This window comes from Magnolia sinica, chromosome 9 (assembly GCF_029962835.1).
Source record: "Magnolia sinica isolate HGM2019 chromosome 9, MsV1, whole genome shotgun sequence".
Classification (NCBI taxonomy): Eukaryota; Viridiplantae; Streptophyta; class Magnoliopsida; order Magnoliales; family Magnoliaceae; genus Magnolia; species Magnolia sinica.
Window position 1 is genome coordinate 83636737 of NC_080581.1, and position 72089 is coordinate 83708825.

At 40.0% G+C, this 72089-nt stretch overlaps 2 protein-coding genes and 1 pseudogene across 4 annotated transcripts; 2 read left to right on the forward strand and 1 right to left on the reverse strand.

The window, feature by feature from the left end:
• The window catches only part of LOC131255893 (putative pentatricopeptide repeat-containing protein At1g13630), a 6151-nt pseudogene extending 4751 nt beyond the window's left edge, over positions 1 to 1400 (forward strand).
• Positions 1401 to 31777: 30377 nt separating this feature from the next.
• LOC131255895 (BTB/POZ domain-containing protein At5g47800) lies at positions 31778 to 45668 on the forward strand. Of its 3 annotated transcripts, none has more exons than XM_058256817.1 (6): positions 31778 to 31893; positions 32380 to 32570; positions 32697 to 32766; positions 41828 to 42208; positions 42526 to 43260; positions 45087 to 45668. In XM_058256817.1, the coding sequence occupies exons 2-6, from the start codon at positions 32512 to 32514 to the stop codon at positions 45588 to 45590; spliced, it is 1749 nt and encodes a 582-aa protein (XP_058112800.1). In that variant the 5' UTR covers positions 31778 to 31893; positions 32380 to 32511; the 3' UTR covers positions 45591 to 45668. The 3 variants fall into 3 exon arrangements, with proteins under 3 accessions (XP_058112800.1, XP_058112799.1, XP_058112801.1); XM_058256816.1 differs by having other exon boundaries at positions 31780 to 31893; positions 41810 to 42208; XM_058256818.1 differs by lacking the exon at positions 31778 to 31893 and having other exon boundaries at positions 32550 to 32570; positions 41904 to 42208.
• A 17163-nt stretch (positions 45669 to 62831) lies between these two features.
• LOC131255897 (probable E3 ubiquitin-protein ligase XERICO) lies at positions 62832 to 64007 on the reverse strand. The gene is made up of 2 exons (XM_058256819.1): positions 63857 to 64007; positions 62832 to 63729 (listed from the first exon to the last, which is right to left on the reverse strand). Exon 2 carries the CDS (start codon positions 63536 to 63538, stop codon positions 63098 to 63100), a length of 441 nt encoding a protein of 146 aa, XP_058112802.1. The 5' UTR covers positions 63539 to 63729; positions 63857 to 64007; the 3' UTR covers positions 62832 to 63097.
• Between the last annotated feature and the right edge of the window lie 8082 nt (positions 64008 to 72089).

Below are 72089 nucleotides of genomic sequence, written 5' to 3' on the forward strand. Positions count from 1 at the left end.
CTCAAAACATTGTCTTCTGAAGTTGATTTTTTGCATTATGAAACTCAAAAACTTCAAGTTAATGCTCTTGAAGCTTAACTACAGTTGCAGTCAGGTACTTGGTTTTCATGGTGCCGCCCGTTTATTGTTGAATCAAGATGGGTCATTCTTTTACAATAGGTCACTTGTAATGGATCAAATGCAAACTGAACTGAACTTGGGCTTCTTGCAGATGGCTGTATCTTTAGATTGTCATGTTTTACATTTGAGCTGATGCCTTACATCAGTCCTACAATTCCTCAAATATGGATTGAAAAAAGAAGGAAATTCTCATGAACGCATGACTTTACTCAAAATCATGCTTGTTCGGTGATCTCGAAGATAATCCAATTCCCTTTAATATTTTTTGCAGAGAACATTTCCTATGTGTGCTTTCTGTACCATGAAAACTGGCGATGGTCACACTCTTCACTGCAGAATGCTCTCACACCTTCTGTTTCCACTGCATTGCGCTGAACTTGAATCATGGGAACCAGATATGTGCAGTTTGCGGCGCAAAGTGGAAGGAAATCCCTTTCCAAGGCCCCTTGTTGGGACCTCGACCATGGAAGAGCAAGGATCAACTAGAATGATTGGGCCCAAGATGACAATCAGACAACTGTATTGCATTGACAGGTGCCAACCGGCAGATCGCAATCATCTCTCTTCCACACTTTTGTGCTGGATCCTCAACCCCCAAAACCAGGAGCTCTCCAGCCGTGGAGATCGACAACAGCCAGACTAGAACGGTAGAGAACATAAAATTACATAGAATTCTCTCAGCCGTCCCACAGTTCACCTCCCAAGAACTTCATGAGCCATCTCAGAGCACCATTCACAACACCGATGCAGAATTTCGCCTGTTGACCTCATCATAGTGCTCAACGCCAGCAGCATCACAGCAGGTATGAAGCTTGCATTGCTGAAACAAGCAATGGGGTTTACGATCCAGAACCTCAGCCCCTCCATCTGTGTCTCCGTGATCGTCTTCTCACTGAATGCTTATCAGCTCATCACACGACAACACACATTGCTCAGCAGGCAAGGGAAAGACAAGATAGACTTTTGTCCTGGTTTGCTAGGAATCTACTCGTTACAAAGACATCAAGGAGCCAAGTAACTTTCAAAAGGAACCAGATCCAATGGCTAAAGCCGCACTTAATCCTATTGGAGCCTGATGAATGGACGGGCCTGATCTCTCAGAACTTGGTGAATTTCAGTGGAGCCCATCTAATGCAAGGCTGATATCTCCCACAAATGCCAATGTGGCATGCGTATTAGAACAGCGAGTATAGCAAACCTCACAAAAACAAATCTGAATTTTTCATAACATTCTCATAAATTAAGATCATCAGATCCTGGCCACACCTTTACATCCCAAACTTTCTAAAAATGCTTGCATCCGGATGCTATAGAGTCCTGATTAAACTATGTGGAGCCCACTGTGATTTTTTGTCTTATCCATGCTGTCCATCTGTTTTTCCATCTCATTTTAGGGTATGAGTCCAAATTTGAAGCATATCCAAAGCTCAAGTGGACCACACCATAGGAAACGGTGTGAATTAAATACCCACCGTTGGGAACTTCTTGGGGGCCACATAAGTTTTGGATCAAGCTGTTATTTGTGTTTTCCCTTCAGCCATGTTTTTGTGACCTTATGAACAGGTTGGATGACAGAGAAACATCACTGCGGGCCCCAAGAAGGTTTCAACGGTGGACATCATTATCCCCACTGTTTTGTTTGGTGTGGTCCGCTAGAGTTTTGAGTATGCTTCAGTTTTGCACTCATGCCATAAAATGATATGGAAAAATGGATGGACGGCGTGGATAATGAAACATGCATGCCGTGTGGGCCCAACAGTTTACTCCATACGCTAATGAGAAGTTATTACACCTCTCAAAGAGAACATCCGTACATGTGTGGTCCACCTGATGAATGGATGAATCTGATTCTTTTGCCAGGTGATGTTGATGGTGGGGCACATCTATTAGATGGCACGGATGTGATATAAATGTTGCACGTTGGAATGTGTACGATGGGACATTTGGACTATGGGAGCCCGGAGGGGTCATAAAAAATGAAACTGTATAATATTTGATGGTTAGACAATGGCTTATCGATTCTATGAATGTGGTGTGCCCATTGCTATGATCCAAACCATTGATAGGATGGGCCCACCTGGGATCAACAAAGACGGACGGATAGGAAGGAAGAATACATCGCGGATTTTCCATGACTGAAGATAACCATAATTCGATTATCTCAACCATACGATTAACGGCAAGCAAAATGGACGATAGAAGTGAAAATGATCTTACTGTCTATGGTGCTTTTGGACCAGTATTAGGGTCCACCCGAGCCAGGTTCCTTTAAGATCTTTGGATTGGGTCCACACATGCCGGGACTGGCTCACTTACAAATGTACATGAAGGAAAATCATGTCCATTCATTTGCACGCACACATGCATACAGATGAGTGGATGATAATAGGCAGGCACCACTCAGATCGTACATGCTTCATATATTAACTGATTCTAAACCGTCCAAACCGAGGGACACTGTAGATGGCTGATCATCACAAAATAAGATTTACTCCTAACCATTGATTACTGCACACTTGTGCTTTGAATTCAAATCCTTAACTACTTTAATTTTAACCCTCCATAAAAATTCACCAATCAACCAGCTCACGAATTGAATTAGTTTTGTTGTTGTTGTTGTTGTTGTTGTTGTGAGGGATGGTAATGGGCCGGTTTGAACCTGATCAAAGTTAGGGATCTGTACACCGGTTGTGTTAGTTCCGTCACTTGCTCGACCTGGCTCGGCTCAAAATTGGATTCGGACCGAGTCGAGTTGGTTTTTGGAGCTCGAAAAAATTTCAAGCTGAGTTCGAGTTCAACTTGGTCGGCTCAAACCCCGACTCAAATTGACTCAGATCAAATAGGCTTGGTGACTTTGTCATTTTGATCTTGATGTTGCTCGCCGAGTGTTTGATGAAATGCCTCAACGAAGTGTTGTTTCTTGGACTGCCCACATATCAGTTATTCTCAAAATGGGCATTCGAGGATAGATTGAGGAAACAAATCTTGACAATTTATTTATTTTCACATCATTGGACTGCCCTCATATCTTGATTTTAATAACGCTCGCCAAGTGTTTGATGAAATACCTGCAAAGTGCTCTTTCTGATTTACATTCAAGATATGGGAGATGAAAATGCAATTTGTGTTTGAGAAAATGTCACTGGCTTGAACTCGGCTCTAGCTGCTGACCAAATTGAGCCAAGTCAAGCCAAGCTCAAGCTGGTGTTGGCTGATGGCCAAGCTGAGCTGAGCTGAGCTGAGCTGTGCTAAGCTTGACTCAGTTTGACTCATGCACAACTCTAATCAAAGTAGGCTAGGTCCAATGTGACACTTAAGCCCAAGGTTCAAGCCTGGCCAGAGCATGAAATGGGCCTAGATAGTAGATCTAAGGCCGACTAAATTTTTTTTGGTTGGACCAGAACTTGACCTAACCTGAAAATTAAAAATCCCTATTCCACCCTTGAATTTTCCTAATCTATCATTTTATCAAGTGAGCCATGCATGCACAAAGAAATTAAAGGAATGGAACCAATGATTCGAATTCAGTATAGATAGTTGCCTAACTAAGGAATAGAATAGCGTACAAGTTGGATTGATCTTGAGCTAAAATGAATTGAAACCAAGCCCAACGCAGCCCAAAAATTGATCAGGTCAGGTCATGCATGCGATGCCTAAGCCCAGCCAAAGCTAGGTTAGGCGGGCTACCTGGCCCATTGCTTACCCTTACTAGCTGCCAATCTGACACAACCCTCCATCTGAGCTGTAGACTAGTAATAAAAGTATCGAATTCCCACAGGTGCAATGTAATATACTTTTACATATGTTGATTACAATCAAATGCATTTAAAAGTCTTACATAAATTAATTATAATTTAGATAGTTAGTCTATCTTACTTATATGCCATGTTTACAATTTCTTATTACCTGCACACCAACTGTCCCACTCCGCAAGAGAATCAAAGTTTTTGTTTGCACATGAACACAAATACCCATGCATACACACAACCATATAGGCTCAAGGACTAGAAATCGGTTTTGGAATATCATATCAGTCACCGTCCTGCATTGATTTAGATGGGTTGTTTTGGGCCACCATAAAATTCCCTCGGGTTATTATATAGATTGATTACAATCAAACTCTATTTGGGGCGAGTCCTTTACTCGGTGGTACTGTTAGGAGTTTCAACGTGAGGTCTTGGGTTCGAGTTCCCATCCAATTATCTATCCATCTATCCAACCATCACTACGATATTGTGGTGGAAAAATAGAACACTGCATACAACCATGCCTCTATAAAAAAAAATTTGAAATGATTTTTTTTTTTAATAAATAAACGTTTTATTATATTGATATATTGGTGATATTATTGAAATGTTACCAATACACTGTCGATAAAAGCAACACCTAAAATTTATAGAATAAAAAATATTGGCGATACATTGAATATATAAGCAATATAAGCAACACCTGGAATTTACACATTCACATAGATTGACAATATGGATCCATTGGTGTACCTAAAATTTCTAATACTATCCGATGATCGATATCATTGCCTGTGTATCGGTATTGCCAAGATGGAGATTAGGATAATTTTGAGAATATTTTGATTATATTGAGGATATTTTGAACAATGTATACATGTGACATCGACAGCAAAGGTGACATTAATATTTTGGCTTCTTGTATGATTGGGTCCAGAAGACCCACATTAGCCTGCTTTTCATTTCATGGGATCATCATGGTGTGGTCCACCTTTTATCGTTTGCAAGGAAGAAGATATCCTATATATGACACAAATTTTGGGAAAAACTGGTTGTATAATGATTTAGGGATTTCGACCGTACTAGTCTTATGGTATTGCGAAATTGCCCCCAAAAACTTGTTCTTTCAAATATATTCTTTAGTTTACATTTTAATCAATTTTTAAAGAATTAGTGGATGAAAATACCCCTGCTTTGGAACTTGGTCCCTTAGGAATATTTTTTTTTCTTCTTTGTTGTTATTTCTAAGCTTCTTCTTCATTTTCAAACACCGTAATATTTATTTGCTATTCAACTTGTTTATAAGGTTACTTAGGTTTGGATGATGAAAAAATATAGGATTAGCTTGATCCAAAGCTTTTTGGGCCGACCTTGGCATGACCAAGTTGGTGGATGGAGTGGATTGCTAGCGTGTGGACCCCACCAATGTAAAATTCTTAAATATATACAAGAGAAGGGAGACGTCCTGACATCCCAAACGGGAATTGGGTAGCAAGTAACTCAGTACACTAAGCATATTGAGTAAACTTTACTCCAGTGGGGTCCACCATGATTTATATATTTTATTCACTCCTTCCATCCATTTTACTGGATAATTTTATGGCTTGGGCCAAAAAATGAAGCATATCCAAAGCTCAAATGGACCACACAAAACAGTGTGAATTGAACATATGAAGTTTTGGATCAAGCTTATATATATATTTTCCTTCATCCATGTTTTTTTAATCTTATGAACAAGCTCAATGACAAATAAACATCACTGTAGGGCCTAACAAGGTTTCAAATGTGGAAATCATTATTCCCACTGTTTTTGTGGTAGCTTTGCATATGCTTCAATTATGGTCTCGATCCCTTAAATGATCTGGAAAAATGGATGGACGTGGATAAACCACATACATTCACGGTGGACCCAACAGAGTTTACTTAGTACGATGGATAGAGCGTACTGAGTAACTCAGAACACAATCCGATTTCGTCACCATCAGTGATCCCTGAGAGAACTCGTGGGGCCTCCATTTGTGGGACCTACTTTGTTGTATGTGTATAATCCACACCGTCCACCTACTAGGTCAAAACATTTTAGGGCTAGGTCCCAAATTTGAGCCAGAACTATCTCTTAAGTGGGCCACACCATAGAAAACAGTGATGGTGATGGCATCCACCGATGAAACTTTCTAAGTGGGAGTCCCACTGTGGGGTATGTGTGTATTTGAACCTATTAAAGGCAGGGCTCTCCGGGCCTATGGTGAGCTGGCCAACCCGATGGACGATTTGGATCTTGGAAATGGACCCACATATATGTGAAATTATAAATACAATATTTATAAAAAAACAAGGAAAAGAAAAGAAAAGAAAATAAAAAGGGTTCACGTAGGTGCGCAGTAACCATCAGAGCCGCGGATGCCAACCCGTCAGAGCGGACGTAAGCCTTTTTGGGCGTGGGCAATGCCCAACTAGTGGGGCCTACATTGATGTATGTATATAATCCACGCCACCTATCCTTTCTGCTGTGTCATTTTCAAATAGGGCCCAAATATTAGCCTAATTTGGAGCTTGTGTGGGCCACATAATATAAAATAATGGTGATAGTGGCGCCCACCGTTAAACGTTTCATGCTCACTATGATGTTTGTTGGAAGTGGACCCTGCCCCAGTTAGGACTTTTTGGGTCCACGGCGAGCTAGCCGATAAGGTGGACGGAACGGATCACCACATCATGAGCTTTAGGCTATAGTATCAATGACTACTGGCTAAAATATTCTTTTGCTACAAATTTAGCCCATATCTTTTTATCCATTTTTTTTTAGTGAACATACAAGAACTTGGCCATGACAACCTCGACCATGACAACTTCGACCCTTAACACATGACAACCTTGACCCTAACAATATCGACCCTCAACACATGACAATATCGACAGTTAACACATGACAACCTTAACCTTGACCCTTAACACTATAAGAACATCGTACGTGGGGTCTATCATTACATACGTTTGGAATCCATTCCATCCATTAATTTTGGAATTTCATGAAAAGTCATGGTGGAAAGTATGATCAACATTTGCCAACCATATTGACCACGACACAAGAAAATAGTTTGTATCAAACGAACACCGTTATAAGTTATTAAGTTTTATTAGCCACCAAAATATCAATGTCAGCAAGAAGTTAACATATTTTTATATAAATAAAAGACTATAAAGAAAATGAATGAATCGGATATAGATTCCATATGCCCAATAACAACTTCTGTCCACAATACTTTCTTAGTATTGCATTCTACGGACTTCTTTTTTACTTAAAAACCGCAGCCCAATAACAACTTCTGTCCCCGTCACTCTCTTTGTATTGGATACCAGGTAACTTCTTTTTCACTTAAAAATCGCAACTACTTATTCTATTACAAGGGCAATTTAGTCTGAATTTTTTATTTTCAGAACTTGTCAAATAACTAATCCGAAATATTTGAAACTTCCCTAACTCGATTTCGAGAATTTGACCATACCACAATGTTCGTAAAGTCAAAATCCGAGCTTGATCATTTTTAATTGGACACAGGTAATGCCTTTGACTGGAAGGTAAGTGGGGTTGAATGTGATGTTTGTGAGAAATCCACCCCATTCATCTGTTTTTCCTGTCATGTTAGGACAAGGGCCCAAAAAATGAGGCAGATTCAAAACTCTAGCGGGCCGCACGACAAAAAAGGTCTCCTCGAGCGTTTCAACAATTTCCTATGAATATGAACAATCTCCTTGAGCCGTTGTTTTGTTGTCCATTGATAGGATCTTCCAATCTTGAAAATTTTCTTTGGGTATCACCAATCTACGGTGAATCCGATCATAAAAATGGTTTATATCATTAAAACATGGCCTCAAAGATCCAACGGCTAAAATTTGCAAAAAGTAACAATACTCAAGGAGCACGATTTCAAGAAAAAGGATCCCACGTTAGACGCTTCTTACATATCCTACATAGGAACCATCACAAGAGGCACACATGTATAAGTTTCGAGCCGTTCATCAGGTGGGCCATAACCCCAAAAATCACATTGGCCGGAGGATCTTAAGTGTACAATTAGAGAACTCTTTTCCCATCAAAACCAATCATTTGGTAATGCTCAAAATCATGGAAACGGATTGGCTACTCCCCTGCCGCTAGCCAATGGATAGTTGTCAGGTGCTCTGTGGATCCCAACATGATGTATGTGTCCCATCGTGCCGTCCATCTATTTTTTCAGATAATTTTATGGTATGAACCCAAAAATGAGATAGATCAAAAAAGAAAAGGGAGTGCCTGTAAAATGTTTGGTTGGAGGGGAAAGGAATTGACTACTCCTCGGTGCTCTGTGGATCCCAACATGATGTATGTGTCCCATCGTGCCGTCCATCTATTTTTTCAGATAATTTTATGGTATGAACCCAAAAATGAGATAGATCAAAATCTCAAGTGTGCCACACAGTGTTGATTGAACTCTCACCATTAAAAACTTTCTAGGCTACAAAAGTTTTGGATCAAGTTGATATTTGTTTTTTTGCTTTCATTCATATCTATATGACCTAATCTACAGGTTGGATGTCAAATAAACATTATAGAGGGCCCTAGGAGGTTTTTAATGGTAGACATTCAATGACTACTGTTTTCCCATAGTGTGGTCCACCTGAGATTTTGATTTGCCTCGTTTATGAGTTGAATTATTAAAATAATGTGTAAAAATGGATGCCCGGTGTGGATAAATCACATAGATCATGGTAGGGCCCACATAGCACCGACCACTAGCCAAACCGCGTCCCAAAATCATCTGATCAGATGGACAGGATTATCCAATTAGTGTGATGTGTTAGCTACATCCGCACTGACGATTGGCCCAGCTAGATGAACGGTCCATAGGCGCCATATATTCAAGGGTTCATTTCGAACTCTATAAAAACCAACATGATTTTTGGTCCATGCTCATGGAAAATGGACCCCATGATCTTGGGGCAATGATTTTTGGTCCATGCATAGAAAAACCAACATGATTTTTGGTCCATGCCCATAGAAAATGGACCGCATGATCTCAGGACCATGATTTTTGGTCCATGCATATCATTGCCACATATATGGTGGTGGATCTACATGCAAATACCATCTACTCTATCTCTATGGTAAAATTACTCAATTCAAATATAGAATTAGAAAGGAAAAAAAAAAAAATTTATTATGAAAATTAGTGGTGGAAAATTAAGGATTTGGTTTGGCCACACAAACACTAACTGAAATGAGAAAAACTGGCTGTTTTCATCCACAAATTAATCTATTAAGAAAGTTCATCATTTTTTTTTCTTTGATTGGGGTCTACTTCGACTAGTTGGAAATTCAATCGCCCGTCCCGCCATTCTCACCATCTAGAAAGGCAGCAATCCGGTGACCGGAGAACTGCATTGGCGTCTCGTTTTATCAGGTATCTCATTTCTTTTCAATCGTTGGAATGCCAATTGCTAGCATAAATAGAGATCCGTGGCTGTTCATCAGGTGAGCGATGAGAAGGACGTGGTCCAGCTAAAAAATCAGGCTATTTTACATATCAAGTATGTTGCACTGGCATGAAAAATGGACAACTAAAAACGAATAAGAATTTGTATAAGCCATATTCGTGTGGCCCACCTGATAAGTGGGTCAGCCTGATTTTTGTGCTAATAAAAATTCACCAAGCAAAGTGCCTGATGAACGGTTCAGATCATGCATAGTTGGGTCATGTTGGAAACCATTGGGCACTTGTGATTGTCTCTTTGTAGCTGTGGATGGGGATTGCAGGTTGCACCTTGCCTCATCAGGTAACAAAGATCCGGTGTAAGTGGATGGGCAGACATTTGATCATTGATCTGAACCATCTATTGCTTGGAAATGTGAATGATCTGATCACCATATAAACATCACATGGACCAAACACTTTGATTGATTTAGAGGATGGCCTGCAAATGGACGGCCGTTTACAGCCTATGAACCTGAAGGTTTGTATTACGGTTCCAACTTGGATCTGGGGACTGTTCGGGTTGAGTTGGGTTAAAGCAGGAAATTTCAAACCTGATTGGCATTTAGGCTAGGTTGGAAACGGATTGGCTACTCCCCCTGCCTTGGCTGGTGGTCGGTGCTCTGTGGGCGCCATAATTATGTAAGTATTTCATCCATTCCGTCCATCTATTTTTTCAGATCATTTTATGGTATGAGACCAAAAATGAAATATATCCTAATCTCAAGTGGACCACATTACAGGAAACAGAGTTGAATGAGCGTCGACCATTAAAAACCTTTTGGGGGCCATAAAAAATTTGGATCAAGATAATCTCTGTTTTTTCCCTTCATCTGGGTCTGTATGACCTAATCAACAGATTGGATGTCAAATAAACAGTACAGGAGGATTTTAATGGTTGATATTCAATCACTATTGTTTTCCAGTGGTGTGGTCCACCTGAGATTTATATCCCTCTCATCTTTGGAAAATATTGTAAAATGATCTGGAAAAATAGATGGACGGCATGGATGAAATATTTACATCGTTATGGTGCCCACAGAGCACCGACCACCAGCCATTGGCTGGTGGCAGGGGGAGTAGCCAATCCGTTTCCGGCTAGGTTGGGGTTAACCAAATTCGGGCCAGCTTAGGTTGGGTCTGTGGATGCCGATTTCCCCTTAGGAAGTTCCTGCGCTGGAAACCAAGGTAAGGCCCGCCGTGATGTTTGTGGGAAATCTACTCCGTCCATCCGTTTTGCAAGTTCATTTTAAGGCATGGGGCAAAAAATGAGCCAGATCCAGTACTAAAGTGGGCCGAAAACGTGATGATTGAACGTCCAATATTGAAATATTTGTGGAGTCAGACGTTTTTAATCAGGCTAATATTTGTGTTTGCAGTTCATCCCAATAGGAATGACATTACGAACGGTATGGATGGCATGTAAACATCACTGTCGACCCTAGGGAGGTTTCAACAGTAGGAATTTTCCTACCCACCTTTTACTTTAGTGCGGCTCACTTGAGTCTTGGATCTGCTAATTTTTGGCTCCATTCTTTAAAATGATCTCACAAAATGGATGGAACGGTGTAGATTTCTCAAAAACATCACGGTGGGCCCCACTTAGGTTTCCAGCGCAGGAGAAATGGTGTCCCGTTGAGGTTGGATATAAAGGACTTGGGGTTTGAAACATCAGGCTGGAATTTGAGTCTGGTGGGTTTAGGCCTCTTGAGGTCAGGTCAGGCTTAGATTGACCCTCAAACCTACAGAATTGCAACCCTAATAAGTATCTTCCAACATGGAGATTTTTGGGCTACACCCCACTGAAATCAATGATGAGGATTGAATGGATGGACGGTCAAGATTGATTATTGGGCCTTGAACATTTCAATACATTGAATTGTCTCTTAGAGTTCGGTCCACTTGGAATTCCCTAAACTAAAGCAACGGTTTATTCGGCTAAATCACAATTATTTTGGGGGCTTAGTTTTTCTAAAACTATGAAAATTTCAATTATGCACTTGCAATTCCCAAATTTACATATTGCCCCTTAAAACTTTTCTCATTTCAATATAGCACCTCACTTTTTCAATATTCCATTAACTATATTTCTAAATTGACATTTTACTCCTGCTGTTATAAGACTCTCCAAAACTCTAATCTCCTCTACATCAGGTATTGTTGATGGGTACATTGACAAGTCAGCACTCGATGGCTTCGACCTAATTTAACAAATTCAGTCCCATTTATTGGACCCATTGAGAAAGGACGAGGGATTTGCCTTTTCTATTAATTCCTATAGGTTGGATTTTTTTTTTAAAAAAATCTTATATGGTTAGCTATGGGTCTCACGTTTCGGACCTGGTTAAAGATCGGTTCTAGTTGGGTTTGGATTGTGTCTAGAGCTGGGCATGGGATGACTCGATTCGCCTAACTTGACTCGTCTCGACTCGATTGACTCGTTGCCCAGCTTTAGTCATGTCCATGTGTTGGACCTAGTTAAAGTAGGGTCAAGTCTAAAGCCAGTTCTAGTTTGGGTCCAATTAGTTTTAATAATAAAATATATTTTTAAGATAAAATTATCTATTCTAACAAAGGAATGAGGTTTCCTAAGCCAAAAACATATTGAAGAGTGCTTGTTTACACACCATGCATATGCAAAAGCAACACATAGGTGTGCAATCCGATACATAGGCCCAACCATATAAATCAACACTCTTATTTGTCTCTAACCCATCTCAAAACCTAGATTAAAAAATCCAATGTCTATTCGACGGGTATTGGGCTTAATCGGATTCGGGTTTGGGTCTACAAGAACTAGACCCAGACCCACCGCTACTTGATGGACCTGACCCAATTTCAATTGATATAGGTCAAAGTTTTTAGACACGTCCAATTTGGGTCTAAGCTTCGAGGACCCGGTTAAATTCCAGTCAGGTTAGGTCAAGTTGGGTTCAATTAATTTCAATGTGATATCATGTAGGGCACATGCATGTAAGAAAGGCTATTTACACAAAACACATGTTAAGTAATACATGCGTTTGTAACTTAAAAGCCCGACCATGAAAATGCTTATATTTGACCTAAACTAACTAGAAACTTGGATCATCTACGGACCCTTTGGCAAGTACTAAGACCCATGAATTTTTAATATATCAGTTGTTATTATTATTATTATTATTATTATTATTATTACTTTCATGGTTGAGAGATGAACTCCGAAGTACTTATATTGACATTTTTCTAGATACATTAATGGATAGAGAGAGAGAGAGAGAGAGAGAGAGAAATTGTGTGATAATATAATTTTTAGACAAGAAAAAAAAAGTTATATATAACACAAATATATATATTAGAGAGACAAGAGTCCTAATCATACACAAACATAACTTTTAAAATAGCCCTAATCGGGCCATGACCCACATAAATAATTTAGAAATATACATATATTTGTATAGAGGCATGCTCACCTACGCACGTGCGCACCTTTGCACACGTGTCATGGGTGTCGAATCCGAATGGTCCATAAGATGCGGAATCCCATGAAACCTTAGGGGGTGAATTTTCACCCTTATCTAAGATTTTGGTGGGCCAAAGTAAAGAGAAATTCAAATTAAGGGAAGAAACTGCTTGTATTTTTTATAGCCCACCGAAGTTTTGATTCAAAGTAAAAATTCATACCGGGGGGGTTTCATGAGGTTATGCTTCATGCGTTCAGATTTTCGAGACTCATCAAATATGATTTCTCAAAAAAGTTCATATGTAGTACGTACGAACTGGTTCGCAGGTGAGCCTTCCACTATATATATATATATATAATGAAATTATAATGAGTTGAATTTGGGTCCTTACTCTTACTTCAGTGGTAGACTCGTTGGGAGTTTCAACACCTGGCCAAGGGTTTGAGTACCCATAGGTGGTGGAATCCTACTATGGCATGAGTGTGTAGCATGAGTGTGTGGGGATGTGTGTGCATGTGTTAAAAAAATGTATAAGGGTAAACAGTCATTCTTAGCAAACCTTGAAAGACTAATAAAGGAGGGGTTCTAAAGACATGCAACTAAATGCCTATTTTTCTTAGTAATTAACTAAATCAAACATAACTTAAACCCATTTAATTATTATTATTTTTTCACATGTGACAGCTCAAAAGGATGGATGAAGAAAGCCTAGAATCACCAAAATTCTCCAAGCCAAAATCTCCTCTAGAAAATGTTACAGAACCATCGCCACCAGTACGTAGAATGCTACAAAAACAATCTAGTTCGAAAGGCAGCTGCCTGTGCTCGCCGACGACTCATGTTGGATCTTTCAGGTGCCGACAGCATAGAAGCTTCCGCCTTACTCGTAGCAGCCAATCCGTGGGTTCGGGCCTCGCCAGCTTAGCGGACAAGTCATCATCAGTCAATCTCGAAGCACCACAAATCACCTAAGTCATGATTGCGAACTATACAAATTGTCTTTTCTCAATGCTCTATTAATAGTAATTAAAGAATTTGATTATGTATTGTTTTAGTGTTAATACATTGAGGCATTTTATCTAATCATCCCTCATACATAATTAAATGGAAATTTGAAATTGTTGAATTTAAAATCTTAAAATGCAATTCAAAGTATGCTCTATGCATCAAAATACATTCTTTGGGTGAGAGGATGTACAAATATTTAATGTGTTAAAGTTTTCGGGCTTGCAGAAATTTGCCATTTTATAACTGTTTTTATAATTTTTACCATGTGTAAGTTTGATGGAACTTTTAAATGAGGCCTTTTTATAATTTTTATTTAGTATTTTTTAATATTTTTAATTTATTTTTAATGTAAAATCCACTGTAACCATTAGATGCATAATCCAAGTTTAGAAAAAAATCCAAAACATCAGGCTAGCTTATGATTCAGGTGGACTAGACTGAAGAAAACACTTGAGAGAGAATTCCACCCTAAATAGCCCTTGGTGTAATATGAGTTGATTCACCTAGTGGTTGGATTGATTTTTACATAAACAGTGGGGCCCACCGACCCATTTGATTGCAAGCGGGGGATGTTAAAGAAATGTTACAAAATGCAGTGAAACGACAATGGATCCAAACCCTATCTGAATTCAATTCATTAAAGATTCAAAATTTCTTAATGCATTTTTTCTTTTTTCTTTTATACACACACACACACACACACTATCACTAATTTTCAACTATCACTAATTTTCAACTTTGAGAATTAGCCTGGTGGTCCACACGGCATGATGTAGACATTTTTTAGGTGGATTTTACATTGTTGTGCTTGCGGTGGCTTGAATGTCTTGGATCAAACTGAGGTTTTGGATGGACGGTCAAAATGAGGTGGGAAATCTGATGGACGAAGTGGATGTCACACAAAAAAATGGACGATGGGTCCCACACAGTTAGGTTGGTGTAGTCCGCTACAACACCTATTTGTACACTGTTTTGATCCGTTCGGGCTCGGGCTGAACTACTTTGGCCCGACACTGACGTGGGCTGGGTTTGGGTATTCATTTGAAAAACGGGCCGGGTATGGACAGGAATTAGCCCGGCCCATTGACAACCCTAGTTTGGAAAGTGGGGATTTGACAGGAAAGGATGCCTACCATATGATGTCAGACGTATGAGGGTAGGGCTATCAACGGGCCGGGCCGGTCCTGGGTTTGGATCGGCCCAGATTTTGAACTGTTTGGGCTGGGCCATTAATTTCTCCTTATTCAAAATTATGATTTTTTATGCTAGAGCCCGGCCCATTGATACCCCTATATGGGAATGGGTTTTCACCCTGGATTGAATATTAGATGATGATCTGAACCGTTCATATTCTGGATTCCATGATGTTGGACCATCATAAAAAAAGGTTAAGTGGATGATTGTGTTTATAAAAATGAATTTGGAATATTGAAATGTAAATTTTTAATAACTCTTATCTAAATCCAAGAATCAAAGGTTAAGTCTATCAACAAAATTTCATTATAAGATCATAGCTTCTATAATGCAATGATGAGAACATGAACGGTTCAGATCATCATGTAAGGGACAACATATCTTATAAAAACCATAGTAATTATGAGGGACGAACAATAGAGAGGGAGAAAAAGCAAGTGAGCAATATACATGCAGATGGGCCCACCATTGGGTCTTGGCCATCAGAGCAGTGCCTACTATTGAGGATAAATCGCGATGGACAGGGTGGATTTTTCATATATAATATAGTCAGGTCCAATAGCTTGGGGTGTTTTCCAATCTAGGTGAAAAAGGTGGTAAAAAGGATGAGATTTTTACCCAAAATTCCTTTGCAGTTTGTATTTTACCAAGCAGTGCCTTAAAATTTCAGGATGGTACTTCTTAAAGGAAAAATTAACCTAAATGACCTTGTTTAATTTTTCTTTAAAAAATGGAGGATTGAGAATTGTGGATAAGGTGGGCCAAACCATTAAAAAAGGATGGGTGTAGAAAATATGGTGAAATGGCATGACTCTGTAGGGTTTACAGTGATTTAAGTGTTATATCCACCCCATTAATCAATTTTTTTCAACTCATTTTATGAAATGAGGCTAAAAAATGAGACAGATTGAGACCTCAAGAGGACCACACCACAGGAAATAATGGGATAATGACACCCACAAATGAAACCTTACTACGGCCGACCGGTATAGTTATTTGACATCCAACCTGTTGATAAGGTCACACAGACTTGGATGAAGGAAAAACACAATTATCAGCTTGATCCAAAACTTCTTTGACGCGGAAGAAGTTTTCAATAGTAAGCATTTAATCTCCACTATATTCTGTAGCGTGGTCCACTTCATCTTTGGATCTGCCTCATTTTTCTACTTGCCCTCCTAAAATAAGCTGAAAAAAATGGAAGAACGGCATGGATAAAGCACATACATCACCATCGCCCCACAGAGTCAGGGCCCGACCGAACCCAAATCTCCTTGATATGCAAGCACTCATAAATTGTACACATGGCATACATTACCTCAATCTAAACCGGCTAAAATTCAAAACAAGGGTCCATAAGTTTGAATCTTCCAAAATCAGATTTTTTGAACCATCCTCACTTATGATTTGCAGACACTGATTTGTTGAAATAGGACCGTTGGATGTTTTTCATTTTTAACCATCAGTAATGTCTACCAATTCAATAATCAGAGTAATTTTTAGTTCGCAAGACATCTAAACTGATCATTTAATATTAACTTACTCTACGTAAACAAATGCAATCTCTAATGATTTTTTAAGTGCATGTGTATCATCCATGACACTTTGCCAGAGTATAAATTCTTTTCTCTTAATACAATATTAATCCACCTGTTTATAAACCGTTTCCGTGTGGGCCCGTTGTGTCTTACCTAATCCCACGTGAATTTGTAGGTTGTTGAGTGGTCCATTATTTCTTAATGACGTGGCAAAGCTAACATTAAATAAGCCTCATTTTTGGGCATCCCATAAAAATTGGTGGGGCCCACTTAATCCACTGATTGGATGTGATGGTTGGATTGGATGTCTTAACTTTCATAGTGGGGTGAACCCTGTTGGACGGATTGGATGACATACGCATCACTATATGGTGGCCCCAGTGCAATCCTGTAGAACAAGCAGTTGTACAGGAACACACAGCATCTTTTAGATTCTTATTTTATAACATTTCTTTTGGAGTAGATGTTTTGGAGGTTTGCTTGCCCCACAAACAACCACACACATCAACTGATAAGCGGACATCTGAGCCGTTCATAAGGTTGTCTCGATGGTGAAGATCACCACATGAAAAATGAGGCTGGTCTAGTCATCAGGAGGGCAAGCACGTATGGCACATGTGAGCAGTTGGGGGAAATTTTGAACCATCCAATGTTTTTATATAGGCATGGGCCATGTGATGATCCAATTGCCCAGAAATTTTTTTGGTATATTTATCTTCACGGATGGACCAAATTATGTACGGCTCAGATATCCCACAGTTGCCAGATTGACACGTGTGATGCACACAAACTTTTATTTATTTATTTATTTGGGTCCAGCGAAGCTTCCCATTTTGAGGGATTCAATAATGTTGAATCCATCCCCAATTTGTAAAAGGGTCATGAACTTATCCTTCTAAGACTGAAAATGGCCAATTTGAGCATGGCCCACTAAAGCCGTTGTTGTGGGATGCATGCGTTTTATCCACGCCGTCTATCCATTTTGGATCATTATTTTAGAGCATCAGCCCAAAAATGAGGCAGGTATAAACCTCAGGTGGACCACACCACAGGAAACCAGTCATGATTGTAAACTTTATTTGCCATCCAACCTGTTTTTTTTTTGTTAGCTTGTTAGTACATCCCACTGTCAGTTCACACTTCACTGTTAGCCACCCCCTAAGGAATCGATGCCAAGACCTCAGTGTTGAAACGAGGTATCTTTCACTCAATCTACCACTTGAGCTATGGACCAGGGTGTTCCATCTGTTAATTAGGTCACAAAGACCTGGATTAAGGAAACCACAAATATCAACTTATTCAAAGGTTTTGTGGCCGCCAAGAAGTTTTTAATTGTGGTTGTTCAATCGTAGTTTCCTGTTGTGCGGTCCACCTGAGATTTTTATCCGCCGATCCCACGGAGCACCATCCAGTTTGCTATTGGCAGTGTAAGTAGACAATCCTCCGCGTCCATTGTTGTGGGCCTTACATCAGCAAATAATTTAAATTATTCGTAGACATGCACTAAATTCTGGGTCCCACTATATGGATGGAGCATATATCTAGCTATCACATTGACCAAGCAATCCTAACCATCCTAACTGCTATCAAGTGGATCATTAAAAATAAAATAGACTCCAAAAGGGATGTATAGGGGGTCGTCGACAATTGCATGGCCAAGATGGACTATAAAAGGTTTGGACCGTGGTAAACCGGAATGAGTTATTTGACCTACTATATATATGATTGGGTAGGAGAAGCTACTTTAGCCAGCCAACCCCACTACGCCAGGTTGCCCACATCGAACTTGTGAGATTCCATTAGATCAACGGTTGAGAATTCATTTTATATCCATTTTTACTATTTACAATAAATTTTTGTTTGATTATAACTCTTCGACATTTGAGTTTTAGGAAAAATTAGGATAATAACATGGATAATCCAAACAGGACACTTACTATTTTTAGCCGAAAACTATGGAATCTAGTAAGAATTATGACCATCTATAAATAATAAGTTTAATAGTAAGTCATGATTTTAGGAAGTTTGAGTTTTAGTTTGATACTAAAACTTCTTCTAAGGTTCATATCAATTAAATTTAAAGTCGTTTTGTTTTTTTGCTTTTGTTTTTTTTTTTTAAATTTTTTTTATCATTAATAATTTTATTTTAAATTTCTAAAATTTATTTCTATTTTCTTATTTTACCTTACGGATTCAAGGTGTCTTTGTGAGGAATCTTGAAAAGCTTTGTGAATTCGGAGTACTCCCCTGATTCAAGGTGTCTTTGTGAGGAATCTTGAAAAGCTTTGTGAATTCGGAGTACTCCCCTTTAAGGAAGACGCTGATCGACCTCATCACATCCTTCCTACGCCAAAAAGGAAAAATCAAATGGTTAATGTGTAATATATATATGTTATGCTCCATAACAGTTGCATCAGCCATTTGGAACATCTGATCTTGCTGTACAGCTATATATATCACGTCTAATGTTGAAGAGTCACCATTATTTAAATGCTAAACTAAATAGTAGAGCCTGGAGTGTGCTTTTACCATATTTTAGATTAATGCAACTTTAAAAAAACGAGAGGATTTCAAGCAATAAATGCCATTAAATTCATCAAGAATCTCGTTTCACCAAATAATATTTGAGTGAAATGTCTAAGATTTTTCTTGTCTATTTTCTTTTGTAAAGAAGCATTGAGTCTAAAGTTGTGGGGCCAAGGTGGTGAATGTATGATATGCGACCCATCCAACAAGTGCAACCCCCCAACAATGATAAGACAAATAAAAAATATGGCCTACTCAATCATCAAATGGTCCACACCACAACAAACAATATAGATCATATCATCTCGATGGGACTTACTTTAATGTGCGGGTTGGATGGCTTACACTCAACATTGTGGAGCCCACATAGAAAGTTGAATGACATTTATATATAGGTGAATAAGTTCCATGCATGTTAATAACTGTTGGATGAATGTTAATAGCCTCCACACCTGTGAGCAAGAGGAGATCCGGCCTTTAAAAAAAAATCACAATACTGGAGTAGTTCTATAGTAAAAGTCCCAAGATGAGTTAAAAGTTTGGTTGTCCACAAAAACATGCTATAGAAGAAAAGTAACTTAAGTGGGTACCCGTTGAGTAAACTAAGCAAGGGTGCATGCAATATTATTTTATTGTCACGAAATGCCCTAACTTGAAGGGACGTGGTTTGGCTTGTGACAATGGTTGGCTAATGGTTGCTGCTCTTTAGACCCCACCATGAGGATGTATTTTATTCGCTATATATATATATATATATATCCATTTTACAGATCATGTTAGGTTTTTATCTAAAAATGAGGCAGATCTAAATCTTATGTGGACTATATCGTAGGAAAACAATATTGATTAAATGTCCACTATTAAAAATCTCTTAGGACTCACTATAATGTTTATTTAACATCCAACCTATTGATTAGGTCATATAGGCCTAGCTAAAGATAGATAGATATATATATATATATATATATAAAAGAAGCAAATATCAACTTGACTTTTGTGGCCCTGACAATTGACACTGCTTTTTGTGATGTGGTCCACTTGAGATTTGGATCTACCTCATTTTTTGGCTCATGCCATAAAATGATTTTAAAAAAAATGGATGGATAGCTTGGATGAAACACATAAATCATAGTGAGGCACATGGAGCACCGATCGAACCACCCGGTCCGACTTAAAGATCACTAGCTTGGAAATGCCTGCAACGCATGCAGAGGAAGGAGGGGAGAGAGACATTATAGGGAAATGTATAGCCCACACACTGCAAGAGAATGGCGCTCCAAATGATTTCATTAGTGGATACCCTATTTCCATTGTTTCCTGCGTCGTGGCTTACATGAATGTCCAATCTAGGGGAAAGGGACATTAGGGAAATGTATGGCCTGCAGATTGTAAGAGAATGACACTCCAAATGATTTTATTAGTGGATATCCCATCTTCATTGTTTCCCGTGTTGTGGCTTACATGAACGTCCAATCCACGTTGGCTTTTAACTAACCTCTTAACATATGTTTGCATGATAAATACATGGAATGAATGTCATACAATCATCAAGATGGGCTTTACAAAGCCTTTATTTGCTGTGTTCTCACTAATAATAAACCATCAGTGGCCCCTATATGTAAAGAAAGGATTGGGCAGCAACCAACTTGCGTGAAAGTCTTAAAATGTCTGCAAAGAAAGGACTTGGCAACAACCTACTTGCATGAAAGTCTTGAAATGACACAAGTACACCCAAACATCCCATTTTCCTTTTAAAATTAAAAGTTTATGTTGATTACTAACACTAATTTCCTTAGTAAAATTCTCTAAATTTACTCACATTATATGTTTATATAGTAGAGATATCACTCAAATATTAGGACACTAATGCTATGTGGGCAAAAGCATGCACACACACGGATGACTCACACATGTGGACATTAATTTCTGTGCATTCACATGTGAAACAAACATGTAGAAAGGGATGACTTGCACATGTGCGCACTAAAACCTTTGTTTTTGTTCATACAAGGAATAAATAATTTCTTAGTGGACCATTTATTTTGGGTACCCTGCCCTATCTTTTGAGTGAACAGCTTTATTTTCGGGCTAGATAAGAAAAAAAATGTGGGCCCACGTCATGAAAGCTCAAATCTTGAAAATACATGCCATGCTGGCATTTATTCTCGTGTGGGACTGAAGCATGCACGCGTGTAACAAACTTCCACGCAAGCGCGCACACACACATATAGAGGGAGAGAGAGCGAGAAAGAATGCTTGTCTATAGCCGGCCTCCCTATCAACCTACACTAGAAGCGATGCCGATGCCATCCGTGTCACTTGTCTACTTCCTATGAGAAGTGACTGGGAATAGGCTAGGCCGACCAGTCGCATCGAGGTGAAAACGCCACGAAGGAATGGTCAGTGGATGATGGGGCCACGTGGCCGACAAGGAGATCAGGAGGAGCCACATGTCCTCCAATGAAAGGAGAATATACCATGATAGTGGGGTGACGAATGATGGGTACGTATCAACAGGAGGGTGGGAAGGATCTTTTCCACCTTCAATTGCAGAGAACCCACTCTCCCCACTTGCATGTTTCAATCACAGAGCACCAAAAGAAAGAGAGCCTTTTCAATTCTTTCAATGGCCCTATGATATTTTGCATGATACATGCTACATTACCATGTTGACTATTGTAACTTCATGACCCATTTCCTGGTCATGCAGGTTACATCTCTCTCTCTCTCCCTTTTCAATTCTTTCAATGGCTCTATGATATTTTGCATAATACATGCTACATTACCATGTTGACTATTGTAACTTCATGACCCATTTCCTAGTCATGCAGGTTACATCTCTCTCTCTCTCCCTTTTCAATTCTTTCAATGGCTCTATGATATTTTGCATAATACATGCTACATTACCATGTTGACTATTGTAACTTCATGACCCATTTCCTAGTCATGCAGGTTACATATCTCTCTCTCTCTCTTCCCTTTGTCTTCACTTCTTTCTCTTGTCTTCTCTTCCTGTCTCTCTCACTCTCAATGGCTGAAAGGCCCATTAGTCGTGCATCTCTCTCTCTCATTTCATTAAAGAATACATAAAAATTCTGATACTTGATGATGAGTTAGAAATTGCATACATGGAGTACAAGTAATTCAACTTAGAATATCCAAATTGTGGGTCCCATTTTAAATGTATCATGACCCAAAATTTACATTTATTTGATTATCTAACTATCGGATTAGTGGACAATATTTTGACAGTTAAAAATGAAAAAAATAAAAATAAATAAAATCTAATAGAGTGTCCACGAATCAAAGGTTAGGATTGTTTAATGAGTTTAATTTGTGGATTTTTAGTTAGCAATACTAAGTAGCACAATTTAGTGTATCTAATTTGAGTTAATGTATGTCATGCGCTGAATTTCTTAATGCCTGTGTATGAAGCTTTATAGGCATCTGGAGTATCAAATAACTCTAAAAAGAAATGCCCATATAAAGGTATGCATTTTCCCCTCTTTCTCTCCAACGTGGACTTCTACCTACTTTTATATAGTGACAAGCAAATGAGAACTGAGACCTTGGAAAAGGTTATTTTCCCAATTTTATCATGACACGTGTCAGCCATTCATGCAAAGCATTCTTTCTGAGATAACTATATATTTCCCTCTGATATTGTATAAATACCCGGACTTATTTTAGCACAAGTGGGGCTTATGATTATTTGATCCGGACCATTGCAATAATGGGTTGAAGGTAGATTCACATTACTCCAAATGTAAACTGTATTGAAAGATCCCATCTATCAACCATGTTAATATTTATCTAAAACTACTATTTTTTAGGAGTACAATGATTGTCCCATTAGGGATTTTTTAGGGATGGTCCATCCACATCTAGGCCCATCAGATTAACGGTCCGGATCACTGAAATATCAGCAACACTTGTACAAACTCAGCAATAGTAAATAACATAAGAGGTGGGCTCATATGGGCCTATGTCAACTGTTCATCTGATCCACCCAGTCCATCTTGTTTTTCGCCTCATGCTCACCGTAGAAACCAAAAATACAGCCGATCCAATAGTTAGGTGGGCCACAAATCAGGGAACAGCGTAGAAGAATGCTTAAGACCTCAAAATTCAGGTGGTGTGGAATGGCCTGATTTTTTGTTTGCCCCTTCATCCCAGTGGTTCACGTCTGATGAATGGATTCGATAGAACATACACAACACTGGTGGACCAAACAAACAGTGGAGAAGATTTTATTGGTTGGGACCCCCCCTCCCAGCTGTTCTCCTAACATCAAAGGACCAACGGACGGGTGGATCTGATGGACGGTTGACGTGGGCCCCACAACAGCCCAGCGTACCACCACAAGTACAATATCACAGCCGATGATCACGTAATCCTCTTTTTGGAGTGTCCTTGAATGAAAATAACTCCCTCTCTCTCCCTCTCCCTCTCCCTCTCTCCCTCTCCCCCTCATTGCAGCGTTGTTTTTAGGCCCTACAGCTTCCTATTTTTGGGAAGTTTTGGGAATGCCAGGACCGAAATTTCGGACTTTTCCCATATATAGTAGCGTTTTGTATCGTAACGGGCAAATCGGCTCCATTTTGTTGAATTTCATAAGGTACGTAGTTCTTACTTCTGTTTTCTGTTTCAATAACTAATTGATGAAAGAGAAATGCTCGAGTACTACTCTAGAGCTCCTATTTGCATTTGAGTCACTTGGACGGTCCAATCCATCAATCCGAATCGTCCATTAAGTCCAGAAAACATTTCATATGCCACCATGCAAGAATTAGGCCGATTGGATGGTCCAATCCATGGATCGGATGGTTAGGATTTCCTAACAGAAGTGATTCATTAGAATCATAAGCAGTCCTTCATGGGCCTAACAAATAGATGGATCAAAATGTTGTTTTGACATTTTCTGTGTAAAAGATCTTGGCCGTCCATGTTAACAGTCGTTTGATCAAACGTTTAAGATTGTCAGATCGGTGGGACATTTTCATGGGAGCCCGTAAATTTTTGAGTTGGACCTAATGAACGGTCTAGATCAATGGTCTGGACTGTATAGGTGTCACGTATATTGCGGCCCACTTGATAAGTGGGCCAGCTTGGATTTTCGGACTGGTTTTGTTCACATAAAGCCCCAGCTGATGCATGGCTTGGATCTTGTAGATTTGTGGCATGTTGTAAATTTTTTAGCCTCTTGTTTCAATATACTATTTGTGGGCGATCAGGACACTTGGACAATCCAATCGACCAATCTGGGCCGTCCACTAGTCAAACACACATTCATGGGAAAAAATCACACCAATTGGACCATTCTGATCATATCAATTTCCTATTAAATGGATGGTTAGAAATTATCTATGAGAAAAAAACAGGCCTAATGTCAATTTGAGCCATCTAATTGGTGGGGCCCATCATGGATTGCTTATGGCCCTGGAGAATCACTTTAATAAGAGAAACATAATCATCCAATCATATGGGTTGGAAGATGGATGGGTATGAATAAAAGGCCAGCTAATGGATAGATCAGATCAACCCATCCATGCGATTATCAGACCGTAACCAGATAATGCATGCTGAAGCTAATAGACGGTCTGGATGAATTAATCAGACTATCTAAGTGTCCTGATACAACTAGTAGCACTATAACTTACATACCTCTGAGAGCACTGGATCGTTTCTGATTTTCCATATGGGGAAAGACTCCGAGCGCGGCCACAACATCTCCACCGTCCATAAATTTTGGGAGAGGATCTTAACTCTAAGTGGGGTTCGTAAAATCTGCTTTTGAAATCTTACTAGATTCCTGCTTGGCTATTTTTAGAAGTTGGGAATTAAATAATAGATGAAAAAAAGCTCGCACCCTCTTATAACCTGAGAGAAACATTAGTACTCTGATAGAATACGGTAGTTGATACGCAGGCGTTAAGAAATTGTAGATATGAGATGCAAGTAACTCAAATGGGCCCACCCTTGTGATCTGAATTCAACAAGCATATGTATGATACACACGGTTTTCCTTAATTTGGACGGTTTAAATTGAATAGCATATGCCACGTGTGTAAGTTCTGTGCGCATGTGTATCAACCATCATACTCCGCCAGATTTTTAAATAATTGCCCCATACCGGTGGTTGCTCGTTGCGGATCTACGGTTCACATTTCTCATTCTGCATCGTTGATCTAATGGGCCATACTACGGATGGCCCATGGTACAAAAAACCAATGTCACTGGCCGTTGACATTTTTTTAAAAAACTTAAACCGTTCATTTGAAGGCCACAAATCGGCGGCTAGGATTGCATGGATAACGTATTTTCTTCTAAGATGTTTCATCCATGTAGGGACCACCAAATAGACGGTTGAAAAAGACACCAATGTAAAATGGCACTCAAAATAGAAATAGAGAAATCCTCCAGTGTTCTCGGAGCACTATGAGTTATAGTGCTCTTAATAGCATCGGTTAATTTGGACAGTCCAATCAATTGATCTGAACTGTCCAGTCCAATCGATTGATCTGAATTGTCCACTAAGTCTAGAAGACATTTCATGCAAAAATTGCATGATCAGATGATCCAATCGTCCTTGATTTGGCCTTATATTTTCTATCCGTCCTTTAATCGGATGTGATGGTTACGATTGCCTAACAAAAGTGAATTTATTTTATTTATTTATTTTTTATCATAAGCAATCCAAGATGGGCCATAATAAATAGATGGACCAAATTCTTTATTGGACCTATTTTGTGCAAATGATCCTGACCCTTCATGTTAAAGGCTATGATCAAATGGTTAATATTTTTCCGATCAATGTAATGTTTATATGGTAGCCCATGAATTTTTTGTTGAATCCAATGAACGGTTCAGATTAATGGATTGTACTATTTAAGTATCCAGATTCAATTAGGACCAGTGTAACTTATAATGGTCTGATTACATGTCATTTTCTTTCATTTATATTTTTTCTCTTCAGAAATCAAGTCACTTGATTTCTCATGATCTTTAGTTATATAATACTCTGATGGATTATAATACTCGATACTCAGGCACTCATAAATTGTACATATGGCATGCATTAATTCAAAACCAAGTCAAAATCAGATTGGTCGAATATCAAATTCTGGGACACCTCTTTGGAAAATCAGGACCATTGGATAGTTTTCATTTTTGATATTATACAAATGACCAGATTGGATCCGTACAAGTCTGAGTTGACTCGGACGAGTCAGATGAGTCCTAAAAATATAACCACAATTAAATAGTTAGATAATCAAATAAGCATAAGGTACATCTAAGCTGAAACCCATAATTTCGATGTCTGAATTCTGGATTACTTGGATGCCACGTAAGCAATTTCTAAGTGCCTGTGTATCATCCATTACACTCTTCCAGAGTATCAAATGCTTTGCTGATCCTAAACAATCTACATGCAACCACATCTGCTAGCATGACAGTTGCAACATCCAAGCCATCCATTAGGTGGGTTCCACCGAGTAGTTTTTCTTGCCCACAGTTAAAGGTGGCTCAGTGACACGTGGACCACAACATTATTAGAAAAAGGTGTATAGATTAGAAAGCTCCAGCCTAAGATTTTCTCAGCCACTCGTTTGTTTCATAAGCTATCGAGCACCTACCGAGTGGACTGACATGACTCTTGGGTCGGTAAATCTACGTAGTGGTCCCAGTCTGATAGATGGATTGGATAATGTACTCACGTGCCATCCTGGCACATGTGTGGGGTGTGCATGAGCTGCCTTCTACACACGTGTGGGTTCGGCAGAGTTTATCTTTAGATGGACGCGGATTGCGTCCTACCCTCGCCCTTCTCTAGCTGAAAACGGGCGGAAGCTAGGTGGGGCCTACTCTGATGTTTGTGTGAAATCCACCCGTCTATCCGTTTTGCGAGTTCATTTTAGGACATTCCACCAAAAATGAACCGGATCTAAGACTCAAGTGGGCCACACGAGAGGAAACAATGAGGATTGAATGACCACCATTGAAATATTGGTATGGGCATAAAAGTTTTGTATCAAGCTATTTTCTTTATGTTTTCAGTTTATCCCAGTGGTAATTACCTTATAAACGGTTTGGATAGATAGAAACATCAAGTGGAGCCCAAGAAGGTTTCAACGGTAAGGATTTCTTTCCTCAAATTTCCCTCTCGTGCAGTCCAGTTGTAACACCCTGAAAATCGAGGGTCGTGCATACGCTCGACTTCCGAGTTCCCGAGGTCACTTATAACCAGTTTTCATTAATATGCGATTAATCCAGTCTAAATGCGCATTCTAGAATTTCCTGGAACATGAAGCACAACCACACAAGTCTACTGAAAATCAATTATACCTATATATATACATGTTCAAAGAATACAAACGGGCGCACAAGGTGACGTCCAACAAAATCACAAAAAGAATGGCATGTCCCAAGGAATAAAGCTGAGCCGCTGCTCGGCGATCCAACGACCCATCTACTGATCCGATGGGATCCCGCTCATCAACTGGAAGGGAACTCATCCTCCTCCTCGAGACTCGCATCACCAAGCTCCACGAAATCTGTATCACCTGCATCTATGAACGGGTCTGGTTGGTGTTTTAAAACACCGTCCCAGAGTGGGAGTGAGTGATCAACTCAGTGGGTGCTATTAGTCTTAAGTTGTAACAAGCATCAATTATAATAAGAATTTAATGAAAAGCAATCAATCATAAACATCTATCTAGTCTTGTTAATGCGCATGCATGCAGGATGATATGATGTATGCCCTCGCCACAACACTCCCTCGTGCGACACCATCTAACGATCGCCAATGCCAACACTCCCTCAGTGCGACCTCGACTGCCGAGTCGCCAACCTAGCTAATGCTATACAATGATGATGTTAACCGGGTTCTTAGTTAAGTCCATTCATCCAGCAGATTTGAAAATCTGATACACCCCACGTATCAAATGCCCTGAACTAGTTGTGAAGCCAAGACTCCCAATGTGTGAGGCTGAGACCCCGCGATCCTTGACCCCGTTAGGTTTTCCCCATCCCCGACTTCAAGCACATGGGGGTTGCTGAATGTGGGGTCGCTCGCGGTCACTACGGGGAGGCGCGTCACCCCAGCGTAGGTCGACAGCTCGGACACAGTGTCTCATTCTACCGTGCCCGGCTCACGAGACTGTGGATCAATATTACATCCGGTATCGATGGGCTACAACGGTGGTAGGGTGTTTCAGTTTCCATACATATGTGAGCAAACAAGGTTAACAAACCAGGTGGGTCAGCCAGTGGACTAAACCGCACGAGCCCAGACAAGTATGTGGCGGAACGACATCGGGTACAAGCGACTCATGTAGCCTAACTACTGCCGCCCACACGTACTCGCCCAAACCCATGGGTTTAGCCTCAAGGTGGTCCTACCAACGGAACCACCTTCGCTCTCCTCATGTTCCTGACCAACCCAAGGGTAGGAATAATGACTCATAGCATGCCAACTACCAATGTAACATCAAGCATATTCATCACCATGTTCTCATGTTGCTCAACATACAATTCAAAATTTCTCTAGCAAACAAACTATAAATATCATGAATAAGGTGTATGTGTGTGGTGTGGGTTGGTGAGGAAGTTAAGCACTTCCTACATCTCAAGGGATCAATTACACAAGAACAATGAATCAACACACTAAGAAGCAACACATATGAGAGAATGGAAAATCAAACAAACATGAGCATGTAATCATCCATACACTAGATCATGAGAGGCAAGATTTAACATCAAGGAGAACTAGACATGTCATTCCATACAATCCAACAACATACCATGCAAACAAAATCATTAAACTCCAACTATAATTAGTGCTAGGCCACCTAAGGATAATAGTCCGCAACTATGGATTGTTGAAGACGTTAGGAATTGATCTAGGGTTGCAAAACTCACGGGTCGATTCGTAGAGATCCTAAGCCAAATGAACTTGTATGTTAGGATTATATGCATTTCCTAACTCAAACCCAAAGATTACCAAAAATGATGGGTGCTTACCTTCCTATTCGGATAGAAGTGGCTTGTAGTTGTGCATATGGGAAATGAAAGATATTTCTCTAAGGCCCCAAGCTTCCTTGGGCCTTACCTCTTACCACACACCCCTTTCCTTTCTTCTTCCTATCTCTTTCTCCTCCTTTCTCCTCTTCCTCTTCTCCCTTTCTCTCTTTTCTCTCTTCTCTCTTTCCTTTCTCTAGGGCAAATTCGTATGGGGAGAAGGGTGCCCCAAATGAGGCTCTTTTATAATGCCAGATTTGGTGGAAATGGCCCCAAGTGTTAGGTTTTTACTATACTAGACCTATGAGAGGGTTTTTCTAAGTTCTAGGGCCCACTATGGGGTATACAAGTCGATATACACCGCAAAATAGTTAGCCTTAATGATGATCTACGTATGGATACGATCGGCCCGCCATTTGGATGCGCCGATCGACAAATATGATTAGAAATCTATTCAACGATCACTGATGGTCGATCGGGGCCGCGACTACACGGATATGAGCAGGGAAATATCCTTACTCTATGAGTAAAGTTTGGTCGCAAACTGACGGTCCGAAATCCTCAACTTTGCATAAGAGTGGACGACTCAATTCACTTAAGTTCCAACTCCTTCATTTAAGGTATTTGCACTTATCATGCACTCGTCCTTCGACTCAAGTTGACCGGTTCTAGACCGTACCCATATTCGATTCCCGCGATGGACGTCAAGCCCAATGAGACGGACATTATTCTATAGTTTTAGAACTAGTGGTCCACCAACGAGCGGTATAGAGCTTATTTAGATAACTAAGGCAGTTCTGGTGGTCCTTTGGCTATGAAACTTATAGGATATGTGCTCCATGGCCCGATGAAGGGCCATGCAAAATTTGGGGATGATCAGATATGAGGTTTGGTCGCACGGGTCTGATTCGCGATCAACGGTCATCGTGCCACGATCAAGTCCTAGAGTTTGTGGACGGGCGTAGAAAAATACATTAGACTTTTACCGTAAATCTGGAAGAAATTCGACAGCTGAAATGTCTGAAATCTCAGTTTTATTTACCCGTGTTAGATTCCAATTCTGGTATTGGTGGGGCGCATCTGGCAAGTGCCAGATTCCACTTCTGGGTGTCCACTGGGTCCGTGGTTCACGATGGTCCCTAAGCCCAGTGAGATCTATGCTCCCTTGAATTTTTGTAATTTTCTGAACTTCCCACGTCGCAGTATAGCCCGCACGGGCTGCTGCCAAGTGTAAATGGCCATTTGGCTTGACGACCTGCACTTGGCCCAATCACAACCTGACTGGTCTACTCTAATGGGCTAATCCTAACTTAATTTAGTTGTGGCACCAAACCATGAGTAGTTTAAACGAACGGTTCTGCGGCAAATCTTACGTGGACGCTTCAGTACACTGTTTTGGTTGGACGGGACATTACACTACACCTGATGTTCAAGTGATCGGGGTGGATTCATTGGCTTCCTACGGTTGATTAATCGGACTGGTGCGGTTCTTTACTGGTACCACCCCTATATACACTAATATTGGATGCTAATGGTTATTAAGTAATATTTAGGTTAATTAAATAAAATAATAATAAAAAATAAAAATTGATGGATTTTTAGAAATCCAAAACAGCGAAAATCGAGGATGTTACACCAGTTGAGTCTGGATCCGGCTCATTTTAAATTTCTTGTCCTTAAATGAGCTCTTAAAATGGATGGCCGGGGTGGATTTCTCACAAACATTACGATGGGCCCACCTAGCTTCCTACCCGGACGCGGATTACGTCCTACCCCAGTCCGGACAGTAATCCGTCCGGGCAGAGTTCTGTGGGGCCTACCTTGATGCAAGTGTTTTATCCACGCCGTTCATTGATTTTCTCATATCATTTTAAGTTATTACCGTACAAATTGGGTAGGTCCAAAGCTCCAGTGGACCACACCAAAGGAAGCTGCAGTGATAATGACAACCACCGATGAAGCCTTTCTAAGGGCCACCATGATTTTTTTTTTTACCATCCAACCTATTCATAAGGTCATGTAGACGTAGATGAAGTGAAAACACAAATATTAGCTTGATCTGAAACTTCGCCAGCTCCCAAGAAATTTTTAATGGTGGACATTCAATCCCCACCTTGTGATCCACTTAAGCCTGGGACCTACCTCATTATTTGGATCATACCTTAAAATGATTTGATAAAACGATGAACGGCGTGGATAAAACACTTACATCACAGTGGGCCCCACAGACGGTAGGACGCAATCTGCGTCAGCCTAACCCAAGACGATGTGGCCCTGACGTATGTATTCTATATCCACGCCGTCCATCCGTTTTTCCAGATCATTTTAGGGCATGAACCCAACACTGAAGCAGATCCAATTCTCAGGCGGACCATACCATATGAAAGAGTCCAGAATAGAGGTAATAGGGCCCCGGCGTACGTTAGCAAAGTGCTCCTTTTTCTACTGAATCTTATTCATGAGTTCATCAAGGCATCTTCGGGGTGGGACTCACCTAGTGGATGGCTTGGATCTCACACATGCACGTAACTCTGGCACATGGGGGATGACTTCCATTAGGGTAAGGCCCGGCGCACGTTAGCAAAGTGCCTTTTATTATGACTATCTTACTCATGAGCTTAGTGGCTTGTAGGACAATGTTGTCAAAAAGGGTGAAATGAGGAGATGGGAGGGGAGAAGATGGAATCCTTGTTGGAGTGAAACATGAGGAAAGTAGTACTACTCTCAATTGCAGAAGGATAGATGGGATGGGATGGTGTGGCCCACTTCAAGTTTCAAAGCACCAGAAATTGTACAACCCTATATACTAGCTTTCATCAAAACCTTTTTTTTCTTCTATTTGTAATCATGGTCTGCTTTTGTCCCAACCACACAAACACAAAAAGCCCGCTTTAAAAAAAATCCCTGGGTTTTATGAGGTGCTTAGCTAACTAAGACTTTTGTGTTACACATCAAATAGGAATCCTTTGAGAGAGAGAAAGAGAGTCTGCTCTTGTGTGGGATTCCTTCGAATAACCATCTTCCCTTCATGTTCTACCCTTTTACTGTGTGGGTCTCTCTCTTACACACACAGAATCTAATCTCCCTCTCTCTCTCTCTCACAAAGTAAGGATATGGTAGGTGGATGTCTTTTTTAGTAGCGCGTGTAAGTGAGTGCATGCATGTCTTGTTTGTGTCCACGTGTGAGTAGGATTCTATCTTCTGCCAATATTAGATACTTATTGCTTGAATTATGACTGTATCTGTCTATAACCTCTCTTCTTTTCTTTTTTTTCAGGTGTTGGCTTTCACTTGAATAAAGGCACCATCTTTCACATGAAGGAAACATAAGGGAGAGAGAGAGAGAGAGAGAGAGAGAGAGAGAGAGAGAGAGATGTGATGAGAGTAGCAAGGAGAAAGAAAGGTGAAAATGAAGTATATGAAACTTGGGACAAGGCCAGACACCTTCTTCACACAGGAGGCTACAAGGTTTGTATGTGGAGAGAGAGAGAGAGAGAGAGAGAGAGAGAGAGAGAATTTTCTTCATGGGTTTTTTATTTTATTTTTATATTTTAATTAATAATATTAATATGTGGTGATGATGATGCATGGCAGGTCAGTGTCCTCAGACGTGCCCAGCGATCTCACCATTCAAATCAATAACACTACATATCTACTACACAAGGTTCCTCCTCCTCCTCCTCCTCCTCCTCTCTCTCTCTCTCTCTCACGCGCGCACGCACACACACACTCACACGTGCTGGTCACGTGTCACCATTTTTTTAAACTTCTGGCAACGTGGTTAATGTGTCACTTTTCTGGGGTTAGATGGACTCGTGATATAGCAAAACACCATTTGAAAAAAAGGTGGTTTCTCTTCCACCGTACAATGCCCAGTTGTATGGTAATCCAGACCGCTAAATAGCTGCCCAATTGAGAATGAACACACCCCAAAAATTACATTCACCAGATTATAGAAACCACCTTGAAATTTGGACCACTTAGCATTTTATTTTTAGCCGCTCATCCGATAGCAATTAATTGGATTGGATGGTCAGGATTGCTTTAATCAGTGCAATTTTCAACTCATTTTATAGTGGGACACATCCACAATGTGTCCCACTATTTGGGTGTTCTTGATAGCCGCACGTGAATGCCACGTGTGGGAGTATGAGATGAGTAGGCTAGCTACCATTTTTCAAAATGGTGGTGAACTATCACAGGAGTCTTAGGCGCGTAAATAGTGCCATCTCTTCAACTCTACAAATGGGGCCCACCGAGGATGGAGCGTGGACCTGAATTTACACAGATACGATGATGATCCTTACCGTTCATCTGATTACCATACAATAGAAATTTAAAAAGAAAACATTCTGCTGAAGAAAAATTCGATGGTCAGGATTGATTTACATTTCACGGATAAGATGTTGACGGTTAGATAACTTGCCACTTTTTTCGGGCAAATTCCAAATTGGAATGATAGGGTTGTCGGCTCCAACTTAGTGTAACCGGGTTTTGGGATAATTGAATAGGGATCGTTACTGTATCTCTTTTCATCATTCTACTTGTACGTCAAGAAACAAAAGGATAGGACCGTTCTATCCATGAAATTTTCAATAAACTGTCCATCCATGATGGGCCCAATCAAACCAACGGTCTGGATCAGTAAGATATGGGTCCACTTATCAGCCTCAGGTCAAGCAACGTATAGAAATACTAAGTACGAAAACCTCTGGCAGCAAATTGAATGAATTGGTGTACCGTCACTACCATCCAAAACCATGCACCGCGCTGCCTCCACCGTACACTTGGCATTTTTTCAGCCACCCAAAATTGTGACAATGCGTGCGGATTTATGGATGGGCCATGTGATAAAAAAAAAGAAAAACACTGACCAGATGATCAGATGGTCAGAAAATGAACGGTTGAAAACCAAAAAAGAGATGGATCACTAATGGAACGGTTAGGATCGTCTCATCCGTACAAGTTTTGTACAGTGGCCCACCTAATTTGGCATTATCTTGATTTCTTCCGACCATTGTAACCGTAGCATATGTACTGTGGTCCCAGGAGGTGGACATTTTGCAGTGCACCCGCAGGACACTGCAGTGGTCCCATGATATTCTGTGGACACTAAGACGAGCCGCGCCTGGGAAAAGGAAACCCACTGATATGTCCACCCAAACGGTGGACCACCTGATACGATACAAATAGAGACAGGAGAACCGAAATACTGTACAACCATCTGTCTTTTGCAGATGTAGCAGGCTAATGTTTACCAATCGAGACCGTCCATCCAGTTCGTCCTATGATCGATGGTGAATCATGCAAATATCACACCCATTAGAAAATCTTGGCCGTCGTTTTTTTCTTTTTAAAAAACTTTTCCACGCTGAATGTCAACCATTAACAATTTTTCCTTTCCACCGTTCCTTAAGTTTCACTCATCGGATGGCTAGGATTGTGCAATCTAAACCTTTTTCTTCAATCATCTGCCATCAACATTAGGAGGAACTAGATTTTCAGGCTGCCACGTGTACGTTAGAGAGATGCCCCTGCATCATTACCGCACGTTGATTTATTCTTTCGAGTTCTTTTGCGTGGACCGCGATTTAGACACGAATATGTGTCGCCCCACTGGGGCCCACATGAAGATATGGTAGGATGATCAGAGCCGTCCAAGTTTTGGATGGTACATTATACGAGACATAATAAGAAATGTAAGTTGAATAGAGGATCCTGATCATTGATACGTTTAGCTGAATGTGGACCACTGAACAGAAATTTTCAAACTCACGTTCTATTCAATAAATCAACGGCCAGATTGATTTTTGAGAGTGATTATTCGATATGGACCACTTTAAAGTACCACCCACTAAATGGACGTGTCTGATTCTCCTGTCTTCTTTGCATGTGGACCACATGGGACGACACGTGATGGGTGATCCTGAGTACTGACAGAGGCAGACGGTGTCTTTTCTCCAGCTCGCCGCACGCTAATTGGAATGTGAGAGGCTTTCCATACACTTGCAAAAGCAAAACACGTGTGTGAGATCCAGGCCATTCATCGATTAGGACACGCTATTCACATGGCCTGTCCACCAAATGCCAACAACCTGAATCGTTAAATCGCCACTCAGGGGACACTTGTACGAGAGAAATGAAGATAGTTCCAAAACTGGACGCTGATTTCCTGCCAAAGGCTTTGGCAAGAAGTTCCTGCCTGGGAACCAAGGTGGGGTCCACCGTGATGTTTGTGAGAAATCCACCTCGTCCATTCGTTTTGTGAGATCATTTTAGGATATGCCACTGAAACTGAGATAGATCCAACGGTCAAGTGGACCACACGAGAGGGAAAACTGGAGAAAGAAATGCCTACCGTTGAAACATTCTTGGGCTCCACCTTGAAGTTCAAATGAAATCCAAACCGTTTATAATGTCATCCCCACTGGGATGAAGTGAAAACACAAAAAAAACTTAGCCAAATACGAAACTTTTGTGGCCATATGAATGTTTCAATGGTGGTTGCTCAATCCCCACATTTTCGTCTAGTGTGACCCACTTGAGTCTTGGATCCGCCTCATGTTTTACCACATGTCTTGAAAGGAACTCAAAAAACGGATGGACGGGGTAGATTCATCACAAACATCACGGTGGGCCCCACATAAGTTCCCGGACTCCCTGCAAAAGACCTTGGCAAGGAATCAACATCCTCCAAAACCCGGTAGAGTCGACCCAGTCCAAGTTCGAACGAGTAATCTGATTTGGCAGAGACTCGGTTTTGACTCGGTAAACTCGGCTCATCTCAAAGTGAGTCGGTCCGAGTCTTTTATTTTTGAATCTTGTAGAATAGTGACAAATCTGGCTCTCGGCCACTTGTAGGGCGGGAAATTTATCCGGAGATAATCAAATTTTTAGGTTTTCCTTGAGATATTATCATGAAAATCTTGCTAAATAAAAATATTTAGAAAGTATTTATTGTAAATTAATACTTATATTTAAAATTTAAATAAATACTTATTAACAAAGTCTGTATATTTATATATAGAGAGAGAGAGGAATGCTCACCTACAGAACTTTTTACTTGAGCACCTGTGCTTATGTGTCATGGGCACAAAATCTGAATGGTCCATGTGATGCGTCATCCCTTGAAACCTTACAAGTCCAACTTTAAGCATAATACAAAACTCTGATGGGCTATGAAAAAAGGAAATAATTTTCTCCCTTGATTTACGTTTCTCTTTTCAATGGCCCATTAAAGTTTTGGATTAGGCTGAAAATTAGGCTCATAAAGTTTCAAGGGGTGGCGCATCACGTGGACCGTTTAGATTCTATTCCCATAATATGTGTGCAAAGGTGCTCACGTAAGAAGGTGCGCAGGTGAGCATTCTTCTATATGTACCATAAAAAATGAATTTTTTAACATATGTAATATTTTGATAAGATCACATTAATAACATTTGGAATTAAAATCCAGGCAATAATTTTTACAGTGTCTTGTAGCAAAAACCCCTTTCAAGTCTTCAAGGGTACAAAGGGGTCAGGTCTGGTATTTGTCACTCTGTTTTGTAGCAAAAATCCCTTTCATGGTAGGCCTTCAAGGGGTGCAAATGGCTCAGGTCTGGTCGGGTTAAAGGGAGCCATGGAGCCTACCCATTTAGTAATCCAGTTTGTATTTTCTTCCTCCACTCAACCCATCCAAATTTGGGAGGCGTCCAAGTTTATAAATTATATATACACACTCACACGCCATGAGGTCGACCTCATGGGAAGTTGAGCAGTGTGGGTCCCACCATGATGCGTGTCAAACATCAACACCATCAACCAAATGGGTCCCCTTTAGTTTATGGGATATCCAAAAAATCAATCTTATATGGCACTCAGGTGGGCCATAGCATCTAAAACCATGTGAATACATGCTTTAAATATATAATAGTACTTGGTGGGGCCACTTGAGTTTTGGATGCAGCTTAAACTTCGTATGACCCCTCATCCAAGTGTGACACATACAATGGATGGGCTGGATTTGTGAAACACATCTCAGAGGATCCAATAAATGAATATGAATGTTTCAATGGGAAGTAACCTCTTTCAACTTTTGTATGTGGTGTGGCCCACCCAAGTCATATATTGTGTTGATTTTTAAGCCAATGGTCCACCATGGAATGGCGCATCTGGCTGATGGTGTTGATGTTCGACACACATTACGTGGGGCCCACATAGCTCGACCTGATGGGAACTGAACCCATCCATATTTGGGTAGGGTCTAAGTTATATAAAATAATAATAATAATAATAATAATAATTAAAAGCCCATTTCCTTACCCATGCATTTGGGTTGCACCAAGCATTCCTCCAATGGTCCCTACGTGATGGATGGTCCAGATCTTATACGGGTGTGCATAGATGGCACGTGTGCCATGAAGTCTCCATTTGCACAAGCACCTAGAGATAGCAATAGCAATTACTGGGAATTATCTTCTTTTTCTTTTTCTTTTTTAACGTTAAGTTGGTAAAACGAGAATATTCGAACTTTTATGCTCATTTGTTTCTTTCCCGCCAAAGTGTCGGCATCACATCGAGAACATCATATCCCGTCACCCTTCACATCCCTCTCTTTAATTCATTAATTATAATTATCCAATTCTCACTTTCTCTAATCAAACTTAATAATTGAAGAGAGTTTTGAAGCTTCAACTTCTCCTCTAAACATGCAGCCATTAACTACTTTCTTTTCGTATGGGTTGAGTTAGGGCAGAGGTTAGGCCTAGGTTAAGTTTATTTCAAGATGGCTTAAATTGGACCCATCTATATGAATCTTTATGACATGGGATCGACTAGAATTAACTTAGTGGAGTGTCATGATTGCGCAAATTTGGACTTTGAAATACCTTAATTGGTTAAAAATAACTACTTTTTTCTCATTAGCTTGTTAGTACACTCTACTGTCAGTTCACAATTCACTGTTAGCCAGCCCCACCGGGAAATCAATACCATTAGGTCATTGTTGAAACAAGGTACCTTTCACACAGTCTACCACTTGAGCTATGGACCAAGGTGTTTTTTTTATTTTTTTATTTTTATTTTTATTTTAAATAGCTTAAATGCACATTATAACTTCCAACTATTATAACTTTGTAATCAGTTATTAGATTAATTTGTTAGAATAATATGTCCTTAAAAGCTACTGATGGGACATGTGAGGAGACAATGCATAGAGTCTGCTGGGCCCAAGGAGTTTATATGAAAAATCATTTTTAGGTAAAATTCGTATTTGGAGTTTTTAAGAGTTCAATTCCATTCTAAGCATTTGCTTTAGCCATTTAGGTGTCCTTTTCAAATTGGCTAGACTTTGACATCTTTTTATTACTTTTAATAATTTTTACTATTTTGAAAAAAGCTTTTTTTATTTTTCAATTTGACTAGTCTAAGGAATATTTTGTTATATAAGGTCATAAGGTACTTCACATCTAGTACTTTGTCATCAATATTGTCAATTTTATTAATTTTTTAGGGCCTATTTGGATACTACCAAATAAGCAGTACTTTGTCATCTATATTTTTAATTTTTAAATTTTTTTTTGCCTTTTAACTTCTAAAAGTAATTTATTTTCTTCATTTTCATGTATGACATAATAACTTAATAAATAATTTATGGGAATATGCTCTTTGTGGCTATAAATCTCTTCTAAGTTCATGAGATTAAAAAATCATGTAATAAATGGATAGATGATGATCTATTGGGCCCCACATGATAGACTATCCACATCAAAGGTATGCCCCTAATAATGAATGACCCACATCCAACAATCCACATTGAAGGTGGGGCCCACAGGTGAGCAACCCACATCAAAGGTGCTCCCCATATGATGAATAATCCACATCAAAGGTGGGCTCCACATGATGGGTAGTAGATATTGAAGATGGGCCTCACATGGTGGACAATGACATTGATGGTGGGCCCCACATGATGGATGACTAATATCAAAGATGACCCCTACCTAATGAGCTATGCACATTAACATTAAAGGTCAACCCCTAATGATGAATGACCCACAACCAAGATGGGCCTAGACAGCTAACATCAAAGGTAAGCCTTGCAAATAGATGACCTACATCAAAGGGAGGCTTACATAATGAACAATCCACATTAAAAGGTTGGCCCCACATGATGGATGGTGGATGTAAAGGGGACCAAACAGACTTTCGGAATAATTATTTGGAACATTGGAAACCAAATATACTTTTCTACTTTTGTATAATACATATATTATTTATTAAATGTACTCTTCTGCTAATTAAGTAAAAACCAAGATAAGCTAACTATTTATAATATAAATACATAGCTTATCTAAAGTAACTTATGATCCAAATGCGCTCTTAGAGATTTTTCTCTTCTTTTGGATCCAGGATTATTCTAGAGAAGCAAATGGTGCTAGATAAAACTTTTTCATACCATATTAATCTATTTTTCATTTTAGATATTCTTATTTTCTAGTGGATTTAAGGATTATATTAGAACAAGATGGCAATGATTTCTTCTCTTTTACCACCGTACCTGCTATATGCCCTTTTATTACTCCGAATTTAATTTCAAAAGTCCCACCAGACCTATTCAGTCATGAGATCAAACTTATCGACCAAAATATGCTCACTTGGTCCAAATTTTAGACCTAGACAAGTTTTAATTTTGAGATGGGTCAATTGCAAGATGATTCCAATGACCAATCAGGTCGATCCGACCGACCATTTGCATTCAATTGTTGATAGTTGAGGCCATGATTCCATAAATCCAAACCATTGGTCTTTTGTGTCTCGTAGATAGACTATACCTAAAAAATTATCATAATAAGATAATCTTTTCATTTGTGGCCCATCAATAGAAGGTTAGGAAATGAAATATAACAATAGTTTGAGTTCAACTAAAAAAGGTTTTAATATTGATCATTGGGATATTCCAATGTGGAACATTTTTTCAGCATTCCCCATCCATGTTGGCACACAATAAATCAATGGTTTGGATTATGAACTATGGGCCCCACATGTCAGATTGGACAACCCGTACTTTGTGCAAAGGTATTCTACAATGCTTGGGAGGAGAGTTTGTACAGTACACTGGTATTTCAGGTTGCATAATTAGGGCTTATGTTTCTGCAATCAAAACCATTGATACAGTGGGCCTCATCATGGACAATCTACAGATTTCTTGGCCTTTTATTTATTGAATCTGAACCGTTGCTATTTATCTTTCTCATCCAATCACAGACAGTAAGCATTATTTATTTATTTAATTTTGTAATTTCATTTTTCATTTTGTTAGTGGCTATCCACGTGAAGCCCATAAGATCATTAGGTTGGGTCACTAATGGTATCATTCCAACTTTAGGCTGGGACCCAACTTTAGCAATGCAGGGAGAGAGAAAGGAAAGAATTCAAGACTTGAAAAGATAACTTGTCTGTCCTCTGATAGAAACTGTACACATGACATGCTTGGACAAGATCTGAAATATCCATCAAGTGGGCCCCACAGTTCAAAGATGCCATTGATTTTGTTGACTGAAATCGTCCAACCCGTGATCAGATATAGCTACTATCATTTGATTGATTTTAGTTTTGAGTTGTAGGCTCTTTCAAGTGAGGTGTACCTAATGAATGGTTTAGACCTTTAAAAAAAAAAAAAAAAGGATCAAAAACTCCCAAGTACGTGATGTATGATGAGTAGAGGACGATTCAATGAAGGGCTAGATTCACACGAATTCTATCTGGAGGGGCCCAATTGGACAAAATGGCCTAAATGCACACTTCCAACAGCCATAACTTGGCAACTAATTATCGGTTTCGCTCATTTAGGGCCTGTTTGGATACCACCAAATAAGTTATTTTTTCTATTTATGACAATATATAAGTAACTTATTTGAGGTAAGTTTGGTTTAAGATCAATTATGAGTAACTGTTTTACTTAAATTTACTTAATCACTTCAGCTTAATAAGTAGAAACCAAGATAAGCTATACTTACGGCATAAGTAGTTTATCTTAACTGACTCTCCATCCAAACACCCCCATAGTATACCATTGAAAAGTTATAAGCCCTAGCCAAAAACATAATGTTGGTTGATTCCAAATAGCTTTTCAAAAATCAATTATTTTATGAGTCAAATTAGGGTTATGATTCAAAACTTGTTTTTCGTAAGTTCTATTATTTCTATTTTTAAGGTTTCAAGAGTCCATTTGTGATCTAAAGTCTTTATTTTAGTCGTTTAAGGATTATTTATGAATTTTGATAAAATTAGACATCTTTTTACTGTTTTTAGTATTTTTACTATTTTGGAAAAGAGTCCCATTTTGAGTCAAATTAGCAATGTAGGTCATCTTTTACTTGTATAAGCACTACAAATGTATTCTAATCAGCACTTCCATCAATAATAATAATTTTATTTCTCATTCTTAAAGATTTCTCTTTTCTTGTGGATTTAAATTTATTTTTCGAAGAATACAATGACCCCTCTCCTCTTCTATCAGTGCACCCACTACATTAATATGTCAACCATTTTTTAAGCATGTGTTTGGTCGCACCAAATTTCACAACATGAGATCTTGCACCAAATTAGATTGACTACTCATAAAAATTGATGAAATTTTATGATATTTGGTACAACCAAATGCATGCTAAATTACATGTTCTATTCTTGATTAAGGGAAATACAATTTCCATCTTTTGTAATTGTAGTTTCCACTTCTTCCCAAGTGTGGCCTCTTACAGCGCCTTTGTTCTGATGGTGGTGATTCTGATAATTGTACGATCGAGCTTCATGAAATTCCAGGCGGCGAAGAAGCCTTCGAGCTCTGCGCAAAATTCAGTTATGGAATCATGATCAATCTCAGCGCCCATAACTTTGTAGCGGCGATCTGTGCAGCCAAGTTCCTTAGAATGACTGAGTCTATTGAGAAGGGCAATTTCATCTTGAAGCTCGAAGCATTTTTCGATTCGTGCATCCTACAGGGGTGGAAAGATTCAATCATGGCCCTTCAGACAACTGGGAAATTGCCCGAGTGGTCTGAAAACATCGGCATTTTGGGACGGTGTGTTGATGCGATTGTGGAGAAAATCCTCACACCCCTATCAAAGGTTAGTTATCTAATTCATACAATAGTTTGAATGACAGACATATTTTTTGAAATGTCTCACACACAACTAATGGTGTGGCCCACTTGATAGTCGGATTATCCTGAGTTTTGGGGCATTCCAACATGGATAGTTTGGAATGGATCCTTCCATAATTTCTTTAATCTCTAGATTTGGATGGGTCAACCCGGTTGGATCGGCGGTTAGGCCCATTTGGATGGACCGCACGAAATGGGCTGGCATCCGGCCTGGGTTAAAAAAACATTGATTTCATGCTATCTTTCCATCTTTCTATTCATGAACCATGCAACATTTTTTAGGTAACATGGTCTTACACATACACTAGACCGGGGTATGCCGAAAAGCGCCACCGGTCAGTCCCAAAGGATTGGTGGACCGAAGACATCTCCGATCTCGATATCGACCTCTTTCGATGTGTTATCACCGCCGTCAAATCGGCAAAGAAGCTCCCACCCCCACTCATAGGCGAAGCATTACATGTCTACGCCAGCCGGTGGCTGCCCAATGCATCAAAGGGGTGGGCCCCAGAGAGCTCACTCACCCAAAATGAAGAAACTGCGATGAAGCATCGGCGCGTGCTCGAATCTATTGTGAGCATGATCCCAAGTGATCGTGGGTCAGTCTCCGGTGGGTTCGTCTTGAGGCTCCTTAAGGTGGCCAATCTTGTCGGGGCCTCACCGTCCACGAAGGCCGAGCTCGTGAGGAGATCGGGCCGGCAATTAGATGAGGTTACGGTTAGCGACATTCTCCTTCCGTCGTATTTATCTTCGAACAAGAGCTTTTATGACGTCGATTTAGTGGGGTCGATATTAGAAAACTTCCTGGTACACTTCCATCGGCGCGGCCCACCGGACAATAACAAATCCATGCAGTCCATGTTCCAGGTGGGGAGGCTCATTGATTCCTATTTGCAAGTGGTCGCTCGGGACGCTAATGTTCCAGCTTCGAAGATAATCGCTCTTGCAGAAGCCTTGCCGGAGTTCGCCCGGCCCAAGCACGACGATCTCTACAAAGCCATTGATATTTATCTCAAGGTAAAACCAGAAACCATTTACTACAAATTTTCATTTCTAATACGTAATATGTATTAGAAATAGGGGTGGAAGTGGGCCCATTGGATCGAATCAGTCCGAGCCGGGTCCATTTGCTTAATGGTGCCAGAATTCTAACCATAGCCCGGACCATGACCAGTTACAATGTCGGCCGATCTCACCCACTTAAAAATTCATCTAGATGAAGACCGACGGAACCATTCAACTGTAACTGAGTCGGGCTCGATTGCGACCAGAATGGTTTTAAGACCGACCTTTTCAGACCAACTCATTTGCTACTGAGTTGAGTCAGACTGAGTCACTCCCTATTTTCAACTCTGAGTTGCGATGATGAGGCCCAGCTGAGTCTTGACTCATTTGGGTGGGTGACACGAACCATCGATTGATAACATATATGGGTGGGTTAGATTAGATAGGGTTCGACCCAGGCACCAGCCATTTTGGTAAATGGGTCACATTTCTAGCCTGATGGTTATGCATGGTGACTCAAACCCTTGATTAACAAGGACCGAGTTTACTAGCAACTTGGATCGAAATCTCGCCGAGTCGAGTTGACTCAGTGAATTTTCGACCTATGCTCGAGTAGGTCTGGCCAATTGACCCAGATGGGTGCTTGTTCAGTAGCTGTGAGCCAGGCCTGACAAGCTTGGAAAAATCCTCGACCCAGCCCAGCTAGTCATATGGATGGCTTTAGATCTATCTTTGGACTTCTTATCCTTGACCACTCATCCTCCTCTCATGTGGCACTCATCTAGCGATCCAGACCATCCAAATTATAGGCCACATTTTGGATGAAATATATTTCTAAAATGACACTGATCAAGCAATCCTAACCATGCAAATTGATGTCACTCAAATGGATGGTAAAAAGTAAAATAGTGAGGGTTCCAATTTTCGAAAGAAAGAAAAAAATTAAAAAAATCATATGGTTCTTGGGCTATGCTCTATCAACGATTTCATGGATTTGGACGGTGTGGATTGCCATAAAAGTATGCCATGTGTACACATCGAAGAGTCTAGCAGATGGAATGGCGTGTTTGGCTGCACAAGTGGATAAAATTGTGACCCTTCTCTGTGAGGGGAAGGAAATAAATTACAAGTTGTTATTGTAATTCATTTCAATTGAGCACCCCCAAACGGGCCCCAGCGCATGAAACATTATTCTAACCATCTTGACCGTCCAATTCATGTGCATGCCTTTGATGGCTGATGGAATGATGCCTTCTAGGGTTCTCAATGGTCCAGTGACTGGAATTAAGGGCTGTCAATGGTCGGGTTTACCCATACCCGGGCCAACAGGGTTCGAGTCTTGCCCGGTCTAGGTCTCGTTCTCGAAGACCTAGATCCAAAATAAGAGCATTTACATGGTCAGGCCCACTTGATGGATGGCATCAAATCACACACGTATTTTCCACTTTCACCTGACCTGAACCCGACTGGACCCAAAGTTAACCGGGTCCCAAAATCTTAAGATCCGAATGCAGCCCGCATGCTGGACGGATCCAAGGACCCAGACCCGTTAGTATCGGATCAGGTCCATCGCTCGGAGTACCCATTGGCAGCCTTAGCCAGAATTGGGGCCCATTGATGTGGGCCTTGAATTTGTCCAAGGACCCCACAATAGGCCCATCCAACCGTTGGATCGGGTTCTTCGATCAATGGCGGGATTGGATGTGTGTGAGCCCAGCCCCAATCAGGCCCATTTTTCAGCTTAAACTCAATAGAAAGTGATCCAACCTGGATCATGGCCCAGTCCATTTACAATCTGGGCCATCAAAACAGGCCCTTAATCAACTGTTCCACGGCAGGATCACCCTGATCTCATCAAGTCCGAGAAGAAACGCCTTTGCCGGATTCTAGACTGCCAGAAGCTGTCGCCTGACATATGCATGCATGCGGTGAAGAACGAACGGTTGCCGTTACGAACCGTTGTGCAAGTTCTCTTCTTGGAGCAAGAACGGGCCACAAGGCCCAGCAGTCGAAATCCACCGCATGATCATGCGATGAGTGGTGTGTTATTGAGTGCTGGTGGCCATGGAGAGATAGAAGAATCCATTGAGGAGGCGACGGTGCCGGGCCCCAACAGAAGAGATCCAAAGAAAACAAAGAAACCCGATACTAAGACGCCGGAGCAGGCCCGGCCCAACGGGTCGAAACGAACAGTTGGGAGGAAACATGTGATGGAGATGGACAAGGGAAGGGAAATCATAGAGGAAGGAGGTTTGGATGGCAATTTAGGACCTAAGAAGATGGAAATCAAGGGTAGATCAACGGTGGGCCGTGGCCCAAAAGCAGGTCACAAATATGATTAGTGTGACAAATCATTATTTGATATAAACAAAACCTTTTATTTTTCTTCTTATAGTTTAAGTGCTTCATTTTTATTTTAATACTCTGACAGCGTATGACACTTGATATGCAGGCACTTTGTATGTGTGGCATATGCTAATCAAATTGAACTGACCGAATTGTGGAATCCACTATCTCTAATCAGCCATAAAATCAGAATGGTTAAAGATCAGAAGAACACTATCGATCCATCGTTCGTTAAAATAGGACCATTGGATATTTTCCATCTTGACCGTCCAATAAAGGTCCATTAATCAGATGGTCACAATATGCCGGGCATCACGTTCGACCTATAGTTTGGACAGTAATTTGGATTACTTGTATTACGCCATTCGTGAAATTTCTGATCGCCTGTGTATCATCCATCACACTCTACCAGAGCATCATAGTTTTGCTGAGGCCAGGTCCACTTGGTGAATTCAGCCTCGAGTCAACCCAGGACTGAACGAGTCATCTGAGTCACCGACCATTCATGTTCTCATTATTATCATGTAGAAACTATACTCTTACAAGCATACTTCATTGATGATCCTGACCTTTGGAACTTGGATTTGAATACGAGTCATATACACAATCACTCATTCAACTAATATTTCATACCATGGCTCGGGTAGCAATTAATCTAGACCATCAATAGTTCAGATATCTTTTAAGATAAGCACTCAAAGGTGCGGATCAGACTATGGGGACATGGATTCTAATAATAGGACTGTAATTCATCTTAGGGGCGATTGACTCAATTTGTGTTTAGGTACTAAGAAGTGTGAGAAATTAATTTCCATGGGAATTCAATTTCTAAGATTTGCTTCTTTTATGATTTCCATCTTGGGGTTAAAATTTTAAAAAAATAAAAATAATAAAAAACATATTCCCATCTAAACAACCATATTTTTAGAAAGGATACAAGTTCCTAACAACTCTCTCCCAAAATCTAAATGCTTAAATTAAATTCTTTAGATTACACTTGTAAATACCAAAACACCATAGAATTTGTTAGTTCTAATAAAGAGTTAAAGCATAAAATTGAAATATTAGAGACATGGACTAAACATAAGTGTGACACTGGAGAGCTATGGCATGTTAGTGCCACCGTCTTAAAGACATATTTGCCCCCAAAATGAAGAATCCTCGGTGCACTAAGTGTCAGAAGGTTTGGACGGTCAAGATCAGGTGCATGCATGATCACAACTATTAGAAACCTAAGATAGCTATCCAATTTGCCTACACAAAGAATAAACTAAAGAAGAATAAGTAAATTAAAAGAGGAGAAATTTTCTATAATTTTGAAATGAAAATTGAATTCCTATCATTAAGGTTACCAAGGAGATAGCCTTGAACACGGAGCACAACGCCATCCATGCAAGGTAAAAAAAGTAAAATTGTTTGAGTAAAAGGCACCACACTGCCCGCTCATGAAGTTGCTCCTAAGAGATACTCTTATCTTCCTATAGGAACAATAAGAAAATGAATCTAATATAAAGACTACCGATCCGGTGTGAATCTAATATAAAGACGAACCATCCGGTGTGAGACTGAAAACTCTACTAGAAGGGAAAGCATGATAAACAACACTGCAGGATAAGAAAGGAAAAATGCAAAATAGGAAATTCTGGTTTTTCTTATTTTAAATCCAACTTTTTCTAACAATCTTTTATTAGAAATCTAATTGCTGGAAACATATTGACAACCCCTTTTTAGTTGTCAACTGAACTAGCCCTTAGTCTTTATCTTAAAGGACAGTTTGGGAGGATGAATGCAACAAAACCTACGTCAAATCAATTCTCATGTACTTGGGAAATATGTGGGCCCACTAGTTTCTTTAATAATGTTTCTTTGGCAAATCAAAATAGGAGGAAAGAGGGATCCAATAAAAACCACACATTTTAAGAAATTCCACCTCCTATTTGATTTGATTTTTGCAAGAGAGTCGTGCTATAGATGACAATTGATTTGCTTTCATTTTGGGTCGGTGGGCCCATATATTCCTCGAGTAGAAATAATAACAACAACCCAGATTAATGGGTCCTCATAGAAAATCCATCCAAGTATGTTTCCTCAGCACTAATGGTTTTTAAGAAGATATTATCCCGAGAAATACAAGGAAAATCTATCGATAAATAAATTAATAGATATTATCAAGAAAATTTCAAAATATTGTAGTTCTGATTTTTAACAAGATTATCACTAAATAAACATAAAAATTATTTAAAATTTTAACTAACTCATGGTTAATTATTATTAAAAAATTTAAGTTATTTATCAATTTATAAATATTTATATTTTTTATTTTCAGCGAGACTTTCCCAATAATATCCTAAGAAAACCCTCAAATTTTAAAAATCCATGAGAAAATACCAAGCCGAGAAACATCCTAGAGCGAGATTTGTCCGAGGCCTCTCTGTCCCATGTTGGCTTTTAATGGATTGGATGGTTAGATGAATGTTGATGTAAACTTTCTTTTAATGGTTTGGATGGTTAGATGAATGCTGATGTAAATTTTCTTTTATTTTCTTTTCTCGGCTATTTTGACTATAGAAAATGGAAATTGACAATGAGTTGAGTGGCCCTTTTGTGACTCCCTCTTTGGTAAGAGTGTCGGCAATCTTATACGTCTTAAGCGCGAGAGAAAACGACATGTTCCATCTCAATAAAACAGCTTTGATTTTTAATTTTTAGCTTTTTTTTTTTTTAGGTGATCCAAAGCTTCGGTGGGCCATAGTGTACCTATTATGAAATACGACAAGTAGAGGATGCAAAAGGGCATGTTTGGCTGCCATTGAAAAATCAATCTAGCTCATTATCTACCTGCAGATGTTGCTGTAGTTGTGACTGTTGGTTAGGCATACCTAGATTTCAGGGTGGACTTGAGGGAGGGGAATCAAGTGTTGAACCCGACACTGATGTGACTAGGATTTGGTTGGGCCATGTGCTACTGTTGGACATGATCCCTAGCTAACAACAACTTTCAAACATGCTTTGTGTGGACCTCACAACAACGGCATATGGCCTAATCAAATCCTGCCTAGCTATGTGGTGTTGGGGTCACCAAGTAATCAAAGTCAAGACTAGATATTTAGAAAATGGTACTTTCACATCATAGCACAACACATGAACCGTTTGGATGTTGCACACATGTCACTAATGGACATGCATAAAGGTTGAAAGAAATGCTTCCCAAACCCATTTTTTGTGTTAACCGTGTAAGAACTCTATAAGGTGAGCCTTATTAATCCAGTCTGCATTGTCCTAAGGGTTGGATAATATGATCAGGTGTACCAGTGGGTAGGGGTGTACACGAACCGAGCTAGCTCGACTTGACTCGAAAAAGCTCGATTTGACCCGGTTCGAAGCTAAGTTTGAGCCGAATCAAGCTAATTTTTTGAGCCCAAAAATGAGTTTGAGCAGGCCCTAAATCGACTCGACTCGGATCGAATCCAGCTCGAATCCAGTTCGAATTGAATTCGGATCGAACCAGTTCGATGACTCAGTTACTTTCCCATTGATGTTGCTCACCAACTGTTTGATAAAATGACTCAACGAAATGTGGCTGGTGGCAAGGAAGGTTTGTACATGAAACAAATGCCCTTTTTCTCTTTGTTTTTCTTGGTTTTTATGTTGCGTAGAAGGTGTTTAATAAAATACCTGTAAGACCATTGTCTCTGTTTGTAAAACAGTTGAATTTTGAAGTTGCAGTTCAAGTGTTTGTAGAAATGCCTCAATGGCGAACTCGGCCCGAGCTGTTGACCAAACCAAGCCGAGCTGGCCAGTTAGGCTCGAGACTGAGCCGAGCCGAATTTGAGCTGAGGTCAGCCAGTGGCCGAACTAAGTCGAGCTGAGGCTAGCTTGACTCAGTTTGACTCGATGTACACCCCTACCAGTGGGCCCCACTAAGTTGTGATACATCCATAAATTCGTGTAAAGGGTGGAGTGCCACGATTGTAATATGCACACAGTAACATAAAGGTATTGGGATTCCCGGTTTCGTGTGGAGCCTTTCGCAGAGAGGAGTTTTGATGGGTTTCAAACTCCTTTGCCTTTATAGCTATAAAGATAGGCTGGGTCCCCAATCTAACACCAACTACAGAAGCTCAATCCCGTCACGTCTTTTCTAAAGGGTGTAAGGAAAGGAAGATCCCAACATTCCGTTTCTACATTAATGGTGACATAGACAGGTAAGTCATATACCTCTATTGATCTCCATATTCAATGCACAACAAGGTCTTTTGGCTACTCCACATAAAAGTCTTACAAACCAAACATGCACTAAGCCTCTAGTTTTAAGACTCAAAAGAGTCTGATACAACTCACTGAGTCAACTTGGATTTGGTGTCATCTGATCCAATTCGATACCACCGAGTCACCCCTGACTTGGGTGAACCGGACCAATACACAGACTCAGAGCAATTTACAACTCAACTCGAGACTGAATGAGTTGATTCAATTGGCTGAGTCCATAAACCATGCTTATGTCATCTGATCCAATTCGATACCACCGAGTCACCCCTGACTTGGGTGAACCGGACCGATACACAGATTCGAGCAATTTACATCTCAAGTCGAGACTGAATGAGTTGATTCAATTGGCTGAGTCCACAAACCATGCTTATGTCCTATGAACCAAAAATGAAAGAGGAGTTATACACACACACACACACACGCACTCACTCTAGCTACGTATGAGGCTTGATATTCAGGCACATAAAATTGTTCCAAACAGCCTATTTTAATTTTTGGTTCCTGCTACATCCAAACCATGATGTAAATATCATATATCAAAGTTTGCCAGAGTATCAAAAGCTAAGCATATTTGTTGTACTTGTAAAACACTTATCTTATGTTCTGATACCATGTCAAACAACAATTTCTCTAAAAGCTTAGCCATTAAAGGATGGTGTATTAATGCATATCAAGGGACTTTAATACTCTAACACAGATGTCTCTCTATACACAAATTGAGGATAAATTCGAATGTTACTAAATCCCAAAATGCCATTTCTCCAGTTGAGATTCTGGAAACATTTGGATGCTCACTAAATCCGCAGTGAATGGAAAGCCCATTTTCTCATATTGAGTTTGAGAGTCCGTTTGGATGTTTACTAAATCAACAATGAGAGGAATGACCATTTTCTCAAATTGAGATTGGCGGTCTGTTTGGATGCCACTATATCCGCAAAAGAACTGAGGGCCTGTTTGGGTGCACTAAATCCACAAAGAGTGGAAAGGTCATTTTCTCAATGGGTGGAAAATGGCCACATTGTGCTAGCATCTTTTATTGGAGTGAAAACAAAGCTTCTTTTACCATTTGAAGCCGGTTTAATAGACTTTAATGGTTATTCTGCTTGAGATGGTGTCATTTCCTCATTAAAGCGGCTGGCAAAGGTTCAGGCCCTTAGGTGGGGGCCGGTCCATTCATTAGGGGAAATCATAGATTGTCAGTGTCATTTTTCCCACTGGCCCATTCAGAAGTTAAAGTCTCATTTTCACACCCAATGGCCAAACCCATGTCTGGAAATAGGAGAAATTCAATAAAGAGGGTTTTACACGGAAGTTCCCACACTTATAAGCTACGTTGGGCCCACATGGGCCCACCTGGGTCCACAGGATGTTTGTGTTAAATCCACCCTATTGATCAATTTCTACATCTCAAATCCCAGAAACAAGCCAGATTTAAAACTTATGTGGACCATACAATAGAAATAATTGGGATGGAACAGCCACTATCAAAATCTTTATAGGGATTCATTCTAGTTAGAATGACCTTGTTGAGCTCGCGATAATCAATATATAGCTACAACGAACTATTCTTCTTCTTCACAAATAAGACTAGAGCTCCTTAAGGTGATACACTCGGGTGAATAAACCCTTACCTTAATAGTTATTCAATCTACTCCAGCTCAATTGGAGCCATCCAATAAGGAGGCTATGGAGATGGGCACGGTTCCTGGTATGAGATTGATGTGGAAATCGATAGCCCTCTTTGACATAACCCAATTATCTCCTTAAATGTCAGATATTTATGAACTAGGGGCAACTAGTCCAAGCTCGGCGCTAGTGACTCTTCGATCACATAGGCAAGGAGGCTCTCAGCAACCCCTCCTCAATACTCCCTAGTACAGGAAAAATGGTAATATGGGGATGGAGAAGTTAACCATCTTCTTGAAGTAATTCAAGCTAGCATGAAAGGTGAACAACCAGTCCATCCACAAGATAACTTCATACTTGGACATTTTCCACACGGTTAGGTCAGTGGGCAAGAAGAAGCTACTAACAGATATATGGCAAGATCTATATATACAACTCAAGGTGACCCATTAGGTCTGCTACTCCTCCAAGAGGGAGGCCATGAATGATGTAGAGTGGGTCGCGGACACTTTCATAGTGAAGATGGAATAAAGAAGGCCCGATCGGAGGCATAAGTGATTAGGACTGTCTAAACCTTAAAACAGTCGTATCTCAAAAATCAGAACGAGTTTTTCGACATATCATATATGATTTCGGGGTAGGAGAAGCTACTTTAGCTAACCAACTAGCTATATTGGGTTGCTCACACTGGATTTTCGAGATTCCATCGGATCAACGGGCAAAAGTCCATTTTATTTTTGTTTTTACTATAAATAGTAACTTTTAATTCAATCATAACTTTTGATCCTTTGTGCTTAAGGAGTCATGCCAACATGAAAAGGGCTTACAAAAATTATGAGAATAACATGGTTAGGCCAAATTGGATACTTACTATTTTTGGCCAAAAACCATGAAGTCTAGTTGGAATCATGACCCTTTATAAATAGTATTAAGTCAAGTTTTTAGGGAGTTTGATTCTAAAACTTCATCCTAGTTTTTAGTTCATTATTTAAGGATTGTAACTTCTTTAAAAAAAATAGATAAATAAAATAAAATAAAATAAAATCATGAATCAATTTATTTCGAATTATTAGAAATTATTTCTGTTTTTATTCCTTGTGGATTCGAGGAATCTCTGTTACGAGTCTAGAGAAGCTCTGTAGATTTGGAGTAGTTATCTGTGAGAAAGACGATGATCGACCTCATCACATCCTTCCCTGCATCAATGAAGTTGTAAAACATTTCCTTCATGGAAGGCCCACCCTGTGGAGCTGCCGACTGCGTGACGATCACTACCTTGGTGTGGTTTGGCGGGTCAGGAACAATTACTAGCACCATGAACTTCCTCTTCATGAGCATAATTTACAGCTAATCAAATTAATCATTTAAGAGGCGAACACCGCAAGCATGGACAAAAAATATAAACAAAAGTAGCATACATTCACATGACTACGTTCTACTTGAGAATGCTATTTGTTCATTTTCTAAGTTCTGAAACCATGGGAACTTATCATCAATCTAGGTTATTAATCCAAGACCCGTAAGGAATGTCAGCCTAAGTTCTCTAAACAACAACTTATTTTCTAAATTATTTCCAAAATCTTATGCTTTGATACCAAGTTTGTAACGTCTCAAGAAATCCATGTCTGTTTGGAACCTAGCTTTTTTTGTTTGTTAGCCTTTTAATACTACCCACTGTCAGCTCACACTTCACTGTTAGCCACCCCCACTAGGGCTCGATACCAAGACCTCAGTGTAACCTAGCTTGTTCAGATGTATATGGGATGTAGGAGTTTAAAACCCATCAAAACCCCTCCTACCTAAGACTACGCATAGAAGGGTTTTCAAGTCCATCCAAAGCACTGTTTGTGTATCACAGTCCAAGCGCACCACCCCTTACATGATTCGAGATAATCACAACTCCATGGACCCACTGTTATACCCAATCACAATATCCAACTCTCAGGTATATCCAAACCATTAATCAAGTAAGGTCACCTTATAAAAGTATTACATCTTTCGTTGAAATTTTTTTTTCTTGGAAACATATTGCCAACTTGTTTTTAGTCGTCCACAATACTAGGCCTTCGTCTCTATCTTAAAAGACAGTTTGGGAAGATGAATTCAACAAAACCTATTTCAAATCTATTCTCATGCACTTCTGAAATATGTGGGCCAAGAATGTGGGCCCACTAGTGTTCTTTAGCACCATTTCTTCAAAAAATCGAAATTGGAAGAAAGCAGGAGCGATTAAAAAACTACACATTTTAAGAAATTCTGCCTCCTGTTTGATTTGATCCTTGAAAGAGAGTGGCGCTCTGTACGACAATTGACCTACTTTCATTTTGGGCAGGTGGGCCCATGTATTCCTTAAATGGAGATAACAACATCCATCAAATGGATCCTTGTAGAAAATCAATCAAGGTATGTCTCAATAACTCTTAAGCAGTGTGACAAACATGACAAAAATCTCATGATAAATAAACTAAAAGATGTTGTCATGAAAATTTCAAAATATCGTGGTACTGATTTTTAAGAAGACTATCCTGTCACGGATATCGAGATTCAAACACGGGCCCTTGGCTCTGATACTATGTCAAATCACTGCCTGCTTTAAAAGCTTGAGCGATCAAATGACGGAGTAACATTATATATCAAGGGATTAAGCGATTGTTGGCGAGGTTTATCTAAATTTTTTGGTACACGTATGGATGAATTACTTGGTAACTGGTGTTGGGACGTAACAGGATTTGATAGGGACACATGTCGCTAGTAGAGATGGGAGTTATCATGTCAAGTTATTTATAACGGGATGAATTGTGTGATAACTTGTGTTGAGACATAGCAATAGCGCGTGGTTCAATTGGCTCATCTCTGATAGCGGCATGTGTCCCAATCAAATGCTGTCATGTCCCAGCACCATTGGTTAATCATGTCTCAAAACAATGTTAGAGTTACCATGCATTCCGCATTCGGTGTCCTGATTTGATATTTAGAGAATGGTAGATTCACGATATATCATGGTATGGATGCTGCATGTGTCACCAATCGAATCAGGAATGTATAAAAACAGGTTGAAAAAAAAAATGCTTCCCAAACTAATTATTGCAGAAATCCACATCCAAAAAGAAAAGAAAAATTAGCCCATCTTCAATGTTAAATGATGTAGATAGTATTGCGGACAATTACATGGTCAAGATGGATCAGAAAAGGTCCGGTCGACGACAGAAGTGATCCGGACCGTCGGACCTTTAATCAGGCGTATCTCGCAATCGAAAATGAGTTATCGGACGTAAAATATATGATTTTAGGTAGAACGAGCTACTTTAGCCAAACAACCCCGCCATGCCGAGTTGCGCAAGCCGTATTTACAAAATACCGCCAGATCGACGGTCGTTTCCCTATTTTAATTCCATTTTTACTATAAATAGTAAGTTTTAGTTTGATTATAACTCTTCATTCGTTGGGCTTTAGGAGTTGCGCCCAACGCAAAAGGAGCTTAGAAAAATTAGGAGAATAGCTTGGTGAAGCCAAATAGGACACTTACTATTTTTGGCCAAAAACCTTACGCACTAGTAGACATCACGACCATTTACTATTTATAGTAAGTCACGAATTCTAGGAATTTTAGTCATAGTTTGATTCTGATTTCTCTTTCATTGGTTGGTGTCCCTATTTAAAGGGTTGTGAACTCATTTTTTTGGATTCATCAATCAATTTCGAATTTATTAGAATTTATTTCTATTTCCTCACTTTCTTTCCTCGTGGGTTCAGAAATTCTCTATGAGGAGTCTGGAGAAGTTCCGTGGATTCAGAATAGTTATCCTCTTGAGGAAGATGGTGCTCGACCTCACGTATTAGCCTCATTAGAACTAGAGCTGGGCATCGGACTGAGTCAGATCGGACTGAACCTAACTCGATTCGGTCCGAAATGTATATGGGCTGACTCGAACTCGATCGGATCCAGGACCAAGTCCGGGACATTTGAGTCGAACCGATCCGATGCACGATTGGCATGACCCGAATTGAATCCGACTAGGTCGGGAAAACTGAATCGGATCGGGTTGGGTCTGCCGGTTAAATTATGAGGTATTTGTTATATCTAATCCGTCCATCCATTTGAAGAGCTCGTCTTAAGGCTTGAGCTGAAAAATAAGACAAATCCAGAGATCAGTTGGACCACACTGCAAAAAACAGTTGGGTATTGAACGTTTACCATTGAAACCTTTTTGAAGATAACAGAAGTTTCAGAATAATATGAAATTTGTTTTTCCTATTCAACCATGTATTTTTAGCCTTATTAATGGATTAGATGGAAAATAAACGTTATGGTGGGGCCCCTATAACATTGATCTCATTTGAGCCGTTCGTACAACTCGGAGCTTGAGGCGTGTCGGGGCCGTCTTTGCACTACACATCTACACCAGCTGTATCGCTAGCGTGATTCACACGGCAACTGGATTGCATATTGACTTACTCAGTACGCTCTTATTGTACTGAGTAAACTCTGTTAGGCCCACCGTGAATGTATGTGGATAATCCACGCCGTCCATCCGTTTTGACAAATCATTTTAGGTGTTGAAGCCAAAATTGAAGCATATACACAATTCAAGTGGACCATATTATAGGAAACAGTGGAACTATTAATTTCCACTGTTGAAACCTTTCCATGGCCCGCAGTGATGTTTATTTGTCATCCAACTTGTTAATAAGATTAAGCAAACATGGATGAATGGAAAACACAAATATCATCTTGATCTAAAACTTCTGTGGCCCTCAATAACTTTTGAACGGTAGAAATTTAATTCACGCTGTTTCCATTGGTGTGGTCCACTTGAGCTTTGGATAGACTTAAATTTTCCGCTAAATCTCTAAAACTATCTGTTGAAATGGATGGACGGAGTGAATAAAATGCATGAATGATGGTGGACCCCACAGAGTTTACTCGTACAACTCGGAGCTAAAGGCGGTTTCCGCTCGTATTTGCACGGCACGTGTCTACACACCAACTGTGTTGACGTGCCGTGCAAGAAATTGCATTTGGTACATAGAACACGGATTTCCTACGAAAGCTTGCATTGGAAGCCAAGTAGGACCCACTGTGATGTTTGTGAGAAATCCTCTCCATCCATCAGTTTTGTGAGTTCATTTTAAGACATCATGCCAAAAATGAACTATATACAATGCTAAAGTTGACTGAAAACATGATAATTGAACGTCTACAGTTGAAATATTCATGGGGCCACAAGTTTTCAATCATCCTAATATTTGTGTTTTCAATTCATCCCAGTAGGAATGACGTTATTAACGATATGGATGGCATATAAATATCACTGTCGAACCCAGGGATGTTTCAACGGTAGGAATTTTCCTAACCATCTTTTCCATTATTACAGCCCACTTAAGCATTGGATACAGTTCATTTTTGGCATCATGTCCTAAAATGAAATCAAAAAACGAATGGATGGGAATGATTTCTCAAAAACATCATAGTGGGCCCCACCCAGGTTCCCACCTCAGTAACTTCATGGGGAAGGCTTTGGCAAGAAATCCATGTCTGTTGCACGCTCTTACCTATGTACTGAGTAAACTCTGTTGCGGCCCACTGTGAATGCACGAACCCAAAATTGATGCATTTCCAAAGCTCAGGTAGACCATACCACAGGAAAAAGTAGAAGCATTAATAAAAATCACTCCGGATCGGGTCGGATCGGCTCAGTCCGGATCCATTCGGATAGGTTTTCGGATCAGGTCGGTCCGGATTGACCACAACCCAATCTCGATCCGAAAAACTGTCGGATCTAAATGATCCTACTCGATCTGCACCGATCTAGGCCGTCGGTTCGATTCGGATCGGGTCGGATTGGGTCGGATCCACCGGATCGGGTCAGATTTATCCAGCTTTAATTAGAAGCTTATGCACCTATGGAACCAAAGGGCACCATCATGATCTCTTATGTCCATGGTTTTAGGACTTGGAAGAGTCCGACTCAACTCATCTAAGTCCACTCGGATTTAGTACTATCAAATCCAATTCGATACCATCGAGTCACCCCTGACTTGAGTGAGTTAGGCCTATACAAAGCCTGACTCAAGCAAGTCGTAACTCTTAAGTCGAGACTGAATGAGTCGATCCTAAGTAGCTGAGTCTAAAAACCATGATTATGTCCAATGACCCAATAATGGAAGAGTTGTATTGTACTCTGGCTGCATATGATACTTGATACACAGGCACTTGAAAATAGTCTAAACAAGCTAAATTGTGAAACCTAGTGTCACCAAGTTACAATTATATATAATTAAAAAAATAATAATAAAAAATTGCATTAGTTGTAAGACCATTGGATACTTCTCATTTTCAACTTTCCAATACATATATGGCAAGATAATCAAATGGTTGTATTTTAATTTTTGGTCCGTGATCCATCCAAACCAACATATACATAATTTGGACAGTTTAATTTGAACTGCTTGCAAGTTGTTGAGTAATATATAAGCACTTCCACATCATACATCAATGTCTGCTGAAGTACCATGAGCTAACAAATGTTATGGTCTGTTTGAAGCCTGCTTTTTCCATCTGCTCAGCAAAAACCAATTTGCTGACTTGGCATTTTTGCACTTATTTTTTACAACAGGAGATGAGACCATAGTTCGTAAAGTGCATCCAAACACAACATAAATTGCCATTTGGATTTTAAAAAACGGCATTTCGGCCTTCTCAAGTTCAAATTGAGGGTACATTTGGATGCTTACTAATATTTACTAAATCAGCAATGAGACGAATGACCATTTTATCAAGTTGACATTGAAGGTCCGTTTGGATGTCATCCAAAGCCGGTTTAATGGACTTTCATGGTCATTCATGGTGACATTTCTTCTTAAAAGGCGGTCCGAAAATGTTTTAAAACACCAAATGACTGAATATTTCCATTTTTTTTCCAAAGAAAAATCATCTTCATTTTGACCCAAATCCTGTTTTTGTTTTGTATTTGAATGCACTTTGCAAACAGCCATTTTCCTCTCAACTCACTCAAAATTTCCCAAAGTCTACCAAAAAAGCAGTCTTGAAATCCCTCTTTTTCAGAAAGCTTCTTTTGAGGAAGTGCGTCCAAACAGGCCCTTAGGTGGGGGGGCCGTTCCATACATTAGGAAAAACAATAGATTGGCAGTATCATTTTTCAAACCGACCCATTGAGAAGTTGGCCATTATTCTCACACCCAATGGCTAAGCTTGGGCGGCTCTCTTCGTCAACCGTTTGTGACAACTGACATTGGTGCCCATGTTCGGCGTGGCTTCCTCCATTGAAATTGGATTCTTTTAAAAAAGTTCCTGAATGCCGTAATCAATTCGTTTTCTGCAGCTTCAAAGGGAAAATCCAAATTAGAAGATTATTACAATGATTAGATTCTGACTAATTGAGACTTACATGTCTCTGTATCCAAACGGACGCGGAAAGCGTAGTCCGTCCAGGCAGGGATCTGTGGGGCCTACCGTGATGTAAGTGTTTTATCCATGCCGTTAATCATTTTTCTCAGATCATTTTACAAAGCGATACAAAAAATGAGGTAAGTACAGGTCTTATGTGGACCACAAAGTGGGGATTGAACGTCCACCATTAAAAACTTCTTGGGAGCTGGAGAAGTTTCGGATCAAGCTGATATTTGTGTTTTCACTTCATCAACGTCCATATGACCTTATGAATAGGTGGATGGTAAAAAAACCAACATCAAGGTGGCCCTTGAAAAAGGTTTCAAAGGTGGATGTCATTATCACTGCAGCTTCCTTTGGTGTGGTCCACTGGAGTTGTGGACCTGCTTAATTCCTACAGTCATATCTTAAAATGGTCTTAGAAAAGCAATGAACGGCGTGGATAAAACACTTACATCATGATGGGCCCCACAGATCCCTGTCCGCGTCCGTATCCAAACGAAACTGATTGGGGCTGGTGGTCGGTACTCCGTGGGCCCCTTCATGATTTATTGTTTCATCCATTCCGTTCATCCATTTTTAGAGATCATTTTAGTGCTTAATCCAAAAAATTAGAGGGAGATAAATCTCAGGTGGACCACACCATAGGAAAACAATAATGATTGGATATCCACCATTAAAATCCTTCCAAGGCCCCTGTACTGTTTATTTGACATCCAATCTGTTTATTAGGTCATACAGTCCCAGATGAAGGGAAAAAAACAAAGAACAGCCTGATCGAAAACTTTTATGGCCCCCAAAAGGTTTTTAATGGTCGACGCTCATTCAACACTGTTTCCTGTAACGTGGTCCACTAGAGATTGTTATATATCTAATTTTTTGTTCCATAACATAAAATGATCTGGAAAAATAAATAGACAGCATGGATGAAACACATACATCATGGTGGGGCCCACATAGCACCGACCAGCCGACATTGGCTGGCAGGAGTAGCCAATCCTTTCCCATCCAAACACACCCATGTCTGGAAATCAGACAGGTTCAATAAAGAGGGTTTTGCACGGAAGTTCCTACGTTGGGCCCACCGACATGTTTGTGTTAAATCCAACCCATTCATCAGTTTCTACACCTGAAATCCCATAAACAAGCCAGATTTAAAACTGACGTGGACCACACAACAGGAAACAGTGGGGATGGAACGCCCACTGTCAAAATCTTTATGGGGATTCATCCCAGTTAGAATGATGTTATGAACGGTTTGGATGGTATATAAATGTGGACGGTTTCAATGGTGAGCATTCCTATCCCAACATTTTGTGTAGTGTGGTCCACTTAAATTTTGGATGTGGCTCATTTTTAGGATCATGCACTAAGATGAGATGAAGAAACTGATGGACGGATAGATTTCCCACTGACATCTCAGAAGCACCCACGTACAAACTGGTCCAGCCAAGGTGTTTGTATTGTAACTACCCGTTCGTCTGAGTGGGACGCACTTGACCCATACAAGTTCCCCAAATCGATGGATGAGGTTTGACTGTGACACTGGACCGCATGGACCCGAAACTTAGGTGCGGCCACCATGATTTTTATGCGAAATCCACCCGTTAATTCGGTTTCCCAGCTCATGTTAACAAATACACATGTTCCAACTGTTGAAATCTTCTTATGGTTCACATTGATGTTCATGTACCATCCAACCCGTTCACAAGGTCATTTAGAGGTGTACACAAGTCGAGTTAGCTCGTTAGTTCACTCGGATTGACTTGTAAAAGCTCAACTCAACTCGGATTGAAACTATGTTTGAGCCGAGCTAGTTTTAATAAGCTCGAAATATTTCGAGTCAAGTCCAAGCTAGACCTAGCCCAACTTGACTTGACTCGGTTAGTCTCGGTTTGATTTTTGAGTCGAGTATATTTAAGTTTAAAATAAGAATAATAATAATAATAATAATAATAATAATAAAGAAGGAAAAACCCTTATCCGTTCACCTAAGTTTAACCCTAGCGGCTAGCACCCAAATATTAACCCATTCGCCCAATCCTAACCCATTCGCCTAAATTCTCTCAACCATTCATACGTCCAAATCCAAACTAAATGTTTGATAAACTAACCCAACCAAATGTCAACTGATGCCAAGAAAAGTATGTATGTAAAACAAATAACCTTTTTTCTTAATTTTCATGTTTCTTACATGCTAGGGTTGTTTTATAAATAAATAGAATTTGAGATACAATCTATATATTTGTGAAAATGCCGCAGAGGCAGACTCAGCTCAGTCTTGGCTTGAATTGGCCCTAGCTACTGACCAGACCAAGCTGAGCTGAGTTCAAGCTGGCGTCGGCCACTGGCCGAGCCGAGTCACCTCTAAATTGATCATTCCTGCTAGGATGAACTGAAAACACAAGAAAGGTAGCTGGTTTTCAATCCCTACCGTTTGATGTGGCATGGCCCACTTGAATTATGGATCCATCTCATTTTCTTAGTCTCCTGTTCTAACATGAACCGAAAAAACAGACGGACTGTAGATTTGTCACAAACATCTCAGCGGCCCCACCTAGCTTTCTACAACAGGAGAGTGCGTCAGGCAATCCGCGTTGCACGTTGATGATATCAAGAGCGCCTCTGTTGGCGGGCCATGCAAGAAAGGCACTCTCCAGCGACTGCGATCATCATATCAGCTTTACGACGCTTGAATTCGCGGTCAGCAGATAGACATTCGAGAAAAACACAGCAATAATCTATCCCATCACCCCCGAAAAAAGGCGCTCTCCAGCGACTGCAATCATCATATCTGGGGAATTCAGTGCATTGAACCACATACAATGATACAGCTATGGGTCATCATATCAGCGATTTGAACCGGTACTCCATATGGGATATGGTACAACCATCTCATTACACGTGAAAGGACTCTCATCCATTTGGGACGGAAGCGGATTGGCCAGTGTACCTCACGCCATCTGTATAGCTGCTGCTGTATTGACGTCAGCAAGTCCTGCGGGTCTGATAATGAGTATTTGTTATATCCAAACCGTCCATCCGTTTTGTCAGTTGGTCTTAAGGCTTGAGACGAAAAATAAGACAGATCTAACTCGTGAGTATTTGTTATATCCAAACCGTCCATCCATTTTGCCAGTTGGTCTTAAGGCTTGAGAGGAAAAATAAGACAGATCTAACTATCAAGTGGACCACACAACAAAAACGTGGGAGTTGAACGTCTACCATTGAAACCCTTTTCGGGGTCACGGAAGTTTTGGATCAATATGATAAAAAAAAATTCCTCTTCATTCAGGTATTTTTGACCCTATGAACAGCTTGGATGTAAAATAAACGTGTGGTGGGCCCAAAAAATTGTTTAACGGTGAAAATCATTATTTCTGCAGCTATTTATGGTGTGGTACACATGATCTTGCCATATAATTCATTATTTTTAATAATACTGTAAAATGATCTCTCTCTCTCTCTATATATATATATATATATGAACGGTGTAGATATAATAAATGCATCACTGTGGAGCCCAGGAAACTTTCATCTCCTTTGAACCGTCCTGCAACTCGGAGCTCGAAGAGCGTCAGTGCTCGTCTTTGAGCGACACGTACCTACAGCAGCTATATATAGCTGGTGTTAAGTACACCAGCCAATCCGCTTCCATTTGGGACCATCCGTCCAGTGGGCCCTTGTACAAATGATACATATGAACCAACGGTCGAACACCTGTCCATCCTAATAAAGCCCGTTAGATGGACATAAATGTTCAATTGAAATACAAGAAAAGGGCGATTTGCCATCTCATTTGGGACCATCTTCCAGTGGGCCCCACTACGAATGGCTATGGTTCAAAATACAAGAACATAACGACCAATGAGGCCCATTAGACAGACGGTCCAGATTGACAGCCTAGCACGAATTCTGTAGAAATGTTGGATTGAAATACAAGAAAGCAATTTATAGAAAGACGAGCATTTTTGTAGACTCCATACGCTGTACACTACAAAGCCCATCATCTCAAGCAAAACAAGGAAGAAAAATACAGATACTGCATACGTATTAGAAGTGAAAACAGACACTCCGGTCTACATTCCTACGTGTATCTCCAGCTCCCTGTACACTACAAACACACTACAGTCGTGCACGACGACGAGTGGCATTCATGTAATTTCATTCATCAGGATGGCAATCCAGTAAATACGGCTAGAACCAGGGGCAGGAAGCGTCTTCCTCCTGTACCACGGGAGTCCTGCATAGAGGGCAGGTCGTATTCCAGTACTCCAACCACTTCTCCAAGCAGCCCTTGTGAAAGAAATGGCCGCAGGGCAGCCGGTTTATCTCCGAGTCCGGTTCGAACCGGGTGAGGCAGACTGAGCAGTCGTGATCGGACGGGCAGCGGAAGCAGGACCCGAACCGGATGGACGGGACCCGGCAGCGGAATTCATCGGTGAAAGGGGGGAATTCCAAGGGTTCTGATGGGGTTTCGCTGATATCTGCAGATGGCGGTGGGGATGGGAGGCGGATGCCGACTACGTGGAGGATTGATCGGACGATCTCTTTGAAGATGGTGATCGAGAGGGCTGTGTTGACGAGGAGGACGGACAGGACCCCTTCCGATGGGGTGGGCATGCTGGAAAGCCCCATGTTTGGAAATCCGACGGTCTGGATCGAATGAATTGAGAGGAGAGATGGAGATAAAAGAATTTTATAGGAATTTGGGAGATTTTTTCGAACGGATTACAGAAAATGCAAGAAAGCGGCTTCTTCGATCTTAGCTTTTGGGATTTTGTTCTTCTGATTGTCAGAATTTGAAGAGGAATTTAAGGTATTATGTCCTGAAATCATCAACAGAGGTGCAGAAAAGTTCAATTAAAAGGAAGAAGAATTCGAAGATTGATCTAAATTCAAACAGTTTTCAATTGAAAGAGGAAAAAATGTGGAATTGATTCTATTGTACATTACCTTACAATTCCTCAGTCGAAACTCTTGATAAAAAATCCTTTCTGAATATCTGAACTGATAAACGATCTATACCTGTAACACCAAAAGAAGAAAAAGAAAACAGGAATTTTAGATTTTCTACAAATGAAATCGGATAGACGGAAGAAAGATTTCAAACAAAGGGAGCGATCTCTTCCTTAAAAGAGCATAAATTAAGCATGTTTTCTCAATCAAGAACAGCTCAAAAGAAGGTGAGAAAGATTATCCCAGCGAACGATCTTTCAGATCTGCAATGAAAAAAGTTGGAGAAGAGAAAGGATCGGATTCTAGAAATAGAGCGACGCTGGTACGGACAGAAATTGCACCAAGTCATCTGTCTAGAGACGAATTCGAGTGCATAAGCAAACGATGACAAGAAACTCGCAAACTCGAAAAAAAAAAAAAGAGCCTAAAATTGGGTGGAGGGAGAGAGATCGATGACAACAACCGATCGAGTCGATCGATCTTCAAATTTCAACAAAAAACCAGTTCCGTGGAGAGAGAGAGAGACAGAAAGAGGATCCGAAGCAGCAATAGATCGATCGCTTCTCAGATCTCAACAGAAAACCAGATGAGAGAGAATGAGGACTCGAAGCAGAGATAGCTACATCGATTCTCAAATATCAATAGCAAATCAGCTAAGCCAAAGAGAGGGAGATAGAGAGGATCGGAAGCAGCCACAGATCGATCGCTGCTTAAATCTCGATTCTCAGATACTCAAAAAAAAACCAATTGAGAGAGAGAGCATACCTCCTTCAGAGACTGGCGAAGATGATCGCTCCAATCCGCAGTGACAGCCGACGCCCCTTTAAATAGCCTCTCTAGCGCCTCTACTTTGATCGGCTTCTAACCCTACTTACCTAACTAGGGTTACTTAACTAACCCTAGTTAGTTTCTCTCTCACGCCATTGTATGATGCCTGCTCGTGCAAAATGTCCTTTTCTCCTCGACCCTGTTGCTCCACACGTGGGTCCACTTTCCAGTTAATCCGAACCCTTCATCTTATGATCCATCTCATTAATAGCCACATCATAAAAATCCCCCCATTCATACAATCAAAACCGTCCAATCGGTAGTCTTCATTTGGACAGTTCACGAACGTTCCAGATCAACGAATGGAAAATGTTATCATATTGCATGGATAGAATATTTCCATGACCAGAATTTCGGGATCTGCAAGTATCATTATGGATCCCACCATATGTACGGTTCAGATTAGAGACACGTGGGCCCCACCTGTAAGATTACGGGTCCAGAAAAACGACGATTTCGTGATGGCATCTTACATCTGCGCCGCTACCTGTTATCCTTTCCTTGCGCGAGTCTTGCTGCGCCCACACGCATTCACGAGGCGTAACATCTACACGCCACCGCATGTGCGGACTTGGCATACACGTGCAGTATCCTAGCCGTTCATCGGGTGGGCCTGACTTATATATGCTACTAGGATTTTCCACTCATCAGGTGGGTCTGACTGTATATCTTACATCAGGTCGTTCCACCCATCATCTGGCCAATATTTTAAATAATTTTAAAAGGCTTAGAAAATTTCAGCCATGTATTTTTTCTCCGTCTGTATTTTTGTTTCATAAAAAGTGGGCCACTTGATTAACGGACAGAGATGATTCTTAGTCCCGAACATAAACATGATGTAACCATCATGATGGATGGTCTGGATCTCGTATTTATCTGCCACGCTGGCAGTTCCCAACATGCGTATTGGCTTGGCAAAGCCCTTTTAAGGTTAGGCTTATTTAACTATGGCGATTTAATTAATATTGTAATCCAAACTAGATGTTTGGTCCGTATTATTAATGTGTTATCTTGAGCTTTGCTAATTCAAATACGCATGGAGTTCTCTCTACACACGCACAGGCACACGTGCCAATATGTAATATGCGTGAGAGATCAGATCTCTTCATCAAGTAGGCCACACCGGTTAGATCTCTTGGCCTAAACAATAAACTATCTCACGCATCGAATGGGCCATAAACTGAAAATTAAAAACAATCTATTTTCTATCCATCCATTTTTTCTTGTAATTCGTGGCCCACCTGAGGTGCAAAAATGCCCCTCCTTAGGCAATATGATTCAAAAAGCATAGACCAACTGATGGAAGGATCTGATCTCCCACACGTGCTCCATACTGGCATTTATGCTCGCGTGTGTATAGAAAGAGCTCTCACACGTGCATGTAATCAACAAACCCATGTTATCTTGTATGCATTTTTTAAATAAGAGTTTTTTATTTAAAAGAAAGAAAGAAAGATGAGATTATCAACATTTAGAGTGGCTAAGCATGTGAAGTGCCACTATACATGAAAACAATGATTATTGTATAAGATTCTTAGCTTAGGTCATGTAAAAGCAAGATAATAACATATATTATTTGTTGGCCAATAAATTCTTCACGAGATTTTCATATTTGAGGTTTTTATTGGAAAAGTATTAGGAAAAAATTTTAAAATAATAAAATAAAAATATTTATTATAAAATAATAAATAACATCATATTTTTGAAATGTGTATTCATATAAGAGAAACACTTGAGTAAACTAGTACATCCAACTAGTTACAATGTGGGGAACCATAAGTTTTATATGGCATCTCAGCTATCTAAGAAGCTTGTCCCATCATGAAAATAGGATGTTAAAAAAATCGGTTGAGTCCAACCATCACGTAGAACACATCGAATGAAAACCATGAACAATCATCTAAAAAACTTTACTTTTGCACAAGGCATCTCATTTTTAGGGTTGGATGGACTTGATTTTTAGGGCATCCTATTTCATGGTGAGATGGATTTGATATTTCGGGCGGTAAATGTCATCCACGAGCTGGACTCCTATTCTGACAGAGTCCGTCATACGGAGAGAGGAAGGATACTTATGCATGCACCACGGTTGGAATGGTGTAAGGTGCTTATGACTTAACTTGGCTCTTTCTCATTTCCTATGCCTTTAGAATTCTTTTAAAGGCAGTTAAGAAATGGTAGGTTTGAAATTTTTGACTCCGATGGTTGGGCTACGACCATAAGATCTCAATAAAGATCTCATTAATAAAAGATGAAAGATTTTAAGTACTTTTTTCTATCCATATCATGTGCGGTCTTTACTTTATAAAATATATGACTTTCAAATGAATTTAATTTTACAGCAACTTTACATGTCTAGTTATACTTATGTGGTCTTTTAAGAAGCCAGGAATGAGAAAATAGAAGAAATCCTACCCTAACTCCACAAAGTTAAGCAACTCTGAGCACTATAAAAAGGTACATAAAATATAGAGAGTGCAAATGATGATATGTGGGGAATGTATGGAACGAAATGCATTTTGAGCTTGAGTGCCAAGGGAAGAGTGGAAAATCCATAAATGTGTGAACTTGTCATTCTTTCATCGCTGTATCATCTTCTAGGATGCATCTACATTTTTGGTTGGTAAAAGGAGTGCCAAGTAATAGTTGACGTTTGGTGGGCCAATGGTTTACTTTCTTCACATTCTCGTACTTCTCTCATTATTAAGAGCTTTACCTTCTCTTTCATGATCTGCTTCCTAGCCAAGCCCAGATTTACACAATTTGGGATTTTCCGATCAAGGTTGTTCGCTACTTCCAATAGGCATTTAGGTTCTATTCTTTCTTTTTTCAGTCAATTCTCATTGCTTCCTTGAGTATATACATGTTGTTTATTTTTTTACTTTATTCAAGGGAGCAAGGGTTATAAACCTCTCGATTGATTGAATTGGAAATTTTACCTCTCAATTTTATTAGACATTCAACGGCGATTAAAGAATTCAAGTACAAATTCATTACGGTATAGCTAGACAGTTCAAGAACAATTCTTTCTTAATTTAAATAAAATGTTTACAAGGGCTTACATCCCATCTTCACAACAAGACAATCCTCACACACCAATTCCTTGTGTGGGCATTTAGCTTTATATAATATTTTTTTAGCTTTTTATTACTTTTTGATAAATACCATAATAAAAAATAATAATTTAATATCTAATGATATTTTGAAAATCTCAAGATGTTTTACAAAATTAACATGAGATTTCAAAATTTCCGCAACATTTATTACATTACGTGGACATATATATATATATATATATATATCCCATGTCAGTACACACACTCCATGTTAGCCAACCCCACTAGGGATCGATACCATGACCTCAAGTGTTGAAACATGGTATCTCCACTCAGCCTGCCCGTTGAGCTATGGATCTGAGAAGACATATTTCAAGAGTTGAAATTTACATCCGACCTAATTGATTGGCATACAAACATATATTATTTCAATTTCCAAATATAAAATGAGTGCACTCGAATGGAAAGCGGCTGGTGTGAACAGCGGCTTCAAGAATTTTTGTTGGACGTTTGCAGAAACTGGCAGTATGTGGCATGGCGTACAACGGCTGCCACCATGTTTTTGGGAGACGGATTGACTACTCTCCGTGCCACCAGTCAACGGCTGGTGGTTGTTGTTCTTTGGGCTTGTTTTGTGGGCTCCACCATGATGTATGTGTTTCATCCATGCCGTCCATATATTTTTCTAAATCATTCCATGGTATGAGACCAAAAATTAGGTATATCCCAATATCAAGTGGATCACATTACAGGAAACAGTGTTGAATGAACGTACACCATTAAAAACTTTTTGGGGCCATAAACGTTTTGGATCAAGCTGATCTTCTTCTTTTTTCCCTTTATTTGAGTTTTTATGACGTAGTTAACAGATTGGATGTCAAATAAATAGTACAGTCGGCCATAGGAGGATTTTAATGGTGGATATTCAATTAGTATTATCTTCTAATGGTGTGATCCACTTCCTTCTCATTTTTGGGATAAAGCTCTAAAATGATATGTAAAAATGGATGAACAGAATAAATTAAACACATACATCATGGTGGGCCCATAGAACACCTACCACCGGGCTGATGGTAGGGGGGAGTAGCCAATCCGTTTCCCAGCATCTGTCGCATTCCATACCGTGACCGTCTGTCATCTTGGTCTGTCCCATGCGTTAATGTCGCCCTCCCAACTTTGTATTTTTTGGAGCCGAATGCGATGGAAGTATCGGGGGCGGATTAGGTAGGATGCGAATTTGCTGATAAAGGAAGTTCCTGCACTGGGAACTCAGGTAGGGCCCACTGTGATGTTTTAAAGAAATCCATCCCGTCCATTCGTTTTGTGAGTCCAATTTTGTATGATAGGCAAAAAATGAACTAGATTCAATACTTAAATGGGCTGAAAATGTGAGAATTGAACGTCTACAGTTGAAATATTCGTGGGGCCACGGTAGTTTTGAATCATGCTAATATTTTTGTTTTCAGTTCATCCCAGTAGGAACGACTTTATGAACAGTATGGATGTCATGTAAACATCACTGTCGACCTCAGGAAGTTTCAACGGTAGGAATTTCCCTAAGCACATTTTCCTTTAGTGCTGCCTACTTGATCAGGAATCCTTCTCAATTTTAATCCAATTTCTTAAAATGAGCTCACAAAAAATATAGACGTGATGGATTCCTCACAAAAATCACGGTAGGTCTCCCCTAGGTATCCAATGCAGGAACTCCGGGAAATCCGCGTCCGATTACGTACTAACCCGCTGCGTTCGAAGTTCAGGGCAGCGGATTCTCCGACGGCTATTGAGAGGCCATCGTCATGTATAAATTTTATTCAAACCGTCTAACCATTTTCCCATATCATTATTATGTCTGGCCAAAAAATAAAATATATCCAATGATCAAATGGACCACACCACAGGAAGCAGTGGTGCTAAGGATGCCTACCATTGAAACCTTCTTAAGGTCGACTGTTTTTTTTTCTTTTATTTTTTTTTTAAATTTTTTATTTGTTACATCTAACCTTTTTATATAGTCATATATGCCTGGGAGTACTGAAAAAATAAATATCATCTTAAGCCAAAGTTCTGTGGTCCCAAGAATATTTCAACGGTAGGAATTTAATCCCCAATGTGTGGTCCATTTGGCAATTGGATCTTATCCATTTTTTGTTTAATAATTCAAAATCATATGAAAATATGGATGGACGGTGTGGATGAAATTCAAACATCATGATGCCACATCAGTGGCTCTTGCAGCCTCCGCCTGTCCCAAGCTTTGAACAGGCGGGGTACCTATTACTGGGGAACGGATTGGCTACTCCCCTCCAACGAGCCATGTCCATGGGCGGTATGGGCCCACCATGATGTATGTATTTCATCCATGCCGTCCATTTATTTTTCTATCTCATTTTATGATATCATGCGAACAATTAGGTATATCCCAATCTCAAGTTGGCCACATTACAAGAAAGTGTTAAATGAATTTCGACCATTAAAAACATTTTAGGGCCATAAAAGTTTTGGATCAAAATGATATTTGTTTTCTCCCTACATTTGGGTCACCTAATCAACTGATTGGATATCAAATAAACAGCACAGTGGGCCTTAGGAGGATTTTAATGGTGGATATCCAATCACTATTGTTTTCCTGTGGTGTGGTCCACCGGAGATTTATACACCTCTAATTTTTTATATAAAGCCTAAAATAATCTTTAAAAATGGATGAACGGAGTGGATTAAATACATACATCATGGCGGGTCCCACAGAGTACCGACCACCACCCACCAGGTGGATGGCCGGGGGAGTAGCCAATCCGTTTCCTATTATCAGGGGTAGTGGTTTTAACTTTTATCTTGGCTTTTTGATCTGCCGAGATTCTTCTTCCTGTAAATATATATTTATATGAGTGGATTAGGTGTTACCTATGTAACGTGTTACCCTTACAGTGTGGGGCCCATCTTGATGGATTTTTTTAAATCCACGTCATCCATCCGTTTCTTCAGATCATTTTAGGACGTTATCCTAAAACGTAAATAGATCCAAATCTTCTTTCGACCACACCAATGGAAAAAAGTTGGTAAATGACCAAACTTTTTATATTCAACAGAAGTTTTGGATCAAGCTGATCTTTATATTTTCCCTTAATCCAGGTAATTTTGAACTTATCAACGGATTGGATGGAAAATAAACATCATGGATCTGCTTACGGTGGGACCCAAGTAGTTTTTAATGGTTCACATTCAATTACCACTCTTTCCTGTGGCGTGGTCCACCTGAGATTTATTTTTTCTTAAAATATGGGCGAACTTCATAAAATTGGCTTGAAAAACGAATGGACGGTGTGGATATAAGATACATTATGAACATTTGGCCCATGGCGACACCTGATCCGCTTCCGTCTGTATGTGTATATTTCCGACGAGGATTTGGTACTAACGAGCTGTCCTCACAGGTTCTTTATGCGTGCATCTTGATGTATGTGTAAAGGAGGAAAATCTAAGGCTCAAGTGGACCCCACCTACAGGGAATAGTAGGGGTGGATCAGCTATAGATGAAAAAACCTTATTATTGGCCAACAGAAGTTTTAGATCAAGATGATATTTATGTTTTTCTTTCATTCAGGTCTATCTAACCTCATGAACAGGTTTGATGGCCAATAAACATCTCTATGGGCCTTAGGATCGTTTCAACCGTGGTTTTCATTATCACTACTGTTTTGTATGGTGTGATCGACTCAAGACATCGATTAACCTCATTTTTGGACTCATGCTAAAAAATGATTAATCAAAATAGATGAACGGGGTGGATAAAATACACATATCATGGTGGGTCCACGTAGCCCCTGTTAGGACCGTCCTCTCTAGGTATGTCCATCCACGCCCATATATTTCACCAAGGTCGGAAAACAGGTGGCCCGTATGATTGATGACTGTTATTCTTTCCAGAAATTCCTTCCTGAACGACGTGTCATCTTTTTGTCAAGTGAGTCTGAGGGGTCCAACTCCACTCTTCCTTGTGCTTTCAGGCTCCTTTTAGGCATTCACGCCACCTCTCTACGTGTCTCAAAATACGAAGTTGGTTGCAAGGTATAGCGACGCGTGGAAGCAGAGTCCAGACATGATTCATGCCTTTCACTGGCAAAGGACAGTCCCATCCATTGGATTCTTTTTCTATAAATGTTTCCACAAACTAGTGGTTGTGTTCTTCTTATCTCATCCTTTTTTATTTGGAACTACCTTCCTTTGTGAATCTCTCTCTCTCTCTCTCTCTCTCTCTCTCTCTCTCTATATATATATATATATATATATATGAAGTATAAAAATAAAATAAAATAAAAAAAGAAAAGAGAAAAAAATAAAAAATT

Coding starts and splice junctions, on each gene's coding strand:
- LOC131255895 (XM_058256816.1), top strand. CDS start 32,512: ATGAAGTATATGAAACTTGGGACAAGGCCAGACACCTTCTTCACACAG. Junction 42,209..42,525: donor TCCTCACACCCCTATCAAAG/GTTAGTTATCTA, acceptor AACATTTTTTAG/GTAACATGGTCTTACACATA. Junction 43,261..45,086: donor CCATTGATATTTATCTCAAG/GTAAAACCAGAA, acceptor GTTCCACGGCAG/GATCACCCTGATCTCATCAA.
- LOC131255897 (XM_058256819.1), bottom strand. CDS start 63,538: ATGGGGCTTTCCAGCATGCCCACCCCATCGGAAGGGGTCCTGTCCGTC.